This window comes from Canis lupus, chromosome 35, assembly GCF_048164855.1.
Source record: "Canis lupus baileyi chromosome 35, mCanLup2.hap1, whole genome shotgun sequence".
Classification (NCBI taxonomy): Eukaryota; Metazoa; Chordata; class Mammalia; order Carnivora; family Canidae; genus Canis; species Canis lupus.
In genome coordinates, this window is record NC_132872.1 from 2,188,587 (window position 1) to 2,248,305 (window position 59,719).

The 59,719-nt window shown below is 55.9% G+C and overlaps 1 protein-coding gene and 1 long non-coding RNA gene across 22 annotated transcripts; one reads left to right on the top strand and one right to left on the bottom strand.

Moving 5' to 3' along the window:
• Positions 1-10,228: 10,228 nt before the first annotated feature.
• Positions 10,229-52,976, top strand: TNK2 (tyrosine kinase non receptor 2). 20 transcript variants are annotated; one of them, XM_072812205.1, is made up of 16 exons: positions 10,229-10,439; positions 34,624-34,804; positions 35,856-35,926; positions 37,864-38,085; positions 38,817-38,969; positions 39,448-39,725; positions 41,194-41,320; positions 41,713-41,859; positions 41,944-42,038; positions 46,978-47,172; positions 48,419-48,510; positions 49,122-49,247; positions 49,900-51,254; positions 51,356-51,451; positions 51,624-51,751; positions 52,163-52,976. In XM_072812205.1, the coding sequence occupies exons 2-16, from the start codon at positions 34,642-34,644 to the stop codon at positions 52,167-52,169; spliced, it is 3,255 nt and encodes a 1,084-aa protein (XP_072668306.1). In that variant the 5' UTR covers positions 10,229-10,439; positions 34,624-34,641; the 3' UTR covers positions 52,170-52,976. The 20 variants fall into 20 exon arrangements, with proteins under 20 accessions (XP_072668306.1, XP_072668317.1, XP_072668303.1 ...); XM_072812216.1 differs by lacking the exon at positions 10,229-10,439 and adding an exon at positions 21,718-21,851; XM_072812202.1 differs by lacking the exon at positions 10,229-10,439 and adding an exon at positions 25,777-25,904.
• On the bottom strand, positions 21,031-28,378 carry LOC140625034 (uncharacterized). Of its 2 annotated transcripts, none has more exons than XR_012024431.1 (4): positions 28,145-28,378; positions 26,726-26,834; positions 25,804-25,890; positions 21,031-25,499 (listed from the first exon to the last, which is right to left on the bottom strand). It is a non-coding gene; the product is annotated as an uncharacterized lncRNA (long non-coding RNA). The 2 variants fall into 2 exon arrangements; XR_012024432.1 differs by having other exon boundaries at positions 25,822-25,890; positions 28,145-28,376.
• Positions 52,977-59,719: the final 6,743 nt, after the last annotated feature.

A 59,719-nucleotide genomic window follows, 5' to 3' on the forward strand; every position in this document is an offset into this window, starting at 1 on the left:
GGTTGCTGAATCATCCAGTAATAGCATGTTTAGTTTTGTGAGAAACTGCCAAAGTGTCTTCCATAGTTGCTTTACCATTTGAATTCCTGTAGCAGTAAGTGAGTTCCTGTTGCTTCGCATACTTGCTAGCATTTGGTGGTGTCAAGCGTTTGGGGTTTTGACTGTTCTAATAGGTGTGTAGTGATATATTGTTTTAATTTCCATTTTGCTGTTGGCATTATGTTAACCATCTTTTCATGTTTATCAAGTGTATATCTTTGAGGTGTCTGTTCAGGTCTTTTGCCTCTTTCTAATTAGATTCATTTTATTGCTTTAAGAATTTTTTGTATATTTTGGATAACTCATTTGTCAGATAATGTGTTTTGCAAATATTTTCACCTGGTCTGTGGTTTGGTTTCTTATTCTCTTGACGATGCCTTTGTAAGTTTTGCATTTTACATTTGAACTCATTTTTGTAAAGGGTATTATAGTCTGTATAGATTTTTTTACACGTGGATGTCCAACTGGTCATGAGTTTTTGTTAGGAATACTCTAGTTAAGATTCTCCCCCCAGAAATATGAGCTGTGAAATGTCCTTATAGCCACATTAAAAAACTAAAAAGAAACAGTGAGATTTTTCTATATATAACTCCATATATCCAAAATACTATCATTTCAACATGTATCCATTAAAAATTAATGTCAAAATAGTTTATATTCCTCTTTTCAGGGTAATGCTTCAAAATCCATTGTACTTACAGCTCAATTTGGAATACCCACATTTCAAGATCTCCATAGCGACTTAACAGACACTGCTGCTATAGCAAAAGGCATGATTGTTAAGGTTTTTGGCTTTTTTTTTTAATATAGGCTTTCTACTATACAGTTACCAAAAAAGCCATTATATGATTTAATCTCATCACTACAAGTGCCAGCCAGGACTCTTCAGTAGGATTGCAGGAGTTGCCCCCACTAGAATAGGGAAGCTTTTTGATTGCCCAGATTTTCCCGTGAGAATGAGTAGCTGCATGCATACCCTTGCGGAGAAGCATGACGATAGCTAAACTGCTGGATTCTACAGGGGAAGGTGCCTATGTGAAAAATGGTGGGCCAGGAGGCAGACCTAAACAAATATTTAAAGATGTGCTTATCCGCAAGATAGACTTTCACTTGGAATATCACACTTCAGATACTGTTATCTTTCTTGTGACTACCAGTAGATTTACTTTTCTAAGTGATGAGGTTAGAGCCTTTGCTGTTTGCTACATCTGTCCTTTACCTACTGTTTAGTCCATCCCACATGGAACTACTTTGACTAGTTAATACCCTTTTTTGAAAATACATACATACTACTGGTCAAAGTACAGAGGGATGGTCTGTATTGAAAGGTAAGTTTTCCCTCTTGTTTTTCACAATTTCTCCCCGAATTCACAACCCCCAATTTCTTGTGTATACTTTTAAAGTAGTCTATGCATTCGTGAGAATGCCCATGAAACCTTCATAAAAGCACACATGGGTGGTTTGGTTCCACTATCACGTTGTAAGCCCTACAACCCAACTCTGCCATTGCTTATAATGATAAACTGGTTAAAATAGGGGAAAAAATACCCAAGGGCTTTAAAAACAAAGGCAAACACTGGAGTAAAACCTGAAGTGTTAGGCAGAAACAAAAAGAGGAGACCAACCAACTGAATAATGGTATGCCAAAGTCCAACCATATCAATAATTAACACATTGACCTATTAACATTTAATTAAAAGACTGACAGTGGGTTAGGGGAGAAACTCATTTATATGCTGCCTATAAGAAACTTTTTTTAAAGATTTTATTCATGAGAGACACAGAGGTAGAAACCTAGAGGGAGAAGCAGGCTCCGGCGGGGAGCCTGATGTGGGACTTGATCCCAGGTCCGTGGGATCATGACCTGAGCTGAAGGCAGAGGCTCAACGGCTGAGCCACCCAGGTGACCCCTATAAGAAACTTTACAGACACAGATGAGTCTAAAGTCAAAGATGGAAAAAAATAGAACATGCAAATTAGCATTAGACTGGAGTGGCTATATTACATCCCAGATAAAACAAACTTCAAGGGGCAGCCCGGGTGGCTCAGTGTTTTAGCGCTGCCTCCAGCCCAGGGCCTGATCCTAGGGACCCGGGATCGAGTCCCACGTCGGGCTCCCTGCGTGGAGCCTGCCTCTCCCTCTGCCTCTGTCTCTCATGAATAAATAAAATCTTAAAAAACAGACTTCAATACAAAGATTATTGCCATAGGTAAAACTTAGGAACATTTCATATTGATAAAACGGACAGTTCATCAGGAAGATAGTATGAATATGTGCCTAACAGCCTTAAAATACATGAATAAAAAGTGTAAGAATTGAAGGAAGAAACTGACAATTTTGCTATAGATTAAAAAAAATTTTTTAAATAGCCTCCACACCCAATGTGGGGGTTGAATTCATGTCCTTAAGATCGAGTCACATGCTGTACTGACTGAGCCAGTTAGCACCCTGCTATAGTAGGTTTTTTTTTTTTTTTTTTTTTTTTTTAAGATTTTATTTATTCATGAGAGACAGAGAAGCAAAGACACAGGCAGAGGGAGAAGCAGGCTCCATGCAGGGAGCCGGATGTGGGACTCGATCCCGGGTCCCCAGGATCATGCCCTGGGCTGAAGGCAGGCACAAAGCCGCTTAGCCACCCTGGGATTCCCTATAGTAGATTTTTAACACCCACTTAACAGTCAACAGAATTATTAGACAAATCAAGACAAAAGATTTAGACCACTTTATCAGCCACCTCAATCTACATTTATGGAACACTACCTCCAGCAACTGCAAGATATTTTTTTTTCATGTATGCATGATAGAACATAGTCTGGGCTGTAAAGCAAGTGTTAATGAAGGTTTTAAAATTATACACTTGTATTCTCTGACCACAGTGGAGTGAAAAATCAGTCACAAGATATCCAGGAAACCCCAGAACATCATGAAATCAAGTTACGTATTTGTAAGTACTTTATGGGTCAAAGATAAAATCACAAGAGGAATTAGGCAAATTTGAATTTAATGATCATATAAAATTTGTGGATGCGGGTAAAACAGTGCTTAAAGATGCACTGCTTAATGCAGTAGCCACTAGGCATGTGATTAAATTTAGAGTTAAAAGTTCCAATTCTTCAGACTGGGCACATTTCAAGTGCCCAGTAGGCACATATGGCTAGCGGCCACTGTAGTGGACAGCAAAAAATAGAATATTTACATCACTGTAGAAAGTCCTATTAGTCATGGCTTAGAGAGAAATGTAGAGTTAAATATTAGAAAAGAAGCATCTAAAATCAATGACCTCAGTTTTCACGTTAACAAGTTAGAGAAAGAAAAAGGATGCCCAAATGAAAGGGAAAAAAAGGAAATATAATAGCAAAAATCAATAAAGTAGAAATCAGACAATAGGTAACAAAGCCAAAAATCTGATTTTTTGGAATGAGAAGTACAACCAAAAAGCCCCTAGACTGATCAAGAAAAATGTATGAAACAATCACCAACATCAGGAATGAAAAAGAAATTATCGCAAATCCTATGGACATTAAAGGAGAATAAAGGTATACCATGAACAACTTTATGCCCACAAATTAGACCACTTACACAAAGTTGACAAATTTATTTACAATTCCGCTTTCCAAAACTAACACAAAAATCAGGAAGTTTGAATGACTATACCAAAGAAACGTATCAGAACTTTCCAAAAACAAAATTACTCTGTTTCACTGGTAAATTCTACCAAACATTCAAGGAAGGAATACCACGGATCTTAAAACTTTTTCAGAAAACAGGAAGGAAACTGTTGAGGCTAATACAATGTACCAAAGCCTAATAGACATTACAAAAACTATAGACCAATAGTTACAAGACAATATAATGAATATAGATGCAAAAATCCTCAACAATGCTAGCAAATCAAAAACAACAATGTATAAAAAAATAACCCAAGTAAGATTTATTCCAAGAATGTAGGGTTAATAAAATCAGTGTATAGGGCAGCCAGGGTGGCTCAGCAGTTTAGCACCACCTTCAGCCCAGGGCCTGATCCTGGAGACCCCGGATAGAGTCCCAGGTCGGGCTCCCTGGGTGGGGCCTGCTTCTCCCTCTGCCTGTGTCTCTGCCTCTCTCTCTCTCTCTCTCTGTCTCTCTCTGTCTCATGAATAATTAAAATCTTAAAAAAAAAGTCAGTGTACCCAGCAAGATCCTGTCTATATACATGAAAATCACCTGCTGTGATTTGCAGACTACTTAGGAGGAACTGGGGAGCAATGAAAAGTTCTTGAGTAAGGGAGTAACGTGATTAACAGGTGTTTGAGAAAAATGAACAAAGAATTAACAGGGAGGCAAAGAGACTGAAGTGGGTAAGGTCGTGAAAGGACATTTAGGGTAAAACGCCATTCAAGGGGATCCAGCTATCACAGTATCATCGTGTCCAGTTCTCGCAGTCTCCCAGGAAGGGGGCTAGAGGCCCGCCCCATGAAAGGGTTTGTTCCGCCCCACAGGGACGTGAATGCAGAGTTCCATACGCAGCATTTCAAAGTTGCTGGTCATAAATGAAGAAACGGTGTGGGGAAGGTGGCCTTGGGCTCAGGTCCTCGTAAGGGCACTGATGGGGCGATGAGCGGAAGCTAGGAGAGGAGGCAGGAGGGTGGGCCCCTGCAGGGGTTGGGGTCTGCAGAGGGTGCTGGGGGACCAAAGACCCGGGGCTGCCCTCTGGGCATGCAGGAGGAGCCCGGGGAGTAAGGGACGGAGCTGGACTCCTTGCCACTTCCTCAGATGGGCCGGCTGAGTCCCAGTGTCTGGGAGCCAGAGAGCACCCCTGGGTGCTCCCGAGGCTCCAGGCACTGAGGCAGGAGGCTCTACCGCAGGCCTCGCCACTCCAACGCGTGTGACGCGTGTGCGTGAGTGCACACGAGCTTGCCAAGCTGGGGCTGTCTCAGGGGCTTCTAGGGCCTTCTCCGGGATGGCCATCGTCGGCGCAGGGAGGGGCAGAAAGGAACAGGCGACAAAGGACTGTGCTGGGTCTATACTACCAGTGGGGAGAGGTTTTATTTTTATGTTTAAAAGATTTTATTTATTTGCTCCTGAGACACATGGAGAGGACGAGCCAGGCAGAGGGAGGAGCAGGCTCCTGCGGGAGGAGCAATGAGGGACTGACCGTGACCCCGGGGTCATGCCCTGGGCCGGGCGAGCCCGCAGGGGCCCCCAAGGGAAGGAGAGCACCTGGAGGGGGTAAGACCTTGCCGCTAAGGGGAGCCCGGGGTTAGTGCGGCCAATCCCGGGGAGGCCCGGCCGCAGATTCCCGTGCGCCCCTGCTTCCCTGAGGCCTGGGAGCCACGCTGCCGGGGGCCATATGCGTGGGGTGCTCTCAGCCCCGGGGGCCCCCTGGAAATGACCCCCGCCGCCTCCCCTGTACCAGCCGGCCCCTTTGGACTAACAGATGTTAAACTGGACCGTTTGCTCGGATGCCAGACGGGGACCCCCCAGCTCCCTCCCCGCTCCCCTTCACTGGGGCTGTTCCAGGCCCTGCGGCTGCACAGGGGACCTGGCCCCTGCCATCCCCGCTTGCCTGCGGGGGTCACCTGGGGAGCTGTGTGAGCCTCACCCAGGATCCTAATGCAGTGATTCCCGGTGGCGGGGGTGGGTGGGGGGGAGCCTGGGTATCAGAGTTTTATTTTTGTTTTTTATTTTAAGTAGGCTCCACACCCAGTGTGGGGCTAGAATTCTTGACCCTGTGATCAAGAGTCACATGCTCAGTGCTGCAGCCAGCCAGGCGCCCCTGGGCATCAGTGTTTTGAAAAGCTTCTCAGGCGCCCCAGTGGTTCAGGGGTGGAGCACCTGCCTCGGGCCCAAGGCAGGATCCCATTCCCTGGGAGTCCCATGATGCTCGCTCCCCGCAGGGAGCCTGCTTCTCCCTCTGCCCGTGTCTCTGCCTCTCTCTCTCTCTCTCATGAATAAATAAATAAAATCTTTAAAAAAAAATAAATAAAAGCTTTTCATGTGATTTCTGTGTGCGGCATTATGAACAATCTGAGTCCAAAGCCTTGCTATTCAAAATGTAGAAGACCCAGGTAGGGGGAAGCTGAGCATAGAAACTGTAGAAGTTGGGACGCCTGGGTGGCTCAGCGGTTGAGATCTGCCTTCGGCCCAGGGCATGATCCTGGGGTCTCGGGATTGAGTCATCGATCGGGCTCCCTGCATGGAGCCTGCTTCTCCCTCTGCCTGTGTCTCTGTCTCTCATGAATAAAAAAAATAAAAATCTTAAAATAATATTGCTCTATTTAAAGAACAAAAACCCTTCAGCGCACTCAGCGTTATCCACCACTCTTGGCTGAGCACCTGTTTGCAGGTATGAGCCAGGTGGCCCTCAGCACCCCACAGTTGCTTCCTTGCCCTCCCATATACCCCGCAGTGCAGCCATCTCACGTGGAGATTCTTTTTTTTAATGGCATCCATTGGGCCAGGTCACCAGACTGGGGCTTTTTTTTTTTTTTAAGATTTTATTTATTTATTCATGAGAGACAGAGAGAGAGAGAGAGAGAGGAAAAGACACAGGCAGAGGGAGAAGCAGGCTCCATGCAGGGAGCCTAACATGCAACTCGATCCCAGGTCTCCAGGATCAGGCCCTGGGCCGAAGGCAGGCGCTAAACCGCTGCGCCACCCGGGCTACCCACAGTGGAGATTCTTAAGGGCACCCACCAGCCTCCCTCAAGCAGCTTGGTCCGCCTCCACTTAGAACTAGACCTGGCAAGGCCTGCTCCCTGCAGTCAGTCTGCTGTGGGCAACTCTCCTCAAGTTCCAGATCTGGGAAGAGACTGGTACAGGCACGTTAGCGGGTTGGGGCTTATCCCCGCGGCACCTGCTGGAGCTCCTGGGCTTTATGCTCAGGCCTGTGTCTCATTTCCTCCCCCGTGCTGGCAGCTCCCTAGGGGCAGAGCAGCCTCACTCGGGGGCTCCAGGTTACCCGTACTGGATTCGAAGGGCAATGCAGAGGAGGAGACAGACGGCCTTAGAGACCTCTCAGCACAGCCCCCGGTGCTCAGAGCGCTGGTGGAGACAGGTCTAGGAGGTGGGGCAGGCTGGGGGAAAGGAGCAGACCTCTTTTCTGTGAAACTAAAGCTCCAGATAACCTTGCACTAGGGATGTAATAGGCATGGCTCTGGCTCTTGTGGGCGCCTGGACGGGAGGCAGAGGAATCAGAGTTGGCCTCCCTAAGAAAAACACCTGGCGGGACCAACCAGGATGCAAGTGCTTTGACCTCTTGCTTTGTTTGATTTGGAGCTGGATTTACAGGCAGAAAGCTTGCTCCAAATCAGTTGTTTGCATCTCTTGACCCCCCAAATCTAGTCAGACCCGATGCATCCCAAGGTGAGGCTCCTGGGTTTGGCATTGCTTTCCTGTGTGTTCATGGTTCAGAGGAGACGTTGGAGTCAAAAACTGGATCTGAATCCTGGCTTTAATACCACCAGCTGTATGACCCTGAGCAAGTTACTTAACAATGTCAAGTCCATCTTTAAAATGAGGATGGTGGGATCCCTGGGTGGTGCAGCGGTTTGGCGCCTGCCTTTGGCCCAGGGCGTGATCCTGGAGACCCGGGATCGAATCCCACGTCGGGCTCCCGGTGCGTGGAGCCTGCTTCTTCCTCTGCCTGTGTCTCTGCCTCTCTCTCTCTCTCTCTCTCTGTGTGACTATCATAAATAAATAAAAATTTAAAAATAAATAAATAAAATGAGGATGGTGATGTGTACCTCATTCGATTGTGGTGGCAGTTAGATGAGAATACATGCCAAGCAGGCTCTTACCCACAGGAAACCTTAGCAATGGGCCTCACTGAGGGAGTGTCAAGGAGCTTGGGAGGGGACTCTCTGGGATGCCCTCCTGTCGGCTTTCTCCCCTGAAAGCAGGCAACAGGGGGAAGGAGGCTGTACCCAGAGGTGGAGTCTGTCCTGGCCGCCCTGGACCCTCTGTTGGGCCAGGCAGGGCATGTTCACCCCCTGCTTGGTGGCTCCCGCTTCCTGACTAAGGAAAGCTGCTCCACATACTATTATCAAATAATTCAGTGGAGGGGCACTTGGGGGGCTTAGTCGGTTAACTGTCCAACCCTTGATTTCAGCTCAGGTCAGGATCTCGGCATCATGCGATTGAGCCTTGCCTTGGGCTGTGCGCTCAGCGGGGAGTGGGCTTGAGATTCTCTCCCTCTCCCTTCGCCCCTCCCTCTGCGCATGCTCTACTCTGTCTCAAAAATAAATAAATAAATCTTAAAAAAAAAAAAAGCGATTTAGTGGAAAGTGGCCCTGCCTACCTCACAGGGCAAGACACCATGACCCAAATCCACCAGTCCCGACCCTCACAGGTGCCTGGAACCCATTCTCTTTTCACTGCCCTACTGCCTTCTGGCCAGGGCCCTTGGGCCCAATGCTGGACAGCAGGGGTGCTCTAAGCGCCATCCTTACACAGTTCTTTGATGTCCTATCCTTGGGACAGTTCTCTCTGGACTTGTTTTATTATTGTGCCCATTATATGGATGAGGTAGTCGGTAACAGGGTTCTAGGCGCCGTGGCTAAGGCTGCCTTCAACTAGCTAGGATCTGGTCTGAGGGCTGTGGGGTCCCTGGGAGCTCTGAATTCTCTCCTTCCTTGTGGGTGCAGGGAGGAGAGCACCCAAGAGGGAGGAAGGGACGTTTTTCCGCCTGCGTTCCCAGAAGGAAGTGTCAGCGGCCTAAAACCACCTGTCCCGGGCTGAAATGTCCTCCTTTGATCCCAGGGAAAGGATGGAGGTGTCCCAGGTTTCCAGGCCTTGGGGGGGGGGGGTGGTTCTCGCAGAGAGATTGAGGACTTGAGTCCCTGTCTGCAAACAAACACTCCCCTGACTGTGGCCCTGGAGACTTTCCAATCAACCTCTCCGTTTCAGAAACACAGCAGCTGAGACCAGCTGGAAGGGGCTCTTTACAGTGTCCCATGGGAGGTCAGCGCGGTGGAGCTGCTGCTGCTGCTGCTGCTGAGAGTTGGAGACTCCTGTTTCAGTGCTCCTTCACGGAGCCGGGGCGAGGGCACGGCCTCAGGGTGACCCCCCTGCCGTCGGCTCCATCTCTCCTCTCAAGGTGGGCCTGGGGTGGGGAGCCCCCCAGTGAAGCAGGGGGGTGGGTGGCGGCCCCCCGCCCTCCCCTCCACCCGCGAGAGGCGAGGGGAGGAGCCAGCGAGGCCCGGCCCCCCAAGGGGCGGGGCCAGCCGCGGGCCACGCCCCCCGGACGGCGCAGGCGCAGGCGGGCTCCGGGAACTCGGGCGGGCGCGCGGGGCCGCTGCACCTGCGGGGCGCGGGGCGCGGGGCGCGGGGCGCGGGGCGCGGCGGGGGCGGAGGAGCGGGGGCGCCGGCCCGCGGCGGCCTCGGCGGCCTCGGCGGGGCTCGGCGGGGAGGGGCGGGGCGGGGCTGGGCGGGGGGCGGCGGGGGCGGCACCATCTGGAGGGGCGGGACCGCGCGGCCTCTCGGGGGCAGGCGAGCGCGCGGGGCGGCGCAGGAGGAGCGCGGCGGGCTGAGCCCCGCGCTGCCGGAGCAGCGGCCGCAGCGGGTCGGGCGCCTGAGCTGGGGCCCGCAGCAGCTCCGCGGGCTGCGGCTCGGCGTGGAGGAGCAGGGGGGCGCGGGGCCGGCCGTGCAGGAGGAGGGCGGGGTGGGCCCGGGGGTGCAGGAGCGGGGCGGCCGCGGCCGCGAGCCCAGCCCGGGGGGCGGGTGGGGCCCGTCGGACGGCGCGGGCTGCGGGCGCCCGGCGCGGTGGGCCGGCTCGGCGGGCTGGCCGGTGGCGCAGGAGGAGGGGCTGGGGCCCCGCGGGCAGCACCAGGAGGAGGGCGGGGGCAGCCCCGCAGTGCAGGAGCGCGGGGAGGCCCGCGCCGGGGTGCAGGAGCAGGGGGAGGGCGGCCGCCGGCGTTCGCAGCAGCCCGGGCCGCTCGCCGAGCTCGGAGACCGCCCGTGGGCGCGAGCGGAGGGGCCCGAAAGTTCCGCGGAGCGCGGGGCGCCGTCCTGGGAGCGCTGCCGCGGGGGGCTCGAGGTCGCGGGCAGGGCCCGGCCCGTGGGGCCCCGGGGGCCCGAGGGGGAGGGGCGCCTGGGGGTGCAGGAAGCAAACTGGCTGCCCGGGGTGCAGGAGGGGCAGGCGGTGCGCGCCGTGCAGGAGACGCACCTGGGGGCGGAGGAGGGGGCCCGGCGCGGAGGGGGCCGCCCTGAGGGGCTCAGGCCGCGGAGGCGCCGGCGGAGGCGGAGGTGGTGACGCCCAGGCCGGCTGCCCCGCGCGGAGGCGCTCCCAGGGCCGCGGCGGGCGCGCGATGTAGGGGCGCGGGGGTCGGAGCGCGGGAGCCGCCGCCCGGGATCGTCGGCGGCCGCCGCGGCCCGGACCCCAGCGAAGCTGCGTCTGCAGGGAGGCGGCCCAGGGCAGCAGGTAAGGAGAGCCCGTGGCCCTCGGCGCGAGACGCGGGGTGTGCGGAAGCGGGGGCTGCAGCTGTTGCCGGAGAGGGCGGCCCGCGCTCCGGTTTGCACCTGGCGAGGGAGGGAGGGAGGGACGGAGGGAGCGAGCGGTTTCCAACGGCCAGACAGGACCCCTCCCCCGACAGCGGGCAGTGCCCACCGGAGTGATGGGGCATTTCCTGGAGTCTAGACTGGAGTTGAGACTTGCTGGGTGGCTGCCGGGCCTGGGCGGGAGGCCGCAGAGGAGGCAGTGGCCCCCCCCCCACCCCGCCTGCCCCTGTCGGTGGGGCGCCTCCAGGCCCGGGCTGGGCGGGTGCAACCAGCACAGGTCTCCTCAGGTCTTCAAAACACACTCCGTAAAAGGGAAGGGGCGGCATCGCTCCGCGGGGACCTTATCTAGCAGCCCTATTAGCCACGTGACCCGGGGTGACAGGAGGGTGGTGGCTGGTGACCTGAGCACTTGAGCCTGACCTCCAGTCACACCTTCTGGTCCCAGCTGCTTAATAGCCCAGGGTCCAGGGCCAAGGGTGAGGAGGGGCAGAGGGCAGAAGTACTGGTGACGCCTCCCGCTGCTGCAGCTCTCAGGGCCCCCACCCCGAAAGCGGCGGCTGAGCATGGGGTGTCTGTGCTGCTGAGCTCTGGGCATCCTGCGTGGCCCGGAGGAGGTGGGCCCACGGCTGGGCAGTGCCGTGGCTTCTGTGCCAGTGCGGGCCAGCCCCAGCCCGGCCTAGAGGTGGGGGGTGCAGGGCTGGGGACGACCTGGCTTCTTGCTGACTCCCCCGAGGCCTGGGCGCCAGGCCTGCTCGTGCTTGGCCCGGAGGGCTTGCTTGGCCCGGTCACCCCATCCTCCTAGGGGCGCTCAGCCCTTCCCTGGCACCGGGCGGGTGCCCGCCTCAGCCTCCGCTGGGTCCTGTCTTTGACTCAGCTGCAGGAGTGGTCCCTGAGTCCCTGGCCCCCGGACCCCTGTCTGAGCCTGTGTCGTGGAAATAGCCCCCTCCTGTCGGGAGCCCTAGGCCCTCAGCTGCTGGGCTGTGCTGGAGGAGCCGGTTAGTCCGCTCCTTCATGCAAACCCCAGACCGACTGTCAGCGTCGTCCCACGCCTGCCTGTCACACTGCCACCCCAAACACTCCTGCCGGAAGTTCAGCTGCTGTGTCCGCGATGCCTGGCTCCTCTGGGACGGCCAGACAGGTTCTGGCTCTCTGGCTCCAGCCGAGAGAGTGGCCTGTTCTAAACCCGCGGCGTACATCTTGATCCTATTGCAGATCAGCTTTTTTGAATTTGTGGTGGAGGAAGAGAAGCAAAGATCCGGGTTTAAACCACTTGCTAGCGTGTAACCTCCTGGGGCAAGAGAATGACTCTGGGCTTCAGTTTCTGTGCAGTGACTCCTGGTCTTTCCTGCGGTGCCCTGAGTGCAGAGGGCTCAGATCCCTTGGGGCATCTGGTGGCCGCACACGTCAGGGAGGAGGTGTCCGTGCTCCCAGACCTTGCCCTCTGCTCCCCGAGTCCATGAGTATCCTCTGCCTTGTGCTTTATTCTGGAAAACGAAGTGTTTATTCTTTCTGTTTTTAATAACAGCTTTATTGAGGCGACATACAGTGATTAGAAAATGTTTAATAAGTTTTAATCGATGTACATATCTGGGAAACCACCACCACAATCAACATAATGAATATACCTATTATCCCCCCACCCCCACCCCGAGTTTTTTGTGTCTTTCCTTTGCTGTCCCTTTTCCCCAGACAACAGACTGGTCTGCTTTCTGTCACTCTACATTAGTTCAGATTACCTGGAATTTTATGTAAATGGAATCAGACAGCGTGTGGCTCTTTTTCTGCCTTGCTTTTTTTCACTCAGCATAGTCATTTTGAGATTCATTCGTGTTATGTATTTCAACAGCTCATTCTTCTTTATTGCTGAGTAACATTCCATTATATGTATATACCGCAGTCGGTCCATTTTCCTGTTGATGGGTTGTTTTAAGTGTTTGGTTATTACAAAGAATTATTGCGAACAAAGGATTATTACTGTGAACCTATGTGTAAGTTTTTCTATGGACATGTTTAATTTCTCTTAGGTAAATCCTTAGGACTGGAATTGTGAGTCATGCAGTAGGGATACATTTAACTTTTAAAGAAATTGCCAGGCTGTTTTCCAAGGTGGTTGTACTGTTTTACCATACCTGCCAGTTGTGTATGAAAGTTCTAGTTCAGGGGGGCACCTGGGTGGCTCAGTTGGTTAAGCATCTGCCCTTGGCTCAGGTCATGATCGCGGGGTCCTGGGATTGGGTGCCCATTGGGCTCCCTGCTCAGAGGAGAACCTGCTTCTTTCTCTCCTTCTGCCACTCCTCCTCTTTGTGCTCCCTCACTCTCTCTGTCAAATAAATAAAATCTTTTTAAAAAAAGAAAGTAAGCTCTAGTTCAGGGGCGCCTGGGTGGCTCAGTTGGTTAAGCTCCGTCTGCCTTCAGGTCAGGTCATGATTCCAGAGTCGTGGGCTGGGGCCCTGAGTCGGGCTCCCTGCTCCATAATGGCCTGCTTCTCCCTCTCCTTTTGCTGCTCCCCCTGCTTGTGCTGTCTCACTCTCTTAAATAAATAAATAAATAAATAAATAAATAAATAAATAAATACGTAAATAAATAAATAAACTCTTTAAAAAAGTTCTAGTTCATCCACTCTGTAAACACTTGATATGATCAGTCTCTTTAATTTTATTTATTTTTAAAGATTTTATTTATTTATTCATGAGAGACAGAGAGAGGCAGAGACACAGGCAGGGGGAGAAGCAGGCTCCATGCAGGGAGCCCCTTCCCAGGACGCCGGGATCACGCCCTGAGCCAAAGGCAAATGCTCAACCGCTGATCCACCCAGGCGTCCCAACTCTGTACCTATTAAACAGTAGCTCTCCATTCCCCCTCCACCCCAGCCCTTGGAACCACACTCTATTTTGTCTTTATGAATTTGACTTTATGAATTCTAAATACCTCATAGGAATAGAATCATACAGTATTTGTCCTTTGGTGACTGGCTTTTTTCATTTACCATACATAATATATTCAAGTTTCATCCATGTTGTAGCATGTGTTAGAATTTCCTTCTTTTTTAGGCTAATAACCCGTTGTAAAACCCATTTTAGACTAATATACCACATTTTGTTTTCTGTTCATCTGGTGGTGGTTGCTTTTACCTTTTAGCTATTGTCAGTAATGCTGCTATAAAATGGTCTTTTTTTAAAATTTCAATCTCCTGTTGTTTGCTGTTAGTATATATATAAAAACAACTGATTTTTTTAAAAAGATTTTATTTATTCATTCATAGAGACAGAGAGAGAGGCAGAGACACAGGCAGAGGGAGAAGTAGGCTCCATGCAGGGAGCCCGATGTGGGAATCGATCCAGGATCTCCAGGATCACGCCCTGGGCTGCAGGCGGCGCTAAACCGCTGCGCCACCGGGGCTGCCCAACACAACCGACTTTTGTATATTGACTTTGAATCCTACCACCTTCTAAATATATTCTAGTAGCTTTTTTGTAGTTTCCATTGGATTTTATACATAGACTGCCTTGTCATTTGCTATAAAGACAGTTTTACTTCTTCCTTCCTTTCTGATTTTTTTAAAAAGATTTTATTTATTTATTCATGAGAGACACAGAGGCAGAGTCATAGGCAGAGGGAGAAGCAGGCTCCCCAGAGGAAGCCGGATGCAGGAATAGACCCCAGGACTCTGGGATCATGACCTGAGCCAAAGACAGACACTCAACCACTGAGCCACCCAGGTCCCCCTTCCTTTCTGATCCTTATGCCTGATAATTCTTTCTTTTTCTTGTCTAATTGCACTGGCTATATCCTCTGGTATAAGATTGAATAGAAGATAAGATTACTTGTTCCTGATCTTCAGGGGAAAACATTTAGTCTTTCACCATTATGCGTGATGTTAGCTGTAGGTTTTTAATTAAAAATTTTTAAGGATTTTATTTATTCATGAGAGACACAGAGAGACAGGCAGAGACATGGCAGAGGGAGAAGCAGGCTCCCCGCGAGGAGCCTGATGTGGGACTCGATCCTGGAACTCCGGGATCACGGCCTGAGCCGAAGGCAGATGCTCAACCACTGAGCCACCCAGGCGTCCCTGTAGATTTTTCATATGTGATCTTTATCAGGTTGAAGCAGCTCCCTCTATTCCTATTTTGCTTTTGTAAAATTTTTTTTTTTTCTGTGATTCTAGGATTTTCTTTTACAAATTCCACTTTGTCATGATGTATTATTCTTTAAATGCATTGTTGGATTCTCTTTGCTAGAGAATTTAAGAATTTTGCACTTATTTTATTTTATTTTATTTAAATTCAATTAGTTAACATATAATGAATCATTAGTTTCAGGTGTAGAGTTCAGTAATTTATCAGTTGCATAAAACACCCAGTGCTCCTTATATCTTGCGCTCTCTTTAATGTCCACTCTCCCACCGCCTCTCCAGCAACTCCCAGTTTGTTTCCATAGTTAACAGTGCATCTATGTTTATGAGGACAGTTTTCTTATACTGTCTATAGGATTCATAATATACTTCTTTAACTTATAGTCTGCCTTCAAATATAAATACCTATCCTTTAATAATAATAGTAGTATAAATAGATAATGGTATAAAAACCTATATTTTTATTTCTCTTCACTGTTTTTGCTATTCTGGTCAAAAATTACTCTTATACATGTTGTAAACCTACACTATACTGATCTTTTTTTTGTTTACACAGTCAATTTATCTTTTGAAATAATCTAAATAGGGCAGCCTGGTGACTCAGCGGTTTAGCGCCGCCTTCAGCCCAGGGCCTGATCCTGGAGACCCGGGATCGTGTCCCACATTGGGCTCCCTACATGGAGCCTGCTTCTCCCTCTGCCTGTGTCTCTGCCTCTCTCTCTGTGCCTCTCATGCATAAATAAATAAAATCTTAAAAAAAAAAATCTAAATAATAAAAAAAATCTTAACTATTTACCCATATAGTTATTTCTAGTGCTTCATTTCTTTTTTTTTTTTTTATTTATTCATGATAGAGAGAGAGAGAGAGGCAGAGACACAGGCAGAGGGAGAAGAAGGCTTCCCGCAGGGAGCCCCATGTGGGACTCGATGCTGGAACTCTGGGATCACTAGGATCACACCCTGAACCAAAAGCAGATGCTCCACTGCTGAGCCACCCTGGTGTCCCAATTACACTCTTTTTAAAAGTATATTTTTAGGTGCGCCTGGGTGGCTTAGTCAGTTAAGCATTGGACTCTTGATCTCAGCTCAGGTCTTGATCTCTGGGTCATGAATTTAAGCCCTGCACTGGGCTCCCCACTGGGCATGGAGCCAACTTTAAAAAAGAAAAAAAAAAAAACATATACAAACACACCTATTTTTTAATAGTAATACAGTTTTATAGTAATAATTTTAGTGATTTTTAGATGTTTAATTATTTTAATGTCCTTGTCTGCTGATTCTGACATTTGTGTCAGGTTTAGGTTGGTTTTGTTTTTGTTTTTTTTTTTTTTTTTTTTTTGTTTGTTTTAATTTATGATAGTCACAGAGAGAGAGAGAGAGAGGCAGAGACATAAGCAGAGGGAGAAGCAGGCTCCATGCACCGGGAGCCCGACGTGGGATTCGATCCTGGGTCTCCAGGATCCCGCCCTGGGCCAAAGGCAGGCAGTAAACTGCTGCGCCACCCAGGGATCCCTCTAGGTTGGTTTTGATTAATTGCTTTATCTCCTCATTATGGGTCACAGTTCTGGCTTTTTTGCATGCTTAATAATTTTTTAGTGGATGCCAGACAGTGTAAATTTTACCTGATTTCTTTGCTAGGTGCTTTTTGTATTTCTGTAACTATTTCTGAGCTTTATTCTAGGATGCAGTGAGTTGGAAACAGTTTCATTATCTTAGGCTTTGTTTTTAAGACTTGTTAGGTAGTACCAGAACTATGCTCAATGTAGGGCTACTAATTCTCCTGCCGAAGCAAGACCCATCTCTGAATTCTACCCAATGCCTAGCTTTTCCCATTTGGTGGAAACAGGCATTTTTCTCAGGCCTGTGAGCATCAGGCATTATTGCTAATCCAGATAGTTATTTTCCCCAGCCTTGGGTAATTTCTGCACATTCACTTGATGATTACTGTTTAGTTAAATACTTGAAAAAAAAAAAAAAAAAAAAAACTTGAGGAGTCCCTTTACAGACTTGATGATTACTGTTTAGTTAAATACTTGAAAAAAAAAAAAAAAAAACAAAACTTGAGGAGTCCCTTTACAGACTGTACTCTTTTCTCTGATGCTCTGTTCTGTGAACTCTGCCCCCTTGAGACTCCCCAGACTCTCGGCTCTATTTCCTCAATTTGTGTAGTCTTCTGGGTCTGACTGGTTCCCTTTTCTGTGCTGTAGCTTGGAAACTCAACCATAGGGCTGACTTCTTGTGATAGGTGTCACTGTCTTTTGTTCCCTGATATCTTGTGTCTTCAAAACCATTTTGTATATTTTGTCCATCTTCTGTTGTTGTTTTTGGAGTCAGGAGAGTAAATCTGATCCTCGTTATTCCATCGTGGCCAAGATGAGAATTTGAGTTTATTTCCCTCATTGCCACCCTTCTGATTTTTCAGTCTGTCCACTCTAGAAGTGTCTCATTTTCCTTTCTGTCTACTCTCTATGTTTATATTGTTATGGTGTAGTAAACTGTAATGAATTTTCTTGTCCTGCACAATTTTTTGTTCTCCCTGGAGTTGCTTTTGTTTGCTTAGCTTTCTGCACATCTTTTAATTAGCCAAATTCCAGTAGCTGTCTACATTTCTCAAGATGTCAATTCCATTAGGTGTTCTATCAAACGTACTTTTCTGAAGAAGTCTCCTTCAGAGCCTTGTGCCCTGCAGCAACATGGTCTGGTTGCTTTCTATCACAGATGCTTAGCTGTCCTCTCGGCACCTCCTTTCAGCATTTTGAGCATCTCCTTCACTGCTCTTCTGTGTTGGATCTCCTGTGTGCATGTCTTCCCCTTTGTTGGTTTACTCTTTGGTTTTGGTAGAGTCTGTCCTTTAGTAGCTTCCTGAGAGTGAAGGGCGTATGGATGGGAGATTATTTGGAGACCTTGCCAGCCTGATACTCAGTCAGCTGAATATAAAGATCTAGGTTGGAAATTGCTTTCCTTTGGCATCTTGAAGCTATTGCTTTTAGGTTCTAGAGTTAACACTGAAGCCTGAAGTCACTCCATATCCTGTGTGGGACCTGTGCGGTACCCTCTACCTTGCTCTGGAGTGTGTAAGATCTTCTCTTTCTCGCCAGTATTCTGTTTCCTAGTGATTTCCTAATTATTTGGCTCACTGTGGGTCTGTTTTTATATTGTGCTGTATGCTCAGTGAACCCTTTTAGTTAGGAAACTTGTAGTTCAGGTCTGGGAAGTTTTCTTGTATTATTTTGGTCTTTTTCCTCCCTCATTCCCCCCTCCCCCAAGCTCCTTTTGTTTAGATATTGGACCTTCTTACACTGATCATCTGGATTTCTTTTTTTTTTTTTTTCTCCTGTTTGCCATCTTTTGTCTTTTGCTCTTTATTTTGGAAGACCTGGACTTTATGCTCCATCCCTTCTATTGTAATTTTAGCAATTTTGATAGCAGTAAATTTCTAATATTATTATTATTATTATTTTAATTTATTCATGAGAGACACAAAGGGGACGGGCAGAGAGGCAGAGACACAGACAAAGGGAAAAGCAGGCTCCATGCAGGGAGCCTGATGTGGGACTCCATCTTGGGACTCCAGGATCATGCCCTGGGCTGAAGGCGGCGCTAAACCGCTGAGCCACCCAGGCTGCCCGATATTATTTTATTTTTAAAGATTTTGTTTATTTGACAGAAAGAGAGCACAAGCAGGGGGAGTGGAGCAGGAGAGAGAGAGAAAGAGAGGGAGAAGCAGGCTTCTGGCTGAGCAGGGAACCCAAATGTGGGGCTCAAACTCAGGACTCTGAGATCATGACCCTGAGCCAAAGGCAGATGCTTAGCCGAATGAGCCACCCAGGCACCTCTCTATTGATGTGATTTTGTACCCCATGTGTGGCAAGGATGAAATAGACACAAAACTCCTAAATTCAGCTTTAGTAATAGAAACATTGGGAAAATGAATTAGGACTTTTGATAGGGAAATACCCACATTTCACTAAAACAAACGAAAAAACCCCAAAAAAACTCCTCCCTAAAAGGGCTTAACCTGATAGTTTTAAGGTCCGGAGTAAAAAAGAAATTAGGAAGGTTGAGATATGTGTGAGCATCTAATAAGGAGAATATTCTCAGAATGAATTGCTTGGGAATTCATTGGAATGATTTCTCCATCCACTGACATTAGTGGGACTTAGAATTGAGAGGCATCGTGAGTATAAGTAGTCCCAGAGACTGATGTTCATGATGAGAAGGGCCTTCTGCAAAGTGGTCAGTGTCAACAATGGGAGAGAATATGTGAGAACAGGACTGTTTTGGCCAGGTCAAGTGATTGGCATGATTCCAGGCTTTCTCCAGAGCAGTGGTTCTCAACTCCAGTCTGGATTCATCTGAAGAGGCTTTAAAGATACGACGCGTCAGTCTCACCTCGGCCAAGTTGATTAGAACCTCAGCGAGTGGGGCCTACACGTTGACACTCCCCTAGCTCCGAGGATTTTAATGCATCGCCAGTGCACAGAGCACTTCCTGAAGGTCCTTGCTTTATAAAGGTCTACTGGACCAACACGTGTCACTTGGGAGCTTGTTAGAAATGGAGACTCTTAGGCCCTACCCCATGTCCGTGGAATCTGAATCTGCATTTTAACAAGATCCCAGGTGATCTGTATTTGCATTAAAGCTTGAGAATCACTACCTCATCTATCCATTAACATATTTATGAATGAGACCTGCTGTGGGCCAGACTCTGCTGGGTGGGGTGGGGATGGATCTGTTGAATTTTGTCTGTCACCTACTGTGTTTGTGATCTTTCTCCCTAATAATGTCTTGTGCTTATTTTGTGGATACAAAATCTTATCTCTCTGAATATATATTAATGAGTATTTTTTGTCTTAAGTTTCCCTCATAGTTGGTTTCCCCTTGGTTGCTTTTTTCTTTGTATTTTGCATTCTCTCTTCCATGTTAGAGGCTTGCCTTGGGTGTCTGGTAATTTTGTGTTATCTGTTTGCAGCCAAAGGGTAAGAAACTACAGTACTGGATAGACTTGTCGATGGAGCTTCTTTGTGTGGTGACCTGGGATGGGCCATTTGTTGGGAACTCCTGGTGTCGGTATCTTTATATCTTTCTTGGCCTGGTCAGAGTCATCAGACAAGATAGTCTTATCTCCTACCAAGAGGTGGAAGCTTGGCTTCATGTTCCAGGAGCAAGTAGAGGAGGGAATTGGGATGTCAACATCTAGGTGTGCTTTCTTTGTTTAGGATAGAGCACACACCTCCCTCCTCCCCCAGCATTCCCTGCCCCCCATTCTCCAAACCCACAGTCCAGTTGAGAGGTCCCATTTATCCCTTCTAGGGAAATCCCTGGCTTTTGCAGGGTGGTAGAGGGATAGCCACCCAATAGGGAAGGAGTCTAAGGGGGTCTTATGGCTTCTTAAATAGCTTTTAAGTAATACTCTATATTTTTAGCACTTCTCTGCCACCACTTCTTGTATAGATTTTTGGGGCTTCCATTTCCCAGGCCATTTGAGGATTCTCTGGGGTCAGTCAGCTGCTTCTCCTCTTGGGAGTTAATGATTTTTCTCAAGTCTGCTCCCTCTTGTCACTGGCCCATCTGCTTTCCAACTTCCAAAGTTTTGTTGTAGTTCTTCTTCCCATCCTAGAGACTTCTGCCATTCAAAAAATTTCTCTTAGGAACGCCTGGGTGGCTCAGCGTGTGAGCATTTGCCTTTGACTCAGGGTGTGATCCCAGAGTCCCACATCGGGCTCCCTGCATGGAGCCTCCTTCTCCCTCTGCCTGGGCCTCTACAGCTCACTTGTTCTCTCTGTCTCGAATGAATGAATGAATGAATGAATGAATGAATGAATGAATGAATGAAAAAATCTTTTAAAAACAAAACAAAAAATTTCTCTTAAAATTTTTTTTTCTTAAAAAAAAATTTTTTTTTCTTTTTAATATTGTAGTTTGGTGGAGTTTCGGGAAGGAGTGGAACTGTGTATGTGTGTGTGCAATCTGCTGTCTTTTCCGGGAACCTTTATCCTTTCTTTAAACTTCCTCACAGAATCCCTGAAGTCATTCAGTTTGTATTTAATGATAAGACCCCAGCTCTGCCCTCCATGGACCTGCATATATGAGCCAAGAAATTCAATGTGCAGTTGTATACGGGCTGAGTCCTGGCTTTCTGTCTTACTCTCTGCAGGACCCTGGTCACCTTTCCAAACTTCAGTTTTCTCACCTGTAAAACGGGGATCATGCGGGATAGTAAGGGGAGGTTTTTAATCAGTCAATGAAGATAAAGCTGTTATATTTATTTATTTTTTTTAAAGATTTTTAAAAAATTTATTCATGAGAGACACACACAGAGACAGAGACAGAGACGTAGGCAAAGGGAGAAGCAGGCTCCATGCAGGGAGCCCAATGTGGGACTCGATCCCGGGACTCCAGGATCACCGGAGGACTCCTGGGGACTCCAGGACCTGAGCCGAAGGCAGACACTCAACCGCTGAGCCACCCAGGCGTCCCAAGCTTTTTTTTTTTTTTGAAGTAGGTTCCACACCTAGCGTGGAGCCCATCTCAGGGCTTGAACCCATGACCCTGAGATCAAGACCTGAGCTGAGATCAAGAGTCTGATGCTTAACCCACTGAACTGCCCAGCCCCCCCGCCCCCCCCCCCCATCTCCCTCTCCTCCCAGCCCTAATAAAGCTTTTAAAGAACCCGGCTGGCTCAGTCAGTAGAGCATGTGATGCTTGATCTTGAGGTCTTGAGTCTGAGCCCCATTTTGGGTGTAGAGCTCACTAAAAATGAATCAATGAATGAATTTTTAAAAACCCGTTGCTTTCTACTAAAAAAAAAAAAAAAAAAAAAAAAAAGAACCTGCCCATAGTGTCTTCTTGAGGACCCAGACTATAAGTTCTCCTTCCTATGTCCCCAGAACCGCAGCACAGGGGGAGCACATCGTAGGTACGTGGTGAGCGACTGGGGACGGGGTTGGCGCGAGAGTTTTGGCCTGGTCTCTTCCTTCAGCAGCGGGGCCTTCTGGGAGCCCCGGAGCCGAGGGCTGCGGCTGGGCGTGAGAGCCCCGGGTCCTTCCTGTCTCTGCTTGTCGCCCATGTGCTGTGCCTGCTCTCTGGCCCCTTACCTTTTGCTCGTCCCTGACCTTGGCACGGCTGCCCCGCTCTGGCTGGAAGAGGATCACCGCCCCTCCGAGCCGTCGATCTCCTCCAGTTCCAGACAGGCGCTCTGTAAGTGTGTTGCGCCAGGCAAGTCCCTTCCCCTTTTAGGGTTTCAGTTTCTTTATTGCTAAAATGGATAGGCAGGATATAGTGGGTGGCGAGTGGTCCAACATTTCTTTCACTCCAGTTTCAGACCCTTCCTCTCCTGGGCCCTGCAGCCTGTCCTGCCGCGGAAGTTGCTAGCTCCTGGGGTCTGGTGTAGACATGGTCTAGAGGGGATGAGCAGTCCCTCTTGCAGAATCCGTGCTCCACCAGTCACAGCTCTGGCTTCTCTCCCCACCCCACCGCCAGCCTCAACAATAGGCCCCTTCAGCTCTAGGTTCTTGCTGAAGGGGTGGGGGTGGGGTGAGGCCTGAGCCAGCAGGCAGGAGACCAGCCGGGCAGCCCCTGCCCAGCCCTGGAAGAGCTCTGGGAGTGGCTGGTGGGGGAGCTGGGCTGCCTCCTTCCTCCCTTCCCGGGAGGCTCTGCATCACTGAGTGCTGTGATGATGCCTGGGCCAGAGGATTGGCAAGAGGCAGCTCTCCGCAGTGCCCTGCATCCCAGGCCTGGCACCAAGGCATGCCTGGTGTGCGTGTGCACAAAACCCAGACAGCTGCTGGAATTTATCCTCTGCCACACACGAGTGGTGTTTTGTTGGTGGGAGGAATGCCCGGGAATGTGTTGGGGCTCTCGGCGTCCTGTCTCTGGGTGTCAGGGTTGGCATGCCAGTCTTGAGCTGCGGGATCATGAAACGGCAACAGAGTATATTCAGGACCAGCTTGGTGCATGTGGGGCGGTGTGGAGTTCAGTGTGGGTCTGTGTAGTGGTGTTTCGTTAAGATTCTTGCCTCTCTTCTCTGAAGTCACACCTCCCCCGCTGGAGTTGAAGAAGATGAGGCGTAGCAGGTCCCATATCTGACCTGGTCCCCTGCTTCTGTGCCCGGCCTTCCCCACCTTGTCCCTCCCTCACGCCCCTTGGTGAGGCTGGGATGCCTGACAAAACTGGACTTCCTTCGCTTCAAAGCTGTGGTGTCTGTCCTCCAGCTCTCCCTGCGGGGTCCGGTGAGACGCAGCCTCTGCAGAAGCCGGCCTCGAGGGCTCCGTCGGTCTCAGGGACTGGCCGGGTCCTCCCGGGTGCTGAAACGGCTTTGTGGGGACAAAGTAGCTTAGTGGCTCTGGGACAGGAGTGGCTGTAATGAGATTGGCAGCCCCTCTTTCCACAAAGGTGCTTGCTTTCTGGATTAGAAATACTGGGAGCAAAGCCCGGGTGGGTGGAGGCAGGGAGGCAGTGAGCTTATTCCTGGTGTCCGCTGGGAGTAGGCAACCCTCCTTTCTCCAGTGTCTGTCTGATGGGTTTGAAGTCCTGTTAGCAAACTCTCTTGACCAACTACCTTGCCAGCTTCTGGCTTCAAACTGGCAGATAAAAACAGATAGTTACAAGATACAAACCACAGTAGAGGTTTGCTTATAGAACTCTCTCCGTAGAATTCTATATTAATACGGATTGTTATAAGAATAGTGACCCTTTATGGATCAGATCGTGATGGATTATTAATTTTTAAATTCATTTGGCTATTTTCCACATACACTATACTGTAGTTGACTTTTTTTTTTTTTAAAGATTTTATTTACTTATTTGACAGATAGTGAGAGCCAGTGAGCACAAGCAGGGGGAATGGCAGAGGGAGAGGGAGTAGCAGGCTTGCCACTGAGCAGGGAGCCCGATTCAGGGCTTGATCCCCAGACCCTGGGATACAATCGACCTGAGCCGAAGGCTGATGCTTAACTGACTGAGCCACCAGGTGCCCCTATAGTGGACTCTTTTTAAAAAATATTTTATTTATTTATCTGAGAGAGAACAAGCAGGGGGAAAGGGCAGAGGGAGAGGGAGAAGCAGGCTCCTCACTGAGCAGAGAGCCCAACATGCTCGATCGCAGGACCCTGGGATCATGACCTGAGTCGAAGGCAGATGCTTAACTGACTGAGCCACCCAGCACCCCTGTAGCTGACTCTTGAACAACATTGGGGTTATAGGTGCTGACCCTTCTCGCACAGTTGAAAAATCTGCATATAACTTTTGACTCCCCGAAAACTTAACTACTGATGGCCTCTATTGACCGGAAAACTTAAACAACTTAAGATAAATATGTGCAATCACTTAGCACATATTTTATATGTTATATGTATTATATACTGTAGTCTTACAACTCTAAACTGGAGAAAAGAAAATACATTTCCAGTACCATACAGTGTTTACTGAAAAAAATCCATGTATAAGTGGACCTGTACTATTCAAACCCAAGAGTTAGCTGTATTATGTTTTATACCATTCCTCTTTTCAAATATTATTTTAACAGTAATATGGGAAGCATGTCAAAAATAACCATTTAGGGGTAGGAAATGGCAGTTTACAGAGGAGATGACATGGATCTTGAGGAATGTGTAGAGTTTTCATCATGTAGAACAAAAGAAGGACCATCACAAAGGGGATCGCTCAGAGACATTAAAACTAAAGAAGGGAGTATATTTAGGGAAGGGCAAGTATCTGATTTGGTTGGAACATGGAGTCATTTGAAGAAAATGATAAGGTGTGGAGGTGGACAAATAGGCAAGGAGTGGGTCCTGAAGGGCCTTGTATTTGGCTTATTGAGGAGTTACAGAAGGATATAAGCAGGGGAGCGACTTCGGATACAATAATAGCAATAGGGGGCTGTGGGCCGGGTGCTGTGCTAAGTGTGCCGTTCATGATCTCATTGAATCTGCACTCTGTGAAGGAGGTGCTGTTTATTCCCATTTTACAGATAAGGAAATTGTGTCATAGAAGTTAAGTCATAAAAAAAACAAACAAAAAAACAAAAAAAAAAGAAGTTAAGTCATTTGCCCAAAAGTTGCCCAACTAGGAAGTGTCAAAGCCAAGATTTCAACTCAGGTCTGTCTGATTCTTTTTTTTTTTTTTTTTTTTTTTTGTTAAGATTATATTTATTTACTCATGAGAGACACAGAGAGAGGCAGAGACACAGAGAGGGAGAAGCAGTCTCCCTCCCTGTGGGGAGCCCGAAGTGGGACTTGATCCCGGGACCCCAGGGTCATGCCCTGAGCTAAAGGCAGAGACTCAACTGCTGAGCCACCCAGGCATCCCTTTTCTTTTCTTTTCTTTTCTTTTCTTTTCTTTTCTTTTCTTTTCTTTTCTTTTCTTTTCTTTTCTTTTCTTTTCTTTTTTCTTTCTTTTCTTTTCTCTTTTCTTTCTTTTCTTTCTCTTTTCTTTTCTTCTTTTTTTTTTAAGACTTTACATCCGTCTGATTCTTGATCCCATTGGTATTGATGGGAGGAATGATGAGGAGGCAGAAACAAGATTTTGTGGCCTGCCCAGTGGGGAAGGTAGGAAGTTACAGTTGGGGGGAGGCCCTGGGGTGAGGTTTCTAGCCTGGGTGGCCCATGTTGGCTTGTGATATTTTCGGTCAGGATCTAGGAGCCTGTGTGAGCTAGCTTTAAGGGGATGATGACAAGCTCAGTTTGGATATAACAGAATTTGTGGTACCCATGCATCCTCCTGGTGGAACTGTCCTGGAAATGTCTGCAAACATGGGCCTAGAGCTTCAGGAGGTCAGAGATGGAGACCGACGGCACGGGATAATTGGAGCCCTGCGAGGAGAGGAAGGGACGCTCAGCAGAGCATCCACTGGGAAGAGAAGGAAGGGAGAGTTAGAAGTCTTCGGAAAATATCCGCAGCTACGGCGAAGGGAGAAGAGGCTGCAGGGCTGGACTTGGGGCCTGTGGGCCTGGCACCACTGAGCCAGTCCGCCTCAGCTTTGCCTCTCCTCAGAACTGCAGCTTGCCCAACTCTCCTGGAAGGGGTTGGGCCCCTGTGTCCTGGAGATGGAGAGGGTGTGGACAGCCATGCTGCACGTCTGAATCACTCCTGTCTCTGTTGGCCTCAGGCCAGCCTCCTCCCCAGACCAGTGTGATGTCAGATCTGGACTGACCTGAAGGCGTGGGGTTACCTGGTGCAGTTCCCTCTGCGATGAGGTCCCAAGGGGAACCAGCCTGGCTTCTGTCCAGAAGCTTGGGGCCTGCGTACAGAGGGGTGAGTTGAGGCTGTGTGGGCTTGGCAGGGCTGGCATGTGGAGGCAAGATAATCCTCTGGCCGGGGGAGGAACTTTAAGCCCCCCCCCCCCTTCCACAGTGTGTTGTTTTCCCTCCAGGGCTTACAGAAGAGGGGACGGCAGGGATGGGAGGGGGCTGCATGGAGGGGGCAGGCTTGGAGGTGAGGTTGGCATATACTCCCAAGAATACGGTAGATTGTTTTGGAAAAATCTCTTGGCCGGAAATTACATGTCATGTCTGCTCCTCAGTGTGGATTTGTCACTTCACTGATGCTGCCGGAGAGGCTGGGGGAGGGGAGTGGACAGCCGAGAGGAGCTGGTTCCTGGCCACTCCCAGCTCCCTGTAGAGATGGGGGTTCTAGACCAGAGGGGTACACATGGAGGGCAGGTTCCCTCCAAATCCCAGAGGCAGTCTGGATCCTGCAGCTATCTTATAGCAGGATGGCATTAGGAAGCAGGGGGGTTATAGGTGGGGGAGGGAAGAAGAAAACGGAGGGAGGAATGGTTTGGATCACACCCTTCATCCAGCCAGGGGAAGAATGGATGGGCCTGATATTTTCAGCTTTTTTTCCCCTCTAACTTTGGGTTAGTATAGTCTCCTGACTTTGGGTTCTTGCAGCCTCCCACAAAACTAGTTTCTGCTCTAGCTGGGGTAAGATGCCCAGGAACTTCTGCCGGGAATAGTTGCCCTGCCTGGCAGGGTCAGCCGCCCCCCACCCTGCTCCCCGGGGGTCAGCCCCCCGCAGCATGCTTCAGGATGGAGAAGGAGCCCGTGAGGAGCGTGAGCCTTAGAGAAACTCACCTATAGCCTCCTGGGGGCTCCTTCCTCCGTCTTGAGGTTGAGTTTTTTGGGGGGGATGGTGGGGGGGGCAGGTGTCCCCGCAGCATCTCTGTCCTCCTCTGCCTCAGCCCTGGAAGGGGAGGGTTCCCTGAGCTCAGCCCTAAATACCTGGTACTAAGGAGTCCGAGGATGCTTCAGATGCCAGCAGAATGAGCGGGTGGGGGGGCCCGTGGGGCCCTCAGGGCTGGAGGAGACGAGGAGCCCCTGCGGTGGGGCTTCCTCGGCCGGAGCTGCGCGCAGGGCCCCGCGTGGGCACGTGTTGGGGCACCTCCCCCGGGAGCCGGAGGGCAGCCCCGCCCTGAGCCCCCCGCACCTAGCCCGGGCAGCCCGGGGATGCGGGGGAGGCCGCTGTCGAGGTCGGGCTGGGGCGGCGGGGGCGTGGCTTTCCGCGGCGGGGCGTGGCTAGGGGCGGTGGGGGCGTGGCTTCCGCGGCGGGGCGTGGCTGGGGCGGTGGGGGCGGGGCTTCCGCGCGGGGCGGGGCCTGTTCCCGGGCCGAGGAGGGCGGGGCGAGCCGCGGGGAGCCCGGCAGGTGGGCGGCCGGCGGGGGGCGCGGGCTCGCTGCGGAGCGGAGCGGAGGCGGCCAGGTGCGGGCAGGTGGGCCTGGTGGGCCGGGTGGGCCGGGTGGGGGCCGAGGCGCCAGGCCCCGCGGGGTGGGGAGGGGTCTCGGTCCAGGCGGGATGGATGCGGTGCGTCTTAGGCGGTCTCCGTGGACCTCCGCCGGGACGGGGGTGGGGGGGGGCCTGCTGAGTCCGGGGGCCTGACTGGGGGCAGTGGGGTCCGGGGGGTGGCCCGGGGGCCGAGGGGAGCCCTGGCCCCGCGGTCGTGGAGGTGCGGCGGCCCGGGCCTCCCCGGGGCTCAGCGGGCGGGGGGGCGGCCCCGGGGGACCCCATCGTCGGTGCAGGCCCCGGGGACCCCCGGGCTGACCCTGGGGGGGCGTCTAGCAGCCCCAGCCTCCCCCTCCCCCCCAGGATGCTGGAGGCCGGGCCTCCCAGGACGCAGGGCGGTGACGCCGCGGGGCGCGGGAGGGGGCGCGGGAGGGCCCTGCCCCTGCCAGGCCGAGGCCCGGGTGGGTGCCCCGGGGCGAGATCCGCGCAGCTGCGCCTGCTGGGGGTGAGGAGGGCCCGCAGGTAACGGGAGGAGCTGGCGGGGGGGCAGGCAGGCGCCCGGGCCCCACACCCATCACCTGCCCGGGAGCACAGGGCCCAGCCCGCAGAGCCCCAGGCCTCCCGGGGTGAGGGGTGCCCGCCCCTGGGCCCCGGCCAGACCCGGGGGGGGCGATCTGGGGTGAGGAGGGCTGCGGGTGTGTGCGTGTGCAGGGTGCGCGGCCAGTCAGCGGGGCCACCTGCCTCGGTGTCCCTGGGTTCCCTGGGACCCACTTACACTGCAGCCCTCCGCGGGAGCCCCCAGGAGTGGCGCCAGGATTTGCTTCGGTGTTTTAGGGGCGCTGCGGCCTCGGCCTCCCGGCGCTCTTGCTCACTTGAGAATGTGCACATTAACCTAAATGTCCTTGTTTGCTTTAGAGAAAAATCCCTGCATTCATGGGGCCGCTTCCCTTCTTGGAGATCGAGCACTTTCTCTCTTGGTCAGCAGAGGGCGGCAGCTGACAGGGCAAAGGGGGGCAGAAAAGGTGGAGGCTGTTTTCTAGGGCGAGCAGAAGGGGTCCTAGAACTGGCCTGAGCTCCCACCTCTGACCGGGCTTTGCTTTTCCTGGATTGCTGAGCAAGCAGCTGAGGCTTGTTCCTATGCAACGTCTTAGGGGAAGAGTCCGGCATAGGGTTTTGATGGACTTGGGGCTCGTCTTTTGGGGGCAGCCAGAAATTTTAATCTGGCTGTTCTGATCCAGCAGCCCCCGTCTTACAGCAGAGGAAGTAATTTTTCCTTAAATTGTTCCCTAGAGTTGGGTCCCTGGGGCTCCTTAGAGGGTGGGGTCTGGTGGGAAATAGGCAGTAGGTTTCCCTGAGCCATGGGCATTGTCTGGCAGCGTTTGGGGGAAGAGTCACTTCCAGGGTGACCTCAGCCTGACTTCATCTTGTCCATTAGCTCTGACCCCAGCCTCAGACCGTGATTCACTGGACCAACAGGAGGCAGTACCTGGCGGGCGCCACAGGCTTTGGGCGGTGGATGACATGGGGCTGGGAGTGTCATCCCCCTGCCAGGGGGCCGTGGGGTCAGAGCAGGAAATGGCTGACCTTTCAGGTGACCACCTCTCTGCTAGGATGTTCGAGCACTAACAGAGGTCCTGGAAAGAGAGCCTAAGATGCTGGCTCCCCAAACTCTCACCCAGCTGCCTGCCCCCCACCTCCCCCCCCCCACCAGCTGGGGTTCCCGGAGCCAGTAGCCAGCTGGATAGGGACAAGAGAGCAGTGTACGTACTAGACGCGGGCTCCCCGGGCATGGCTGCGGAGGGGGGAGGGGTTGCCGAGGGAGACTGCGAGGACTTCCTGCAGCTGTCAGGTGTGTCTGGGGGCCGCAGTGAGGGGGGTGTAAGAGCAGCTGGCACTCTTGAGGAGGGGCAGAGGGATCATTTGTCAGCTGCAGGAACATGGGGGGCTTATGGGGGCTTGATGGAGTGTCTCTAGTTCCTTTAGCTGAGGCTGTTGTCTGTGGGTGGGGGTGCTATATGAGAAACCTCCTATATAGCCTGGAACCCTATTGTTTTGGGGTGGGGGCATCCCAGCAGAGAGTAGGGGCATATTTGTTTGTTTTGAGGGGGCTTTGGATCTTAGCCAGCTGGTCTGGGGGAGGAGGCACCCTGGATGTTGCGGGCAGTGTGAGGCAACCCCAGGGGAGGGGGTGGAGATTCCTCACCCCCCCAACCCCCCTCGCTCTTGGCCGGACTGTCCCACTCTGGCAGGCTGCCGGCCTCCTATTTCCGTCGGGCACCAGGGTAACAGGGCCACATTAGGGCCTGAGCCAGGAGACGCCCAGCCAAGGCTGGGACTTGGAGATGGGGGAGGGTCTCTGAAGGGTCTGCCTCCGGGGCCCAGGAATGACTGACTGGGGCCGAGGCCCCCAACTCAGGCTGTGTTCTGGCCCCCACGGCCCCAGACAAGCCCATATGGGAGTCTGTACCCCTCTTTGTACGGTGCTGCTCGATTCCCATAGCCCCCACCCTAAAATCCCAGGAGTTGTCTGCAGCTATGGGGGCTGGGGTGGAAGCCAGAGACAGGGGGCCTTGTGTATGGGGAGACAGGGGGGCCAGCGCGGGTGGCTGGGAGGAAGAGTCCCCCTATTCCCGCCACCCTCTTGGCAGTGATTCAGAAAGGTCCTTTTTCAGCCAGTGTCAGAGCTGCTCAGCTGGGGAGGGAGGGAGGAGGGCGGGCGGGCGGTCAGGCGGGGGAGCCAGGGAGTAGGGCTGAGCTGTGACCACTGCGCTGAAGAGCAGTCGGAGCAGCAGGACGGGGGACCGGCCGCAGCCAGCCCCCAGCCCCCAGCCCCCAGCCCGAGGGGAGCTAACCTGCCCCTGCCAGACTAGCCAGCTGGGGAAACAGCTGTGCAGCCGGGAAAAGGGGCCCACCCTGTTTTCCTGCCCCACTCCGCACCCCTGTGTGGGATTTGGGGGACTCCTGGGGCCGACCTCTGGTCAGCTTCCATTCTGGGCAGGACCCTGAGCTCAGGAGCTAAAGCCCCTGCTCCCCCCCCTTGGGCCAGAGCCCCAGCGCCGGGGCCGGGGGTCCAGCTCCGTGGAGATGCCCGCAGCTCGTCGGTTCCCTGGCCTAGAGCTCTCCTTCCCTCTCCTGGCCAGACTGCGGCGCCGCCTGTACACAGTGAGTGAGGCCGGGGTGCGGGTAGGACTGGCTGGGGCTGGGGTCGGCCCCTGGAGCCAGCGGGTCACTGGGGGGCAGAGTGTGGGACTGGGAGGGGCTGAGGGCTTGAGGGGGGCGCTGGGCTCCGGGCCTCTGCCCTGGACTGCTGCAGCCTGGTTGGGACGGGACGCCGTCCGGCGCCGCGGCAGACACAGGTGGGGACCGCGGCCGGGGCCCCCCAGCCGGGGACTGAGCGGAGGGGCATGCGGTGCGTGCCCTGTGCTTCCGGGCCAGCGAGACCTGGTGAGGAGGGGACGGGGAGTGGGGGGGCGGGGGCTTGTCCAGGGTCACCCTGGGACTGGCGGGGGGCAGGACTGAGGGCCTGGTGGCTTTTCGCTGCGGTCCCAGTGTTCCCAGTTCCCCGCACACCCCCACGCAGAGCAGCCCTGTCCCTGGGGCTGGGGGGAGTGTCCAGCTGGGCAGGCAGGGCTGTTCCCGGTGTCTTGGCGAAAAGAACCAGGCCACTCTGTGCTTTCTGAGCGGCGTCAGGGGAAGGGCTCCGGGTCTGGTGTCCGCGCAGTCCCCGCACCCAGGGCATGGCCCTCGGCTCTTGTTGGGAGCACCCGGGGGTGGGAGTGAGGAGCCTGGCGCCCTGAGACTTGGACACGGGGCAGGAAGAGGAGGGGGTCTCTAGGCTGCTGGCCCTGCTGGCAGGCCGCGCCCTGGGGCACGCAGGGGGTGCCGTGGTGGTGGGAGTGGCGGCGGCAGACGCGCAGCCTGGGTCGGTGATTTTCACGGTGCACCTTTGGGGCCGCCTTCTGGAAAGCAGCGACGTCCTGTCCACACTCCTTTGTGTGTGACAGCTACTGTCGTTGAGGATAAGTGAGTGACTACAGCTAACTGCTTAGACTGCCTGGCATATGGTAAATACAGTCGAAGCCTTAGGGCGATTGTTTTTCTTCTCAAGTAAAATTAATAGAAATATAACCTTCTTGCCGTGTGTGTATATTGTCAGTCACCGGGATGTCACCTGTAGTTGAAAGGAGAAGTGAGGGCAGCCCCGGTGGCGCAGCGGTTTAGCGCTGCCTGCATCCCGGGGTGTGATCCTGGAGGCCCGGGATCGAGTCCCACGTCGGGCTCCCTGCATGGAGCCTGCTTCTCCCTCTGCCTCTCTCTCTCTCTTTCTGAATAAATAAATAAATCTTTAAAAAAAAAAAAAAAGAAAGGAGAAGTGAAAGGACGGTGATGATAGCATTTCCTGATACGTCAGGGCCCTCTGACCTGATGAGGTAGTCAGCGCTAGGACCTCCAGTAGAACCACCGGGGAGGCAGCGTCTACAAGTGCTGACCCACAGGGGAGTTTTGAAACAATAAAGTTGGGTTGCCTTCAGTGATGTTTTTCTAAGTAGCAAACAACTTTTGGTAAGTTCTGGATAAAACAAAGGCCAGTCCCCCTCCCCCCCTCCACCGTTTACGTGTTCATTCTCGGTGCGTATTGAAACTGCAAAATCCGATTTTGTTCGCACGTAAAATGGAATTTGGTTCTAGGTTCGCATGCTTATAAGCCAGTTTCCCACCTGCATGAATTACATTGTACAGGACTTGGGACAGTGAGATTGCCCTGCATGTTGTAGGATAACTTGTGTTCTTGTCCCTTGATCACCCACTAAATGCCACTACTGGCCCCCAACATGATGACAACCAAGAATGTCCCCTAGGGGGCCGTACAGCCCTCATGAGCACCATCTGGGTAAAGGGTCACTGCTTGAAGTTTGGAAAAAAAAAAACCCTCCCCATCGCCCAGCTGCCTTGGTGGAGGAGCCAGGGTTTTTTTTTTTTTTTTTTTAAGCCATGGTTTGAACTGAGGCTTCTCATCCCGTTTGTCGCTCTTTGTACTGCCCTGAGCTGCCTGGGAGGGTCTGAAGTCCTGGCACTGGGCTCTCAGCACCGCTGGGAACTGTGGAGGCAGGAGGCTCACGCTAGGCCTGAGCTGCAAGTGTCTGCTTCCCTTACCGTGCCCTGTGATGGGAGCTGGGGCCCACGGCCACCTCGGACTCGGTGGGAGGCTGAGGCGCAGCTGGTCATCCTCGGTTGGGGACGGAACGTGGGTCAGGGGCTGCCCTGGGCAAGCCCTCAGCTTTGAGGTGTATGACTTGGACAGGAATGGGTTTGGGTCCAGTGGGTCAGGCTGCTTCGTTTCAAGGGGTGCCCCGTCCTCTTTCTCTGGGCTGCAGAGTGTGTAGGTCAGGGTTCACTCACCCATGGCCCCGTTGGCTGATTCTGGCCTGCACATGTGTTTTGCTTGGCCAGCACGGAACATGTGTGTGCGCACACGTGCATGTGTACCGCAAACTTGAATTCGTTGACATAATTAAAAACTCAGGGATAGGATCCCGGGGTGGCTCAGTGGTTGAGCATCTGCCTTCGGCTCAGGGCATGATCCTGGGGTCCCGGGATCGAGCCCCACATCGGGCTCCCTGCATGGAGCCTGCTTCTCCTTCTGCCTGTGTCTCTGCCTTTTTCTCTGCCTTTCATGAATAAATAAATAAAATCTTTAAAAAAAGGTCAGGAGAAAGATGTAATGTGAAATGAAAACAAGGAACAGAATGGTGTGGTTGATGGGTGAATATTTGTGTGGGGGCAAAACAGTCTGGAAGGATATGTAGAAGTCGTTTATGGCAGGTGGCTTTGGGGACGGGGGGTAGGTGGCTTGCTGTGCAGCAGCCCAGGGAATGAGACTTCATTCATTCATCCATCTCTGTTTAAGAACGCCTTTTTGAATATTTTACCATGTGCATATATTACCTTTTCAAAAATGGTGAGATTTCACATATAGATTCAGATTTCCAATATTTTTCTAAAAGATTTTATTTATTTAATCATGAGAGACACAGAGACACAGGCAGAGGGAGAAGCAGGCTCCCTGCAGGAAACCTGATGCTGGACTCGATCCCGGGTCTCCAGGATCACGCCCTGGGCCTAAGGCAGGTGCTAAACCGCTGAGCCACCCAGGGATTCCCAGATTTCCAATATTTCTTGAAAAAATGAAAAGCTTTGACAACCCTGGGCAGCAGTCTGGTGACAGCCGTTGATGGAGCTAAGTAGTGCTGCCTCTTTGAGCCGGCATCGGAAAGCCCACCCCAGCCTCTGCCCCTCTTTTGTCTTCCACTCACTGTGGTCCTGACAGCCCGGCACTTGAGTGGTCTCCTGCGGGATGGTCTTTGGATTTGGGGAGCGATGCTCTGGTGATGTCAGGTGTTGGGTGGGACTTAGAGCTCATCTGGTCCACAGTGCTTTCTCTGGGGCCCATCAGGTCTGCGGAACCTATGGATGGGTCTCAAGGGACCCTGCACCCTCCCCCCCAATTAAGATTATATACATATATAGGGACGCCTGGGTCTCAGTCGTTGAGTGTCTGACTTTGGCTCAGGTCATGATCCTGGGGTCCTGGGATCAAGTCTCGCATCAGGCTCCCCGCATGGAGCCTGCTTCTCCCTCTGCCTGTGTCTCTGCCTCTCTCTCTCTCCGTGTCTCTTATGAATAAATAAATAAAACCTTTAAAACGATACATATATGTAAAGTAGTATATATATATATATATATATATATTTTTTTTTTTTTTTTTTGAGTAAGCTTCACAGCCAACATGAGGCCCAGTGTGGGGCTCGAACTCACAACCCTGAGATCAAGAGTCACTAGTTCTACTTACTGAACCAGCCAGGTGCCCCTCCCCAATTTTTAAATGAAAACTTTAAGAATGTGTATATTTTCCTGGAGACACAACCGATAGTTTTGATGCTTCTCAAATGGCTTGTTGACTGTCTGAGAACAGAGAGGTTGATCTCCGGTCAGTCGGCCACAGTGTGGACTTTAGACCCCGACTCCAGAGCCCGGGCTGATTTCCAACTGCCCGAGTTCTGTCGTCGTTCCTGGTGGGAAGAGGGGCACAGGGGTACAGGCCATCCTCTACGGCTGTTTGGGGGGAAACAAGAAAGTGATTTGGGTTCGTTGAAGCAGCTTAGTAGGATGTGGGTGAGGCCAGGGCACTCAGGGCAGAGTCCCTCACTACCTGCCTGCACCCCTTAGTCCCTGAGCCTTTCTTCCTCCCCACAGAGGCTGGGCAGCAGCAGCATGCAGCCGGAGGAGGGCACAGGCTGGCTGCTGGAGCTGCTGTCCGAGGTGCAGCTGCAACAGTACTTCCTGCGGCTCCGCGATGACCTCAATGTTACCCGCCTGTCCCACTTTGAGTATGTCAAGAATGAGGACCTGGAGAAGATTGGCATGGGCCGGCCTGGTAGGTGGGGACGTTGGCCGTGCTTGTTGCTTCCCCACTGACCATCTACCTCCTCTATCCTCAGGATTGCCCACCGCATAGAAGAGCCCTCCTCCTCATTCCATGGGGTGGCACAGCTGAGAACTCTCGCTGCCTGTCCAGGAACCCCCAAGGTGGGGTGGAGGGGCATCAGTACATGCTGCACACAGTGAGTGCATGAGAACAGCTGGCAGTTGTAAAGGTGAACTGGAGTTTAAGGAGAGTGAAGTCTTCGAGCTCTGGATACTCAGGATTAAACATACACCCCTTTTTGGTTTGTTCAGACATTTGTAGGATGGGTTTCCTCCATCTCTCCTCTGCCATAAACTGGAAGTGAGTTTGCTCTGTTCACCATTCTCAACACCAGGGGGTCAGCATCCAGAGATCTGTATGAACACCCTCGGATGGTTTGCCAATTTGCCCTTCATCTGTCTCTTTCTCACAAAGATCTGCCATAAACTGAACTCATTCTGTTTCCCATGCACCAAGGTCTGCCGTAGAAGTTGAACTCCTTTCTTTTCCACGTATTTATCCTAAAAGTACTGATCGTAACATCTAGAAGCCATGGTATTCCATGTAGAGCGTTAGAAATTTGTTCACACAGTCAGCTTACAATAGCTAAATAAGTAATAACCTGCTAAATCAGACATCGACATAGGCTAGTTGGGCTTGGATAGTTGGTATCTGATGCCAGGCACGTAATAGAATTTTATGGGAGAAAAAAAAAAACAGCTGAGCAAATTCTATCCATTACCTTGATTTTTTTTTTTTTGAGTTGGAAAAAGATCACTGCTGTTCAGTTTTGGTGGTTAAACACCTCCATCTAGTTCAAGAACCACTGCCTGGAAGTGGAATGCCGTGACCGTTAGCTGTGGCCCCTGGTTGGTTGGAATGGTGTTTCCTTGGTGTCATTGTGCTGGGCAGTATTTAGTGCCGGACCCACCCCGGGGGACCAAGGAAGCATGCAGGCAGGTGGCTTCTCTGGGGGACGTGAGCTGCCTTAACAACATCGGAACCCGTTCTTTCCCCGCAGGTCAGCGGCGGTTGTGGGAGGCTGTGAAGAGGAGAAAGGCCATGTGCAAACGCAAGTCTTGGATGAGCAAGGTGCGTGGACGAGGAGCAAGTGGGGCGGGCAGCCTCACAGGCCTCCCTCTGAGGTCAGGCCTAGGAAACTCCTCCATTCCCAGGCGGGTGTCATCTGTACCTGGTACAGACCTCCCTCCTCCGGGGGTCTCCCTGGGCAGGGTGCTTGTAGAACCGCCTGGTTCTTGTACCCACCAGAGATGGCACGTGAGTAGCCCGTGTGCCACGATGGCTTCGTGTCCCCTCCTGCGGTGCAGGCGCTCTTTGACAAGTGCACCGTAACTTGAGCCCGTGCCCTGTCTGACTGTTGGGGCCAGTGTCCAGGGCAGCATGGTGCGGACTGTCTGGACCCAGGACATCTTTGCCTCGCTCCCCCCCTCCCCGCCCCGTCCAATCCCTGGTCCTCAGGGGGTTTCTCTGGACCTCTGGCCTGCTGACAGCTTCCTTCCCCAAGCCTGCCCCGCCACCCCCCCTTTGCCCTAATTTGGGTCCGTGGAGTGGTGAGTCCCTGGTCTGACTCAGTGGAACTTTGCCCATTGTCTGGAAGACAATGCAAGAGGAAGTGAACCAGCCAGGGCCTTCCCTCCCCACTCCTGGCCTCAAGGCTGGGGTGGGGGGTGCGTTACGGCAGAACAGCTGGACTGGGATTGGGCAGCCGAGATTTCCTGGCTGTGATCTGGCAAAGGGGCTGTCTCTTGGGAGCCTGTGGCCTTTTCTGGGGACACTGTCCTGGTCCCTTGCCCAGGTTTTAGGAAGGATGGGTTTGTTGGGGGGGTGAAGGCAGGAGGGAAGAGCCGTGCAGCGCCCCGGGATTCAGGGGTTGCACTGGGATTCAGGGATCGCCGATCCACCACCCAGGAGGCCTTGGGGTCAGTCAGTGAACCTCTCCAGACCTGAGGCCTGTCTTCAGGTAGAAGGCCGGGGGCACTTGGCCAGCTCACCTCACCAGGCAGTGGAGAGGGTCCCTCAAGATAAAGGCTGTGAGGACCTTGTCAGCCGAGCACTGCTCGCAGACATAAGGGAGCTCAGTTACGGAGAGGAGGGCAGAGCGGTGGCTAGAAGGGGCCCTTGGCTTGGAGACACCCCCTGCCCTGTGCAGATCAGCTCTGCCAACCTGTGCGGGGCAGAGGCCCAAGCGGACGGAGTCTGCAGTCTGAGGCCAAGGCCCGGATGCCCCAGTGGGGGTGGCCGAGTCCGACCCATGGGGCCACCTCCACTCCTGAGGGCCTCCTGTCCCCTGGCCTTGGGCCCCTTCCCTCCACAGCCTGGGCTGCAGAGTCCCCTCCAGTCTTCCTTTCACAGCTCTCGGCGCCCCTCCAGCCGCCCAGCTGTCTTCCCAGGCCCTGGCCCAGCAAGGCCTTGCTTCATCTGCACACACACCGCCCCCCCAACCCCCCCGCCAGCCCCGCCAGCACACACATTCACAGTCCAACCTCAGGCTCAAATTATCCTCTCCCCCTGGCAGGATGAAGGGCAGTCAGCTCCCCAGGGAGGGTGGAGACGGACAGCGCCAAATGGGCAACCCAGAGAAGGGGCCAGGGCTAAATATGGAAAGGGAGGTGTTTGTGGAGGGCCCCTCGGGCTCCTGCCCATCTGCTTGGGTTGGGGGCCAGAGTCTGTGCTGGGCAGGGGGACGGGGGGACAGGTGGTGCAGAGGATGGGTCTAGAGTGGCTTTGGGCTCCCCCTGGCCCCACAGCTGGGCGTGGGGTCACAGGCGTCACAAGCTGCACGGCTGTCAGGCCATTTCTGGCCCACACCCTGAGGCCACACTGAGACTGGGGGTTGCCATTTGAGGGTGTGGTCTGGAGGAGGGGTGGGCCTCCAGCCAGTCTGCACCCTGGCAGTTTGGCCACGCCAGGAGCTCTCTGGAGGCCTAGCGGACGACCCTGCGGGGCAGGACTGAGGACCGGCCCCGGGGCCTCCGGCTTCCATCTAGCCCCTGGCTGCCTTCAAACAGGTGTTCAGTGGAAAGCGACTGGAGGCTGAGTTCCCCCCTCATCACTCTCAGAGCACCTTCCGGAAGACCTCACCCACCCCGGGGGGCCCAGCAGGGGAGGGGCCCCTACAGAGCCTCACCTGCCTCATTGGGGAAAGGGACCTGCATCTATTCGAGAAGCTAGGAGATGGCTCCTTTGGCGTGGTGCGCAGGGGCGAGTGGGATGCCCCCTCGGGGAAGACGGTGAGCTTTCTGGGTCCTGTGGGGTGTGGCAGAGGGACAGGCCTCTTCAGGTACTCTGGCAGGTGCCCCCCTCTGCCGGGATGTGGACGGGGCTGGACGCAGTTCGAGGGGGGCTTGCTCTGGACGCCACGCTCAGGTTAACTAGACGGGTCTGACTTTCTTCAGTTATAAAAATAATTATTACAAAGGTTTGGAAATTGTTTTTAAAAATAAGGAAAAAGCGTTTGTAATCCCACGACTCAGAGGAAGCACAGTTAGTATTTCGGCTTCGTGCATTTTTACACCCGCGCGGAGCAGTGTAAGCAGGGATGGGAGGCAGGACCCGCCCGCATCCCCAGGAGGGAGCTCTTGCCCCTTCCCCCTAGTCTCCTCTTCCTCCGAGGGAAGCACTACGGGGATTTCTGCCGCCTGCCGCCGTACATTCGTTTTTTGGCATTATATTTACAACATTTTCAGTATTCCACTTTTACAACGACATTTGAACGTCTGTCATCACAGTGATGGCTGCTGTTTAACCTGGGCGTTCCCCACCCGCCTGGAAGGGGGGCCCAGGCCAGGCCGCAGGCCCCCGGGGCACGTTCACCCGCCCAGACCAGCAGCCCCCGGGCAGGGCTATTAGGACTAAGTTGGAGGGGGAGCAGGTGGGCTCAGAGTGTTGGGGCCTGAGGTCTGTCCTGACTCCTCCCCCCCATCCCCATCCCCATCCCCATCCCCATCCCTGCGGCGGGCAGATGAGTGTGGCTGTGAAGTGCCTGAAGCCTGACGTGCTGAGCCAGCCAGAGGCCATGGACGACTTCATCCGGGAGGTCAACGCCATGCACTCGCTTGACCATCGCAACCTCATTCGCCTCTATGGGGTGGTGCTCACACCGCCCATGAAGATGGTGAGCTCTGCGGGCAGCGGGTGGGTGCTCAGGTGGGGTCTCTGCGCCCCCAGAGGGGCCCGTCCCCCTGTCGGTGCTGTGTTCGCGCTCCGTCCAGGTGAAGGGGGCCCTGGTCCTCCACCTGCTGTGGCAAAGCGGCTCCTCGGGGCCTAACCTGGTGCTCTGTCCTCCGGAGCCCAAGTCCATCTTTGGGTTTTGTTTGTGCTCCTTGGCAGAGGGTTGCACTCATAGGAGGGGCCGGCCCTAGAGTTTCGTTTTTAGAATTTCTAATCTGAGCCTCTGTGGGTTGCTTCTCTCTGAGCCTCGGGTTCCCGTGCGACCTGGAGGGGGAGAGGCTGGGGAAGGCTGTAGAAGTCCTAGAGGTCCCCAGAGGGCAGGCTCAGGCCTTCAGGAGAGGGACTGGGAGCCCAGCATGGGGCACTGAGGGAGGGGCAGGGCTCGGTGGCACTTACTCCTCCTGCCTCCTCCATGGCCCCAGGTGACGGAGCTGGCGCCGCTAGGATCGTTGTTGGACCGGCTGCGCAAGCACCAGGGCCACTTCCTCCTGGGCACTCTGAGCCGCTACGCTGTGCAGGTGGCGGAGGGCATGGGCTACCTGGAGTCCAAGCGCTTTATTCACCGTGACCTGGCTGCCCGAAATCTGCTGTTGGCCACCCGTGACCTGGTCAAGATCGGGGACTTCGGGTTGATGCGTGCGCTACCCCAGAATGACGACCACTATGTCATGCAAGAGCATCGCAAGGTGCCCTTTGCCTGGTGAGGGACAGGTGCTGCTGGCTCACGGGGCCTGCCCCCCTCCCCCCCCCCCCCCCCCCCCCCCCCCCCCCCCGGTCCCTGCACACCCAGCCTCAGAGTTTCCGGGGCTTCGGTTCCCATAGTAGCCTCTGTCTTTCCTGGGCCCGGGGACCCTTCTTGTGTGTAGTCCATTCACTCATCCGCCCGGGGGAATTCTCTGGGCCCGGGTGCCAGGTACTGAGATGCACAGGGATGAGTGCCGTGGGGGCCCAGAAAGACTGCCCAGGAGGACTCTGTCATAGTCAGCTCCCCAAATACCAGACTTTATCAGAAGTTAGGCAGGCACACTGGTGGGTAAGTATGTTCCAGGTAGAGCTAGCTGCGGGCAGGGCCAGACCACGTCAGGGCCTGTAGGCTGACCAGGGACATTCACCTCACCAGGGTGGTACCTGGCCCTGCCCTGGCCCCGGCCCTGGTGTGAGACCGTCATGATCCACTGGTTCTGGAGGCACCCGAGGGGGTGTGTGGTCTCCTCGCTCTGGGGTACGACGAGTAGGTCGTGTTCTTGCCGGAAAATCCTCCTAACCTAGGATACACAGCCCCGCTCACAGTCGATCGTTTACGTAGGGTGACTACACGTTCCGGATTGTGTTGTTCTGGGGTCATTGATAGCACCCCCTTCATACCCAAGCATCCTGGTTTGAGTGGTAAACCATAGAGTCCCCTTACGGCAGCATGAAGCCAGCAGATCGTTGTTAGGTTTCCCAGATGAGGAACACCGGGCTTGCGGGTCTTGAGTGACTGTCCCTGGGCAGCGTCTCCCCCTCGCCCCCCACCTGAGTGGCCAGGCCGGCTCTCCAGTCCCAGGAGAGAGTCTGGTTCTCGGTCAGGTCAGCTTCCCCGTCACTCCGCACCTTGGCCCACCCAGGGACACCCCTTTGCCGGCTCCGCTGCACTGGGGGCATTTCTCTGGCTCACCCAAAAGGGGGTCCCACAGGGAGTGTGGGGTATTTGGGTGAAGCCAGTGTAAACGGTTTCCATCCATGTCAGTTCTTCCCCAAACCCTGTCCAAATCTCCCACCCACACCTTCCTGCTGAAATGACCCAAATCCCAGGATCCTGCCCCAAATCCGGAAATCGTCATCCTCCCACCACAATTAGAAAACAGCCTGAGATGTTATCCCCTCTCCTCCCCCTCACCAATTTCTGGAGCCTCTGACCTCTCCCCCGACTGCTTCCCTGACCTGCACACGTCACCCTCCTCCCGCCTGGGCTCCATGGGAATAAAGACAGGAGCGTAGATGATGTCCTCCGAGTCTGTGCATCCCATAGTCAGTAAGTCCTGTCCCTGTTCACGCGTGTCACCAACACCTACCGTTGAGCCTGGCGCACAGGGCTGCGATGTGCTGAGCGGCTGCTCTGTGTCCGTCGGGCTGATGGGGGTGGCTGTGCTCTGAGAGGCCTTCTGTTTGACCCCTACCTTTGCCAGGTGTGCCCCTGAGAGCCTGAAGACGCGCACCTTCTCCCACGCCAGTGACACCTGGATGTTTGGAGTGACGTTGTGGGAGATGTTCACCTACGGCCAGGAGCCCTGGATCGGCCTCAATGGCAGTCAGGTGAGGGGCCGGAGATGTGCTCCTGACGTGCCGGGCGGGGATTGACTTGCTTCCTGGCTCCCACCCGGCCCGTTGGAACTGGCTCCCGTTGGCTGGAATCCCTGTCCCCCATGCCCCGCGTCTCATGACCTCTCGAGCCGCTGAGCCAAGAGAGGGGCCCGCAGTGCTCCGGCCGGGGCCGCCCGAGGCTCGCTCGCGCTCTGCTCCCTTGCCGCGGCCACCTCTCCAGAGGCCCCCACCGGAGGCCCGGGGCTGGGCTCCCCGACACAGCTTTTCTTCGGGGTGCAGGCACGGCGGCCCACAGCTCCCGTTGTTCCATGGGCCTGAGGGAAGGTGGGGAGTGACGGGCTGGGTGCCCTGCTTGTGCTCCAACTGCACCGCCCCACCGCCAGATTCTGCATAAGATTGACAAGGAGGGGGAGCGTCTCCCGCGGCCGGAGGACTGCCCCCAGGATGTCTACAACGTCATGGTCCAGTGCTGGGCCCACAAGCCAGAGGACAGACCCACGTTCGTGGCTCTGCGGGACTTCCTGCTGGAGGTGAGGGCAGGTCTGTGCCCGGGGCTGGGGTGCCCATGCAGGGGCTCAGTCCCAGGGTGGGCACTGACCCCGCTCTGCCCCCAGGCCCAGCCCACCGACATGCGTGCCCTTCAGGACTTTGAGGAACCAGACAAGCTGCACATCCAGATGAACGACGTCATCACCGTCATCGAGGGAAGGTAGGGAGCACGGGGCCGGGCCTGCAGGGCCTTGAGGGGTGCGGGCTGCGGGTGGAGGGCCACGGCTCACAGCGCTGGGCGGCGGGGAAGGACGGGCCGGCCTCGCCTCACTGTCGGGCTCAGAGTTTCCCTGCACAGCACCACCTCCTTCACCCTTTTCCCACTCGGCTCGGCTCTGGCTGTGTGGGTCGGAGCCAAACTGCCGTTGGGGTGACGCGTAGGAAGTGGCTCGGCTTGGCCCCAGGGCCACCACCAGGGACTCTGGAGCTCCTGAACGTTCCTCTCCTCCTCTCCCCCTGCCCTCCCCTCCTCTCCCCTCCCCTCCCCTCCCCTCTCCTTCCCGCCTCCTCCCAGGACAGGGGCCCTGACTGCCCCCCCCGTGCCTAGCAGTAGCCCCCAAAGCAGCCTCTGCCCTCCCTTTGAGCCCCCGTCCCCATCCCGGGGCCCCCTCCCCACTCCGACCTCCTCCGCTGGGGTGCCCCCTGGGCTCCTCCGCCCCATCCCCATGCCGGGCCCTCTGTTCCTGACTCCTCCCCCCCGCCAACACCTGGGTGTCTGTCTCTGCCTCCAGCGGCATCTCCTGACTCATGGCTCCCACCTGGGGCCCCTGCTCAGGGCCTTCTGCCGAGGAGGCCCACCACCCCCACCCCACCCTCTGTTATCTGATCCCCAGGGCGGCTGAGGAACTGGTTGGGGCAGGGCAGGCTTGAGGTGCCTTTGGGGTAGGGGTGAGCCCAGAGGACCAGGAAGAGGCGCAAGGCGGAGGAAATCCCCGGTGCCCCTGCTCCTGTGACTCAGAGCCGGGCGGGGTGGGGGCTGGGGCTGGGGGTCACTTCCCACACAGCCCGTTGTGCTTAGACCTCAGGTCGAGGGGCCTGGGGCTTTTAGTGAAATCCTCTGCCTCGCGGGCGTCGGTTGGGGAGCTTCTGGGTGAGTCAGGGTGATGGGGGAGGCCCGGAGCCCCTGCGGTCCTGCAGACACGTGACCTGCCCTCGCTGTGGCCCCAGCACGGGGCCCCCTAGACTCTGGGCCCCGGATCTGGGAGCGCGAATGACATCTCGGTCGGGTGTGGGGGTAGCGGTTTGGGGAGTTAGTGGTGGGGGAGAGAAGCCAACAGCTTCCAGGAGGAGAGAGGCACAGGGGTCAGGGAGGAAGATAGTCTGTGGGTCTGGGGCTGAGGCGCCAGACGGGACCGTAGGCATGGCTCTCGGGAGCCTTCTGGAAAGAGGAAGATGAGAGCGGAGGCCCGCCTGGAGGGGGGCGCATGTGGGCCCGTAAGCCCGAGGCTGGGCCTGTATCCGTGCCCACGGCCAGGAGCCCGAGCTCTGCGCCTCCCCGCTCATGCCCCATGGCCCCAGATTTTTACCTCCGCCCGTCCCTTGCTGTCAGTGGGGCCCCAGGGTTCCCCAGGGAGTGACTCAGTTGCTTCTTGGTTCGGGGGCGTGTGTCTGGAGCTGGTGGCCTGGGTGCAGGTGGGGCCCCGGGGGAGCCACTCCTCTGGAGGCACCGTGCCCCGCCCCGGCGTCCCGGGCTCCCATTGGCCCCAGCTGCTGGCTCCGCGGCCGCCTTGCCAGTGTGGGCTCGCTGGGCTCCTCCTCGGGGGCCAGGGCCGGCGTGGGCCACGGCGCCCGCTCGCGTTCCTGGAGCTGCTCGGAGGGGGGAGCTGAGGGGCAGAGGCCAAGGCGGCCGGTGAGGCCTGGGGGTGGGCCTGGGTGCGGGGCCCCTGTTTCCTCAGCACCCAGACGTCTCTGTGTGTGTTTGGCTCACGGTCTCCCCGCCTCCGGTGGACGGGCTCTGTTCACGGTCTCTTGGGTCTGGCTCCTGCGTGTGCGTCTCTGCTTCTCCGTCTCCCCAGCCTGGCTCGCCGCTCTGTTTCTGCTCCTCCACTGGCCCTGTGCTCCTCTTGCTTCAGAGGTGCTGGCGTTGTTTCCAGGTCGAGTCTGGGACCCCCTGGCCCCCGGCTCTGGCTGGTTCTGGAGGCTCAGTGCCTCTCAGGGTACCGGGCACCGGGCAGAGAGGACAGCTCGATGTTGCCTGGGGCTTGTGACTCGGCGTCTGGATGGAGGGATGGATGACGAACTGGTCTTTTCCAGGGGGTCTGACTTGGAAGCTGGGGCAGCCGGCAGCATTTTCATGCTCTGTTCTTAGAGAACCAGAGAAAGGAGACTGAGGATTTGAAATCCTTCCTCGGGGCCTTGGCCTGGCCTGATCCCCGGAGCCTCTGCTTCCAGTGGTAGGTGGGGGGGAAGCAAGGGCCCGTGTTGTCCCTTAAAACCAGGGGCCGCCCGGGTCACTCAGAAGTGAGTGGGGCAGTGTCTTGAGCAGAATGTCTAAGCAACATTTACCAGCCACTTCTGGACTGGACCGCCGTGGGCCGGGACGGGGACAGGGCGCTGAAATTTCCAGAAGCCGGTCCCCGATAGAGCAGGGCCAGCCTTAGGCAATTCTCAGCCCAGACCTCAGTTTCCCAGGTACCGCCCACCTCTTGCCTGTCCCAGGCCACTGACGGGGCCGCAGGAAATAGAAAGTCCGTGCTGGAGACGCGGGTCCTTTTCTCTTCCCCCAGGGACTTGTCCGCGTCGTGGTGTCTGCCCTCGGTGGGCCCGACTCTCCCTTTGCTGTGGACACTCTGGCCTTTTTGTGGAGGGGGAGCGGGTGTGGCCAGTGCAGGCCGGGTGGCAAGGGTAGCCTCAGGCCTTTCTGAGCCGCTGGCACCTGGTCCCCCCACCCCCACCTCGGGGGCTAGGCAGGTGGTGCAGGGCGGCATCGGCCGTCTCAGGAGATACGTTTGAGCCTGGTCGGGAGGATGCTGCTTCCGAGTGTGCTTGGGATGTGATTCCCAAGAGTGTCCCCCCTCTCTTTTTTTTTTTTTTTTTTTTAAGATTTTATTTATTTATTCATGAGAGCTGCAGAGAGAGAGGCAGAGACCCAGGCTGAGGGAGAAGCAGGCTCCCTGCAGGGACTCCGACGCCGGACTCGATCCCAGGACCCTGGGGTGACACCCTGGGCCGAAGGCAGCTGCTCCACTGCGGAGCCCCTGGGCGCCCTATGAGTGTCTCCCCCTTACACGTGCTCTGAACCCCCAACTCCCCCTCCCCAGTAGCAAAGTGTTGGTGGGAAATGACGTCGGGACTCCCGCAGGCAGTCCCGGGGCTCTTGCCTCGGCCGCACCTGTAGTAAAGGGAGGTGGCTTGGCCTCTGTCCTCTCCGAAGCGTGTCCGGAGGAGCCAGCATGACGCTGCGGCTGTGCTCGGGGAAGGCGTGGAGGCAGTGACCTGCCAGCGTGGCCTTGCTCGGGGTCCACAGGGAGGACGTGGTCACGGGGCGGCCCCGGCCTTGGACGCGGGCCCGATTTCTGGCCCCGCCGGCCGCCTCCGCTGCCGCTCAGCCAGGTTGGCGAGCACGTCGGAGGGGGTGTGGAGGGCAGAGTCCGCCGTCCGGCCCGGGGGTGTCCGAGAGGGTCCCCGGAGGGCCACGCAGAACCCAGGGAGCCAGTGGGGATGGGGGGGGGCAGCGGGGCGGCAGGGGCGGGGTCCCCGGCGGCGGGCGCCCGCCTTCGTCCTGCTTCAGGGGAGCACGGCAGCCGCAGCCAGCCCTGGGCCGCAGTGTCCCGCGACGTCTCGCCTCGGAGTGGCCCTGCCGTTCGCGGTGGGCGCCGTCCCTCCCTGGGTGTCGTCCTGCCTTCTTCCCTCGCCTCCCGCCCTTCCCACCCCGGGGGGCTGGTCAGCGGCTCTGTATGGGGAGGCCGGGCTCCCGGCTCACCCCCCACCCCCTTGGCTTCCCGAGCGCTGCTGTGCTCGTGGGCTTCCACTTGCGGTCTCCACGGCAGGCAGTGGGAGGTCATGCCGCTCCCGGGGGCCTCGTCCCCTCACGGACGAGGATCCAGGAGCTCGGCCTCCATCCCCCCTCGGCCCCTGCAGCCCGGCTGCAGTTTGGAGGGGCCCCTCGGCGCTCGGGGCGCGCGGCCGGGGGTTGGCCGGGTGTGTGCACGCCCACCACGGCGGCGTGAGGCCAGCACCGCCTCTGCCTCGGCTCAGACCCTGCCCGTGTGGTCAGCTGTGGGTGACCCCAGCGCAGATGCAGGAGCTGCAGCCTGCCACTCGGAGTGTCCGGGGGGCCCCTTCCTGCCCCGGCCCCCACCCCAGCCCCGGGCTTAGGCTACATTAGCAGAGCTTTCGTGTCTGAGATCAGAGTGAGGAGCAGGAGCTCCCGTGGTTCGGCTGTACTGGGAAGCTAGGCCGCTTCCAGACCCCGTATTTAAGACAAGAGTTCCCCAGGAGATGGACAGGCATAAGGGCAGGTGTCCCACACCCCTGCCCGGAGGTTGTGAAGGGCCCTGGACACACAGAAGTGATGGGAAGGCGTGGCTTGCTCCGAGCGCTCCCAAATGCACCAGGGGCTGCGTGCCCACGGCGAGTGTGGCCGGAGGGCTTGGCTGCGAGGCCACTAGTGCAAGGCCGTCGTGCTGCTTTGGCGTCTCCAGCTCCAGCCTGGCGTATCCAGGATGCCTGGATCCTGGGCTGAGGAGCAGGGCCCGGTGGCCAGAGGCTGGGGGTCCAGGCCTTGCCAGGAGGAGGGAGGTGAGGGGCTCGGTAGGAAGGGAGCCGGCTTGCAGACTAACGACAGAATTTGATCCTGGGTCTGCTGCGATGTGTCTGGGAACTCCGGGCAAGCCTGGTCGCTTGTTGGAACCCGTTTCCTGATCTGTAAACTGTAGAAAAAACTGTGGGACCCCCCTCGGTATCTGAGGGTAAGGTGTGTGCGGCCAGCCGGGCCCTGCACTCAGACCACCCTGGTGTCGGGCCGTACGCCCTCCGGTCCCCTTGTGCCGAGGTGGCCAGGCGGCAGCGAGGCTGGAGGCAGCTGGGTTTGGAGAGGGTCCCACGCCCTGGGGCCGCCCCAGTGCACTGGTGCTCACCGCGTGGTCTCTGTTGGGCAGGGCGGAGAACTACTGGTGGCGCGGCCAGAACACGCGGACGCTGTGTGTGGGGCCCTTCCCTCGCAACGTGGTGACCTCCGTGGCTGGCCTGTCGGCCCAGGACATCAGTCAGCCGCTGCAGAACAGCTTCATCCACACGGGACATGGCGACAGCGACCCCCGCCACTGCTGGGGCTTCCCCGACAAGATTGACGAGTGAGTGCGCCGGGGTGGGCTGTGGCCTGTGGCGCCAGAGTCTGCAGCCCCCAGAAGCCGTCCCTGCAGGCTCAAGGGGGGGGCGGTGTCGGGAGCCCAAGGATGGTTGGTGCCACCCCACCTGTCTCGGAACCACCTTTGGAAGGGCTTCAGCAGGAACGCCTGTGTCACGCTCCCTGGTGTTGGGGCGGTAGTGGCCCTGCTTACCCCGCACGGTCCTGGAGACCCAGCCTCCTGGGTCAAGCCCTGGGGGTGCACACAGGCCCAGGGGACACGCCGCTGTGTCCTGGGGAGGGGGGCGTAGACAAAGAGCTCCCTGTGGGGAGACTCCAGAGGGAAGGTTTGGCAGCTGCCCTGCTTGCCTGCTCACTCTGCACTTGGGGGGCCCCGGGGGGGCTCAGTGTCCTTTAAGTGAAAGGAGGAGGTCCCTGGGGGGGCATCCGGAGGACACAGGAAGAGAAGTAGTCCCTTCCCGGGTACCCTGCCCCAGCGAGCCTCCCGGCAGCTCCTGAGCGAGCGCCCGCTTCATGCCTCCTTGCTGGCAGCGGGGGCTCCCGGCAGCCCTTCCTGCTCTGGCTTCTGGGGCACAGGGAGGCAGGCCGTCCCCCTCGCCCTCGCCCTCGCCCCCCAACGCGGAGCCTGGGAGAGCAACCGCTGCCTCCTACGTCCCAGGAGCCAGCACGAGCCTGAGGGAAGGGGCGAGCTGTGTAGAGGCCCTCTGGCCCGCTCCTGGCGTGCTGCGGCCAGCCCAGCCCGGTCCTCCAGGCTTTCCTCAGCCCCGGGCCTAAGTGCCAGGGCCTGACAGTCCGCACGGGGGCTGGGAGGGTGACCGGGGAGCAAGCCAGGTGGCCCAGCCCCCCTTCTGCCTGGTGGGGGAGAGAGGGGCCTCCTGCGCCCCCGACGGCGTGGTGCGGCCCGATGCCTCTGGGCCCGGTGGGTCAGAAGAGCACGTGTGGGCAGGTGACGGCCAGGCGTGGGTTGGGGCGCCGCGGCAGTTGCAGGGGTCGGGGTCAGGAGCTCCGTCTCTGCCCTCCCCACAGCTCCCGGCCCGTGTAGTCTTCGGGGAGCTGCCGTGAGTTGGGGGTCCTGGGCTCCCGACCCAGGTTCTTGGCGGGGCTTGGCTCAGGTGGTTCTCTGCGTGCACTCAGGGTTCTGGTCTCGGCCTGGCCCCGGGCATCTCCTCCCCCTGGGGCCGCTCCACGTGCCTCCCCCAGCCCCACCATCTGACCCGGTCGTCCTCCCACAGACTGTATCTGGGAAACCCCATGGATCCTCCTGACCTGCTGAGCGTGGAACTGAGCACCCCCCGGCCCACCCAGCATCTAGGAAGGCTGAAAAGTAAGAGCCCGGCCTCCCTCCCGGCGCCCCCTTGTGCGTCCCCCGGCCCACCCAGCATCTAGGAAGGCTGAAAAGTAAGAGTCCGGCCTCCCTCCCGGCGCCCCCTTGTGCGTCCGCTGCCCAGTAGCAGGCTGCCCTGGCTCCGGGACAGTGGGGTCAGGGCTGCAGGGGGACAGCTGTGCCCTGGCTCCGGCTGGCTGTGGGTGCAAGACGAGAGGCCGCTGCATCCGCTGAGGTGGGCATCCCCGGCTGGCCGTGTTGGCCTGCCCGCCGCAGCGTCCCCCTCTCTCCTCCCCACGCACTCAGATCCTGCCTTTCCTCACTCCCCCTAAGCCTGCTGTCCTCTCCCGAGCCAAAACCACCCCGCAGGCTTCACGCTGGCCAGGAGCCTCATCCACCTCCCGGATCCTGTGCCTGTCGTTCTGGAACGCGGGCTCCCCCCATCCTGCCGCCCCACTGCTTCCCATTGCTGTTGGGTTTGTACTGTTGGCTCGGCCCCTGTTCACCACCCTCTCTCTGTCTCTCTCCACGCTGCCCTCCTGTCTGTCTGTCTTCTCTCCCCTGTCTCGCCCGCTCTGTCCCTTCTGCTCTCCGCATGGCCTTTCTTGCAGGGGAGCCTCCACCTCGCCCACCTCAGCCTGCCATCTTCGCTCAGAGTAAGTGGGGCCGGTCTCGAAGCCTTGGCCCCTGCCCCTGCCCCTGCCCCCTCTCTCCTCTCATTCCTCCTCTCCTGGAAGGTACAGCGCCCTGGTGGGCTGGCGGGGTGGCGGGGGGGCGGGGGGCATGCCGTGTGTGCTGTGAGCTTTGGCTGCTGACCTGGCCCAGCATGCCTGCCTCTCCCCCGACCCCCCAAAGCCCAGGCTTCTGGAGCAAGTGTGTGGTCCCGGCGCCCGCCTCTCCACCGTCACGCGGCCTGGTCCCGCTCCCTCTGGGACCCGCAGATGCCGTGTCGGGGCTTCACGGTGCTTGGTCAGGAGCTCTGTGCTCTCCGAGGACAGCTCCTGTTGCCCTTGATGGTGGGGGATTGTCCGTGGCCCCCGCCTGCACTAATGGTGTGCGTAATGGGGTGGGGATATGGGGTTACCAGCCGGGGCCCAGGAGTCTGGGGCGTTCGGGGCCTTGTGTGTCGGGGTATCATATGGCTGTGAGGTACCGCTTGCTCTAGCTGAGATGGAGGCAGGGGTCCATGAGCCCATGTGGAGAACTGAGTGTCCGGAGCAGGTTCTGTCCTCCTGTTGGAACAGGGTTGGTGTGCGTGGAGGAATTTGGCAGCCGAGGGGCTAATCTCTGGGGGCGTTGGGAGTGGGGGGCGGGGGAGGGTACTTGTCTCTCTTCCCTGTCCCCCTGCCTGACACTGCCTTCCCGGTGGGGTCTCCCTCCCTCTCCTAGAGCCAACCTATGACCCTGTGAGTGAGGACCAGGACCCCCTGTCCAGCGACTTCAAGAGGCTGGGCCTCCGGAAACCAGCCCTGACCCGTGGGCTGTGGCTCGCGAAGCCCTCCGCTCGGGTGCCCGGCACCAAGGCGGGTCGTGGCGGTGGGGGCGAGGTCACGCTCATTGACTTTGGCGAGGAGCCCGTCGTCCCCACCCCCCGGCCCTGCGCGCCCTCACTGGCGCAGCTGGCCATGGATGCCTGTTCCTTACTGGACAAGACCCCGCCGCAGAGCCCCACGCGGGCCCTGCCCCGGCCCCTGCACCCCACGCCCGTGGTGGACTGGGACGCCCGCCCGCTGCCCCCGCCTCCTGCCTACGACGATGTGGCCCAGGACGAGGATGACTTCGAGGTCTGCTCCATCAACAGCACCCTGGTGGGTGCAGGGGTCCGCACTGGGCCCAGCCAGGGCGAAACCAATTACGCCTTTGTGCCTGAGCAGGCACAGCTGCTCCCTCCCCTGGAGGACAATCTGTTCCTCCCACCCCAGGGTGGGAGCAAGCCGCCCAACTCGGCCCAGACCGCAGAGATCTTCCAGGCGCTGCAGCAGGAGTGCATGCGGCAGCTGCAGGTCCCGGCTGGCTCCCTGAGCCCTCCTCCTGGCCCGGCCCCAGCGGGTGAGGACAAGCCCCAGGTGCCCCCCCGCGTGCCCATTCCCCCGAGGCCCACCCGCCCACGGGGCGAGCTGTCTCCAGCCCCCTCAGGCGAGGAGGAGATAGGGCGGTGGCCTGGACCCGCCTCCCCTCCCCGGGTGCCTCCCCGGGAGCCCCTGTCCCCTCAAGGCTCACGGACCCCTAGCCCCCTGGTTCCACCCGGCGGCTCCCCGCTGCCACCTCGGCTCTCCAGCTCACCTGGGAAGACCATGCCCACCACCCAGAGCTTCGCCTCCGACCCCAAGTACGCCACACCCCAAGTGATCCAGGCACCCGGCCCGCGGGCTGGTCCCTGCATCCTGCCCATTGTCCGCGATGGCAAGAAGGTCAGCAGCACCCACTACTACCTGCTGCCCGAGCGCCCACCCTACCTGGAACGCTATCAGCGCTTCCTGCGTGAGGCTCAGAGCCCTGAAGAGCCGGCCCCCCTGCCCGTGCCCCTGCTGCTGCCCCCGCCCAGCACCCCGGCTCCTGCTGCCCCCACTGCCACCGTTCGACCGATGCCCCAGGCCGCCCCCGATCCCAAGGCCAACTTCTCCACCAACAACAGTAATCCAGGGCCCCGGCCACCAGCCCTGCGGGCCGCTGCTCGGCTGCCACAGAGGGGCTGCCCTGGGGACGGGCCGGAGGCTGGACGGCCGGCAGACAAGGTCCAGATGGTGAGCACCAGGCCCGGCTGCTGGGCGGAGGGGCGGGGCCTGAGGGCCCCAGAGGAATGGGCCCAGGCGGTGCTGACGGGTAGGTGGGTGGGTGTGCCCAGCTGCAGGCCATGGTGCATGGGGTGACCACAGAGGAGTGCCAGGCGGCCCTGCAGAGCCACAGCTGGAGCGTGCAGAGGGCTGCACAGTATCTGAAGGTACCCCCACCTCCCGCCCACTCTGGCTTTCAGGGACCCTGAAGACTGGCTCTGCCGCTCTCACCTCCCCTGACCCCTCCCTGCCATCCTGCCTCTGGCTCTCCTCTGCCCCCACCCTGGCTGGTGCCCTTCAGCCCCAGCGTGTCCCATGGCACCACCCTCTGCTCCTCAGGTGGAGCAGCTCTTTGGGTTGGGTCTGCGGCCGCGAAGCGAGTGCCACAAAGTGCTGGAGATGTGCGACTGGAACTTGGAGCAGGCTGGCTGCCACCTGCTGGGCTCCTGCGGCCCTGCCCACCACAAGTGAGTGAGCGCCCCCCCACTCGGCCCCGGGGTCCCCCAGCTTGGGGGGGGATGGCGGCCCATGCTGCGGGGCAGGCAGTTCCGGGTGAAAGAAGTTTCTTCTAAGCCCGCTTAGATGTTTCAGCACCTGGTCCGGATGAACTTGGGGGTCCGAGGAGCCCCTGCCCCGTGGGGGCTTCCTCAGGCTTTACGGTGCCCGCCGCCCTCTGGCCGTCTCAGCAGCAACACTGCTGTCTTTTTTTTTTTTTTTTTTTTTTGAAGCTAGAACACATCCCAGGGTGGTAAATTCCAAAATTATTGCTGACTCTTCAGCTAGATTCGCCTGGTACTAGGAGGCCCGCTCGTGCCCACCCGCACTAGCCGTTCTGTACCCTTGACAGAGGGGCTTTCTGGTTGTTTCCCCTCCTGTAGGCGCTGAGGTGTCTGGAGAGCCAGAGGGTCTGTCCTGAAGGAATCACTTGAGTCTGTCCATCTGACAAGGGTGGGGAGGTCCCCCCCCAGCCCGGAGGACCTGCTGCCACTTGCTGCTCCTAGTGGCGGAGCAAGGCCAAGGCAGCAGGAGACTGGGAGCCCCGCCTTGCCGTCCCCCCTCACCCAGTGCTGTCCCTGCAACTTTGGATCAGCTCTTGGTGCCCCTGGCCAAGGGGTAGGAAGGAGCCCTGTGAAGGCGGGCCTGGGGGCGGCCTCCGCGGGCCCTGCAGGCGAGCTGCCCCTGCGCCAGCCCCTGGTGGGGGCCTGGGGCGGGAGAGTGTCCCCAGGCTCTGCCGCCGCCGGGGAAGCCAGGCTTGACCCATGCCGGGAGGATGTGCTGGCCCCACAGAAGGGGGCCAGCACCCAGCAGGCCCTCAGGGCAGCGCCCTTCTCCAGGGATCTCCTGGTGGGCATTGGGATGTCGGAGAGAATGTGACTTGTGGCCACACCATGGATACGTTATGGGACTTGGCAGGTCTTAGGATCTTGTGCCTGGAAATAGCCCTAGGTGGCTGAGGAAGCAGAGCAAGGGTGCCAGATTGTTCTTTGGCAGGGACCAGGGCCCAAGGCCCCAGGGTTGGAAGGAGACCAAGGGGGCAGCTGCCCTGGAGGGACACCAGCGCTTCCTCTTTGACCCAGCTCCTCCCCTGTGCTGTTCCGTGTTTTCCTGCCAGCGTCTGCCACCAAAGTTGCTGCCCCGGCTATGGATCCCTGCTTCTTCCAGAGAAATAAAGCTAGTTTCTATTTTATGTTACTTCCTTGTCCCTGCCTGTGTCTTTGCCTCTCGGGCAACAGCCTGAGGTCCCCGAGGTCCCCCGGCGGGGGGTGGGGGGGGTGGGGGGACAGCATCAGTCAGCAGCAGGCCTCGGGGCGCCCCCTGTGGACAGAGGGGGGAAGTGCGGCCTGGGTGACCCTCAGGGTGCTCTCCCCTTCGGGGTTCACCCCCAGCCCCCCGAGTTCTTGCTCCGAGCTCCAGAGGGCAGGACGCGCTGCCGGAGCGGGTGGAGCAGCTCACTTAGCTGGAGCTAAGGCAACGTCCGAACAAGGAGAGCTTCAGTGCGTGTCTTAGTTTTGTTTTGCTGAGTATTTCGTATGGGTCAGAGTTCAGAGGGGGTTGGGGCCGCAGTGAAGCCACCTCCCCTCCCCAGGGACCGCCTGCACCATCGGTGTCTTGGGTTTTTCGCTTAGACTGCTCGGCAGAGTTCATAGTCGCACTGAACGAGCGTCCCGTTCTCGTTTGGGGCCGCGTGGACGTACCTCGTCACCCCGTGGACCGAGGGCGTTGAGTCTTGCCCAGTCCTTTGCTGCAGCAGATGGCAGGCGGCTGTCTTCCCCGCCGAAGCCAGCCGGGAGGACGGGTGACGGGTTCCCGGGAGCGGAGCCCCGAGTCGCAGCGCGTGCAGCAACCACGGGGCTCGCTGGGCCCCTCCGTGGAGCACGGTCTCGGGCAGCCGCAGCGACCCGGGCCTCCCACGGCTCACGGAGCCTCTGGGGTTCGCCCGCGAGACAGGTCTCCCTGGCTTGAAGTTGCATTTCTCTAATGAGTGAATAAACCTAAAAAATGACACGGGCCGTTTACATTTCCTTTTCTGCGAGCTGCCTGGTAATACCCTTGGCCCGTTTAAAAGGCAAATTATTGGGATCCCTGGGTGGCGCAGCGGTTTGGTGCCTGCCTTTGGCCCAGGGCGCGATCCTGGAGACCCGGGATCGAATCCCACATCAGGCTCCCGGTGCATGGAGCCTGCTTCTCCCACTGCCTGTGTCTCTGCCTCTCTCTCTCTCTCTCTGTGACTATCATTAAAAAAAAAAAAAAAAAAAAGGCAAATTATTAGTCTGTCACTGGTTCTTGGGAAACGACCGGAGCAAAGGAATTAGCCCTTGGAGCTTCACCACGTCTGAGCAGGACGGTGTCTGGAGAGCCAGAGGGTCTGCCCTGGAGGGGGCTGCCCTCCTCCTCAGATCCTGAGAGACGAAGCTGACGGTTTAGGTTTGCTAAAAGCAACACCAAGGCCATTTAGGACGGAGCTGGGCGCGGTCTGTGTGTCTCTGCTCCAGGCCGGCCCGCCGGGGCCCTCGGGCCTGGGAGATCTGGAGCCTTCAGATCCAGGCCTGTTCTGTGCACCCTGTGTGCCAAGTCAAGAGCTCAATTCTAGTTAAAATATTACTGGGCAGCCCCGGGGGCCCAGCGGTTTAGGGCCGCCTTCGGCCCAGGGTGTGACCCTGGAGTCCTGGGATGAGTCCCACGTCGGGCTCCCTGCATGGAGCCTGCTTCTCCCTCTGCCTGGGTCTCTGCCTCTCATGAATAAATTAAAAAAAAAAAAAATACTATTATTAAAAATAAATATTTTTAAAGTTTTTACTTATTAGAAGAGCGTGTGTGTGCTTGAGAACACGAGTGGGGTGGGGGGGGCAGGGGGTGCAGAGGAAGAAGCAGACTCCCTGCTCAGCCCTGATTCAGGGCTCCATCCCAGGAACCCCAGGTGGGGAGCTGAGCCCAAGTCGGAGGCCCGGCTGACTGAGCCACCCAGGCGCCTCTAGAAAGTATAATCACAACATATCACCAGGGACGTCTGGGTGGCTCGGGTTGGACGTCTGCCTTTGGCCCAGGGTGTGACCCTGGGCTCCTGGGATCGAGTCCTGCATCGGGCTCCCTGCATGGAGCCTGCTCCTCCCTCTGCCTGGGTCTCTGCCTCTCTCTCTCTTTCCCTCCCTATGTCTCTCATGAATAAATAAATAAAGCTAATTTGGGGCTTTGCGGTTAGACCTGGATTCTGTTCTCAGCTGTATGGGTCTTGGAAAAGTTACTTAGCCTTTCTGAGCCTATAAACTGGGAGGCTAGTCATCCCTGCTTTTTAGGGCGGTTGTGTGGATTAAATGAGCTTGTGTAGGCCAAGTATCCTGCTTGGTACACAGCCCATGACAAGTGCCCAATAAAGCGTAATCATTGTACATTTTTTCACGTCCCTGCTGTTTGTATCAATCAGCTTGCATTACTCACCGACCACAGCTCTGTGCACACTTGCCTTCTCTTTCCATTTCCCCTTAATTTCACTTTTTTTTTTTTTTTGAAATAATGTCTTCTTTGGCAACAAAGTCATTCCTTTTTATAGGTCATGGACATGTTCAAGTCCATTTTTTTTTCAAGTCCATTTTTTAAAAATGTTTGTTGGTAAACGGTGGCAGAGCTAGTACATCTCAGAAGGAGCTTTTGCAAGAGTGACCGCAAAGGAGCAGGGGCTCCTCAGAGTATCAGGAAACCCAGTGTAGTTTTGCCAGATACTCAGTTCCCTAAGTCCGAGGGCTTCCTGCTATTTGTTTCACTCTAACCAGCCTGCCAGCATCTCCGGGGTTTATTGAAAAGATCTTAAGGGAGGATTTTGAAAAAGCTGGTCCGGGCTTGTTTGCCAACAAGGCCAATCAATAAATCAAGGATTCAGGGATCCCTGGGTGGCTCAGCGGTTGAGCACCTGCCTTCGGCCCGGGGCCTGGTCCTGGGGTCCGGGGTCCCACGTCAGGCTCCCTGCATGGAGCCTGCTTCTCCCTCTGCCTGTGTCTCTGCGTCTCTCATGAATAAATAAATAAAATCTTTAAAAATCAATCAAGGATTCACTGGGGACCTCAGTCAAGTCCTGAAGAGGGAACACAAGCTGAAGGGACAGTCTGCCCAGAGGACTGACAGCAGAACGTGGGGCCAAGTACTCTAAGATCCTTATGTGCCAGGAGCCTTGGGGGCAAAGGAGGTGGCTTCCTGGAGTAGGTGACATTGTGCCGACTGGTTGGGGACGAAGAGGCGTGTGTCAGGAAGGTGAGGGGCATCAAACACTGCAGGTGGAGGGAACAGACTTGGTGGAAGGCCTGAAGTTCGCTAAGGCTGGAAGCCATCCTTTTGCTGTGTTTTGGGGCCGAGTGCGATCCTGATCCCGGCGAGTGGGGCAGGCCTGTGTCATGAAGTGGCAGGTGTGACATCCTGAGTCCTTTTGAGTGTGTGGACAAAGGGAGGCCGCGGAGGGTGGGCAGGGGACTGACACGGCCCGTGTGTGTTTTTAGAGCGAGCGAGAGCCCTGCGTGACCGTGGCAAGCGGCTCCACTTTAGCCTCGAGTGAGGAGCGATGGAGTAAGTGTGTCTCGCTGCACGCTGGGAACCGAAAGGTGTTCTTAATTAGAAGCAAATTAATCTTTATGGAAATTTGACCTTGGGGGATGGAGGGATCACCAACCCCTAGAACCCCTGGCTAGAGCTGGGATTCCCAAAGGCCAGTGCTGGTCTGGGGACAAGTTTTCATGGGTCTGAGTTGAAATGACAAGAATAAGAATAATACAGAGGAGTTTTTCTTAAAATGTAATCAGGTCCGAGGACTGCCTTTATTCGGAGATTTTGTCTTCCTACCTTTTTGGTATTGAAACAGCTATTCCTGAGTGGTGATGGCCGTGGTGGCGGCGGGTGGTCGATTTGTCCCCATGCCCTCATGCAGCCGTGCAAGGCAGTTACTGTTAGGGTCCCTGAAATCTAGGGTCCTTGGGGCCGAGGGCGCCTGTGTCCGCAGCACCGCCTGTCGGCCAAGTAGGACCTTGCAGGCGGGCTGCGTTTCCGATGGTGCAGAGAGATTGTGTAAAGCCATTGCCCAATAAATCCCTTAAATCCAAAGGCTGCTGGCCCAAGCCCATGGGTGCTTCAGGGGACTCGTCCCCGGGAATCTGGGAGGGGAGGGAACCGGTTTGCCCACCATCTGGAGCCAAATGGCAGGCAGCTAGGATCCAATGCGGGGAAAGGGGACTGGGCAGCGGCTGTGAAGGCCACCCCCAAATCCAGGAAAGTACCTGGGCGCCTGGGATGCTGCGGGCTCAGGGAGCGCAGGCAGTCACGCACCAGTGACAAGCCCTAGGATGACACCAGGCCCTTTGGGAAGCCCCAGCCACTACTGTATTTTTTTTTTTTTATGTTTTTTAACATTTAGGATTGCCATACATGCTTATTCATTGAACATTCAGAAAAACACAATGAGAAAATTAAAATTACCCAGAAAGGGCAGCCTGGTGGGCTCAGCGGTTTTGTGCTGCCTTCAGCCCAGGGCATGATCCTGGGGACCCGGGATTAAGTCCGTTGGGCTCCCTGCGTGGGGCCTGGTTCTCCCTCTGCCTGTGTCTCCCCGCCCCCCCCCCCCCCCCCCGCCGTCTCTCATGAATAAATAAATAAAATCTTGGAAAAAAAATTACCCAGAAAGCTACCTGGAACTTTTATATATTTTCTTCCAATTTCTTTCCCGTGCACATATATATTGTGTGTATTGTAGTTTTATAAAATTAAGGTCATCCTGCTTCTACTATTCTGTAACCCTTTTTATTTTTTATTTTTTTACTTTTTTAAGATTTTATTTATTTATTCATGAGAGACACAGAGAGGGAGAGGCAGGCTCCCTGCAGAAGCCCGATGCAGGACTTGAGTCTCGATCCCAGGTCTCCAGGATCACGCCCTGGGCGAAGGCAGATGCCCAACTGCTGAGCCACCCAAGTGTCCTGTGTCACTCTTTTTTACTTAATATTTTATACCACAGGCAGTTTTTTATATCTTAAAATTCATTTTCTTTTTTTTTTTTAAAGGTTTTATTTATTTGACACAGAGAGAGCACAAGCAGGGGGAGTGGCAGAAGGAGAGGGAGAAGCGGGCTCTGCACTGAGCAGGGAGCCTGACACGGGGCTTCATCCCAGGACCCTGAGGTCATGACCTGAGCCAGACAGATGCTTAACCGACTGAGCCACCCAGGTGACCCAAATTCATTTTCTCAAATGTCATTAAGTGTCAAAATTTAAAACACTGCATGGTTTTCACTCTACAGAAATGAAATGCAGAGATTTTATTTAATACAATGTTAATATATTTATTTTGTAACAAATTATTGTTTAAGTTTTATTTATTTATTTGAGAGAGAAAGAGCTGGGAGATGGGCAGAGGAGAGAATCTCAAGCAGACTCCCTTCTGAGCATGGATCCCACGTGGAGCCTATTCCATGACCCTCAGGTCACCACCTGAGCTGACATCAAGTCAGTCACTCAATCGTCTGAGCCACCTTGGTGCTCCTATTTTATGAGAAATTATCTTAACAAATACTGCTGTGTGGTTATCCAGAGGGGCCCCTGGGGGGCTCCGTGGGTGAGCGTCTGCCTTCGGCCCAGGGCGTGATCCCGGGGTCCTGGGGTCGAGTCCCACATCAGGCTCCCTGCAGGGTGCCTGTGTCTCCCTCTGCCTGGGTCTCTGCCTCTCTCTCTGTGTGTCTCTCATGGATAAATAAGTAAAATCTTTATAAATAAACAAACAAACAAACAAACAAATAAATGGCTTTCTAGAAAGATTTATCTCCTTTATTGAAACAAAGCATATATATCAGTAAAAAGAGGACCTATAGACTAGAGACATGCTTTAAAATATTTGAGTGATATGTTGAGTCGAGTCTGGATGGTTGGAAGAAACGGGCCATTCGTTGATCATAGTGGAAGCTGTTGATGGCGTGCGAGGGGTTATTGTTCCTTTTCACAATAAAAAGCGAAGCAAGAATGCATGCATTCTCCAGCTGAGGACGTTCCCACTGTCCCCCCGTCTTCTCGGAAGTAGCCCTTGCAGGTTTCTTTGTTCCTAGTGACACGGCCAGGGTGGCCCCCAGGCGTGCGCGACCTCTGCCTCTGTGGCTCTGGCGTAGTGTCTAGAACCCTCTTCTCTTGCTGGCCGCTGTGACGTTCAGTCAAGGTAGAGTTTTAGAAACCACAGAAGCAAATCCTGAGGGAAACATGTCCAGGCCTGTCACTAGCCTTGTCACAGGCCCCCTCCCGTGTGTTCACCCTTTATCCCGAGGCCTTGTGAGGGCCAGCCACACCAGCGTCACCTGGGCACATGTTAAAAACGCAGACCCTGAACCCCATCCTGGACCTGCTGGACTGGATCTGTTCTACCAAGATTCCCAGGGGACATGGAAGTGATCTAGTGCGGAAAGCCCTGGGCTAGGGGCAGCTCTGCTCTGATCCTGAGAAGCTGCTGGGCCGCAGGAGCCGGTCTCTTAGGCCAGGGCTGTGCTCCCTGCCCTGTCCCACCCACCACCCCAGGACCCATCCCCGCCCTACCTGCCCCCTCCCCGTTTTTCAAGATTTATTTATTTATTCATGAGACAGAGAGAGCGAGGGGGGCAGAGACAGAGGCAGAGGGAGATGCAGACTCGATCTGGGGACCCCAGGATCATGCCCTGGGCTGAAGGGAGGCGCTCACCGGCTCAGCCACCTTGTAGCTTTACTCCCTCTTCTGGCTCCAGGGAGGCGGCAGTTATTTGCTTTGTTTTCCAGGTTAGCATTTGCATTTCCTCTCCTGTCCTCCCTCCCTCTCCCCTCCCTCTCCCCTCCCTTTCTCCTCCCTCTCTCCGCCCTCCCCCTCTCCCCTCCTCTCCCCCCTCTCCCTTCCTCTCCTCCCTCTCCTCCTTCCTCCTTCTCCCCTCCCTCTCCCTCCCTCCCTCTCCA

What these genes read in the sequence shown, in the direction of transcription:
- TNK2 (XM_072812201.1), top strand. Translation starts at nt 30,454, where the DNA reads ATGCCCGCAGCTCGTCGGTTCCCTGGCCTAGAGCTCTCCTTCCCTCTC. An exon ending in TGCGGCGCCGCCTGTACACA is followed by an intron (nt 30,532 to 34,623) that starts GTGAGTGAGGCC and finishes TCCTCCCCACAG; the next exon opens with AGGCTGGGCAGCAGCAGCAT. An exon ending in TCGGCCTCAATGGCAGTCAG is followed by an intron (nt 41,321 to 41,712) that starts GTGAGGGGCCGG and finishes CCCCACCGCCAG; the next exon opens with ATTCTGCATAAGATTGACAA.